General features: G+C 34.9%; 4 protein-coding genes across 5 annotated transcripts; 1 reads left to right on the forward strand and 3 right to left on the reverse strand.

The window, feature by feature from the left end:
* Positions 1-23885: 23885 nt before the first annotated feature.
* On the reverse strand, positions 23886-50148 carry LOC110676128. 2 transcript variants are annotated; one of them, XM_021842784.1, is made up of 6 exons: positions 49978-50148; positions 49829-49918; positions 39429-39518; positions 24506-24709; positions 24246-24447; positions 23886-24184 (listed from the first exon to the last, which is right to left on the reverse strand). In XM_021842784.1, exons 1-6 carry the CDS (start codon positions 50084-50086, stop codon positions 24172-24174), a joined length of 708 nt encoding a protein of 235 aa, XP_021698476.1. In that variant the 5' UTR covers positions 50087-50148; the 3' UTR covers positions 23886-24171. The 2 variants fall into 2 exon arrangements, with proteins under 2 accessions (XP_021698476.1, XP_021698477.1); XM_021842785.1 differs by lacking the exons at positions 49829-49918; positions 49978-50148 and adding an exon at positions 39581-39766.
* LOC5569626 lies at positions 48361-49490 on the forward strand. Its single transcript, XM_001652846.2, has 3 exons — positions 48361-48546; positions 48615-48740; positions 48812-49490. Exons 1-3 carry the CDS (start codon positions 48474-48476, stop codon positions 49309-49311), a joined length of 699 nt encoding a protein of 232 aa, XP_001652896.2. The 5' UTR covers positions 48361-48473; the 3' UTR covers positions 49312-49490.
* Positions 50149-57557: 7409 nt separating the features above from the next.
* On the reverse strand, positions 57558-58558 carry LOC5569614. The gene is made up of 3 exons (XM_001652845.2): positions 58359-58558; positions 58166-58294; positions 57558-58102 (listed from the first exon to the last, which is right to left on the reverse strand). Exons 1-3 carry the CDS (start codon positions 58429-58431, stop codon positions 57636-57638), a joined length of 669 nt encoding a protein of 222 aa, XP_001652895.2. The 5' UTR covers positions 58432-58558; the 3' UTR covers positions 57558-57635.
* Positions 58559-68195: 9637 nt separating this feature from the next.
* LOC5569613 lies at positions 68196-69366 on the reverse strand. The gene is made up of 3 exons (XM_001652844.2): positions 69182-69366; positions 68985-69116; positions 68196-68918 (listed from the first exon to the last, which is right to left on the reverse strand). Exons 1-3 carry the CDS (start codon positions 69252-69254, stop codon positions 68431-68433), a joined length of 693 nt encoding a protein of 230 aa, XP_001652894.2. The 5' UTR covers positions 69255-69366; the 3' UTR covers positions 68196-68430.
* Between the last annotated feature and the right edge of the window lie 2723 nt (positions 69367-72089).

Here is a 72089-nt window from a genome sequence, read left to right on the forward strand (position 1 = left end):
GAGGTTTCAGCCAAAATTATATAAGTACGTTGCATAATTCTTACTTAAATGTACTTAAGTCACCTGAAAATCATTTATAGGTTTGTAAACTATATTCCCACTGTACTCACATTGAACGTACCTTGATATATTTCAAATTTTATGAATAATTTGTATGCATATGAAGAAACACCCATATATAGAGGTTTCAGCCAAAATTGTTTAAGTAGGTTGCATAATTTTTACTTAAATGTACTTAAGTCACCTGAAAATCATTCATAGGGTTGTAAACTACATTCCCACTGTACTCACATTGAACTTACCTCGATATATTTCATATTTTGTAAATAATTTGTATGCATATGAAGAAACACCCATATATAGATGTTTCAGCCAAAATTATATAAGAACGTTGCATAATTCTTACTTAAATGTACTTAAGTCACCTGAAAATCATTCATAGGTTTGTAAACTACATTCCTACTGTACTCACATTGAACGTACCTCGATATATTTCATATTTTATAAATAATTTGTATGCATATGAAGAAACACCCATATATAGAGGTTTCAGCCAAAATTATATAAGTACGTTGCATAATTCTTACTTAAATGTACTTAAGTCACCTGAAAATCATTTATAGGTTTGTAAACTATATTCCCACTGTACTCACATTGAACGTACCTTGATATATTTCAAATTTTATGAATAATTTGTATGCATATGAAGAAACACCCATATATAGAGGTTTCAGCCAAAATTGTTTAAGTAGGTTGCATAATTTTTACTTAAATGTACTTAAGTCACCTGAAAATCATTCATAGGGTTGTAAACTACATTCCCACTGTACTCACATTGAACGTACCTCGATATATTTCATATTTTGTAAATAATTTGTATGTATATAAAGAATCACCCATATATAGAGGTTTCAGCCAAAATTATATAAGTACGTTGCATAATTCTTACTTAAATGTACTTAAGTCACCTGAAAATCATTTATAGGATTGTAAACTACATTCCCACTGTACTCACATTGAACGTACCTCGATATATTTCATATTTTTTAAATAATTTGTATGTATATAAAGAATCACCCATATATAGAGGTTTCAGCCAAAATTATATAAGTACGTTACATAATTCTTACTTAAATGTACTTAAGTCACCTGAAAATCATTCATAGGGTTGTAAACTACATTCCCACTGTACTCACATTGAACGTACCTCGATATATTTCATATTTTATAAATAATTTGTATGCATATGAAGAAACACCCATATATAGATGTTTCAGCCAAAATTATATAAGTACGTTGCATAATTCTTACTTAAATGTACTTAAGTCACCTGAAAATCATTTATAGGATTGTAAACTACATTCCTACTGTACTCACATTGAACGTACCTCGATATATTTCATATTTTATAAATAATTTGTATGCATATGAAGAAACACCCATATATAGAGGTTTCAGCCAAAATTGTTTAAGTAGGTTGCATAATTTTTACTTAAATGTACTTAAGTCACCTGAAAATCATTCATAGGGTTGTAAACTACATTCCCACTGTACTCACATTGAACGTACCTCGATATATTTCATATTTTATAAATAATTTGTATGCATATGAAGAAACACCCATATATAGATGTTTCAGCCAAAATTATATAAGTACGTTGCATAATTCTTACTTAAATGTACTTAAGTCACCTGAAAATCATTTATAGGATTGTAAACTACATTCCTACTGTACTCACATTGAACGTACCTCGATATATTTCATATTTTATAAATAATTTGTATGCATATGAAGAAACACCCATATATAGATGTTTCAGCCAAAATTATATAAGTACGTTGCATAATTCTTACTTAAATGTACTTAAGTCACCTGAAAATCATTTATAGGATTGTAAACTACATTCCTACTGCACTCACATTGAACGTACCTCGATATATTTCATATTTTGTAAATAATTTGTATGTATATAAAGAATCACCCATATATAGAGGTTTCAGCCAAAATTATATAAGTACGTTGCATAATTCTTACTTGAATGTACTTAAGTCACCTGAAAATCATTTATAGGTTTGTAAACTATATTCCCACTGTACTCACATTGAACGTACCTCGATATATTTCAAATTTTATGAATAATTTGTATGCATATGAAGAAACACCCATATATAGAGGTTTCAGCCAAAATTGTTTAAGTAGGATGCATAATTTTTACTTAAATGTACTTAAGTCACCTGAAAATCATTTATAGGTTTGCAAACTATATTCCCACTGTACTCACATTGAACGTACCTCGATATATTTCAAATTTTATGAATAATTTGTATGCATATGAAGAAACACCCATATATAGAGGTTTCAGCCAAAATTGTTTAAGTAGGTTGCATAATTTTTACTTAAATGTACTTAAGTCACCTGAAAATCATTTATAGGATTGTAAACTACATTCCCACTGTACTCACATTGAACGTACCTCGATATATTTCATATTTTGTAAATAATTTGTATGTATATAAAGAATCACCCATATACAGAGGTTTCAGCCAAAATTATATAAGTACGTTGCATAATTCTTACTTAAAGGTACTTAAGTCACCTGAAAATCATTTATAGGATTGTAAACTACATTCCTACTGTACTCACATTGAACGTACCTCGATATATTTCATATTTTGTAAATAATTTGTATGTATATAAAGAATCACCCATATATAGAGGTTTCAGCCAAAATTATACAAGTACGTTGCATAATTCTTACTTAAATGTACTTAAGTCACTTGAAAATTATTTATAGGTTTGTAAACTATATTCCCACTGTACTCACATTGAACGTACCTCGATATATTTCAAATTTTATGAATAATTTGTATGCATATGAAGAAACACCCATATATAGAGGTTTCAGCCAAAATTGTTTAAGTAGGTTGCATAATTCTTACTTAAATGTACTTAAGTCACCTGAAAATCATTTATAGGATTGTAAACTACATTCCTACTGTACTCACATTGAACGTACCTCGATATATTTCATATTTTATAAATAATTTGTATGTATATAAAGAATCACCCATATATAGAGGTTTCAGCCAAAATTATATAAGTACGTTGCATAATTCTTACTTAAATGTACTTAAGTCACCTGAAAATCATTTATAGGATTGTAAACTACATTCCTACTGTACTCACATTGAACGTACCTCGATATATTTCAAATTTTATGAATAATTTGTATGCATATGAAGAAACACCCATATATAGAGGTTTCAGCCAAAATTGTTTAAGTAGGTTGCATAATTTTTACTTAAATGTACTTAAGTCACCTGAAAATCATTTATAGGATTGTAAACTACATTCCCACTGTACTCACATTGAACGTACCTCGATATATTTCATATTTTGTAAATAATTTGTATGTATATAAAGAATCACCCATATACAGAGGTTTCAGCCAAAATTATATAAGTACGTTGCATAATTCTTACTTAAATGTACTTAAGTCACCTGAAAATCATTCATAGGGTTGTAAACTACATTCCCACTGTACTCACATTGAACGTACCTCGATATATTTCAAATTTTATGAATAATTTGTATGCATATGAAGAAACACCCATATATAGAGGTTTCAGCCAAAATTGTTTAAGTAGGTTGCATAATTCTTACTTAAATGTACTTAAGTCACCTGAAAATCATTTATAGGATTGTAAACTACATTCCTACTGTACTCACATTGAACGTACCTCGATATATTTCATATTTTATAAATAATTTGTATGTATATAAAGAATCACCCATATATAGAGGTTTCAGCCAAAATTATATAAGTACGTTGCATAATTCTTACTTAAATGTACTTAAGTCACCTGAAAATCATTCATAGGGTTGTAAACTACATTCCCACTGTACTCACATTGAACGTACCTCGATATATTTCAAATTTTATGAATAATTTGTATGCATATGAAGAAACACCCATATATAGAGGTTTCAGCCAAAATTGTTTAAGTAGGTTGCATAATTTTTACTTAAATGTAGTGGGAATATAGTTTACAAACCTATAAATGATTTTCAGGTGACTTAAGTACATTTAAGTAAGAATTATGCAACGTACTTATATAATTTTAGCTGAAACATCTGTATATGGGTGATTCTTTATATACATACAAATTATTTACAAAATATGAAATATATCGAGGTACGTTCAATGTGAGTACAGTGGGAATGTAGTTTACAACCCTATGAATGATTTTCAGGTGACTTAAGTACATTTAAGTAAGAATTATGCAACGTACTTATATAATTTTGGCTGAAACCTCTATATATGGGTGTTTCTTCATATGCATACAAATTATTTATAAAATATGAAATATATCGAGGTACGTTTAATGTGAGTACAGTAGGAATGTAGTTTACAATCCTATAAATGATTTTCAGGTGACTTAAGTACATTTAAGTAAGAATTATGCAACGTACTTAAACAATTTTGGCTGAAACCTCTATATATGGGTGTTTCTTCATATGCATACAAATTATTCATAAAATTTGAAATATATCGAGGTACGTTCAATGTGAGTACAGTGGGAATGTAGTTTACATCCCTATGAATGATTTTCAGGTGACTTAAGTACATTTAAGTAAGAATTATGCAACGTACTTATATAATTTTGGCTGAAACCTCTATATATGGGTGATTCTTTATATACATACAAATTATTTATAAAATATGAAATATATCGAGGTACGTTCAATGTGAGTACAGTAGGAATGTAGTTTACAATCCTATAAATGATTTTCAGGTGACTTAAGTACATTTAAGTAAGAATTATGCAACCTACTTAAACAATTTAGGCTGAAACCTCTATATATGGGTGTTTCTTCATATGCATACAAATTATTCATAAAATTTGAAATATATCGAGGTACGTTCAATGTGAGTACAGTGGGAATGTAGTTTACAACCCTATGAATGATTTTCAGGTGACTTAAGTACATTTATGTAAGAATTATGCAACGTACTTATATAATTTTGGCTGAAACCTCTGTATATGGGTGATTCTTTATATACATACAAATTATTTACAAAATATGAAATATATCGAGGTACGTTCAATGTGAGTACAGTGGGAATGTAGTTTACAATCCTATAAATGATTTTCAGGTGACTTAAGTACATTTAAGTAAAAATTATGCAACCTACTTAAACAATTTTGGCTGAAACCTCTATATATGGGTGTTTCTTCATATGCATACAAATTATTCATAAAATTTGAAATATATCGAGGTACGTTCAATGTGAGTACAGTAGGAATGTAGTTTACAATCCTATAAATGATTTTCAGGTGACTTAAGTACATTTAAGTAAGAATTATGCAACGTACTTACAGAGCCGTAGCGTTGCCTCATGGCGCCCTTGGCAAACCCTCATTTGAGCGCCCCTTAGTCAAAGTCAAACTTATATTTTAAGTTCTTTTCATCCACCAATTTCCTTTAAGGTGAAGATGAAACGAAGCCAAACTGTTCAAGAGCACGAATCTGCTAGTGATTAATCGATTAAGTTTTGATCTTAAACGGATGTTTGGTGTTCCAGATTCATGCTCTTGAAAATTTTAAATTCGGCTTCGATTCATCTTCACCTAAAGGTAACACGGGAAACAGTGAACTTTTCTCTCATTCTAACAATTATCATCAAAACTTTGCAAAAGCAAATCTCGAATTTCAGTGATCCGATGAAGCTGCAAATTTAGTAGGTTGTGCACTGCATATATAGAATTATAGGAACACTTTTTCACATCGATAAATGGAGTGGTACCTGAGATTTGCTACTCCAAGTGGATAGGACGATTACAATGACTTCCCGTGCAGCCTTAAATAAACCACAAACATTCAAAAAGGTTCAAGAAAGTCTATAGCGACTTCAATATGAACTTTTCACAGAAATCGTGAATAATGTCATGTTAAAGCTTTAAAAGTATTCACGTACGACTATTGGTTGAACATATGCAAAAAAGCTAAAACAAATTTTTAGAAGAACTGTCTAGAAATTGTCTTCTACGACAAAAGAAAATAACAATACAGAATATATGGGTTTATATCACAAAAAAACAAGCCTGCATAAACTACAAGATGCATTAGGTTAACATTACCATTTTAATTTTTAGTGAAATGTATTTAGCGAGATAAAGTGTTTTGTGGAGGCTCAACAAATGTAGAAATCTAAAATTTTTATTCATTTGTTTAGTAGGAATCAACAGATAATCTCGTCAATCGAATTCTCAGCAAAATAAAAATCATTTAACTCTGAAAAATTAAAGGTGTTACCATAAATATGTTGAAAGTTTACCAATAATTTTTAAAATTTATTAATGGTTATGTTTTAGTTATCCGTAACTAATCCTTCTCAACTTCCATAATTTTTCGTAAAGTCATATAGTGTAAAAAAGGTAGGTTTTGATTTTTTAGGTAAAACTATCAGGATCTTGTAAAAATTTAGTCTAGGATTTCTTCCGAAAATTTGGAGAGATTCTTTGAAAATTGTACCCGGGACAAGATGAGAATAACAACATTATTTTGCTCAGAAATACATCAGAAGCACTCATGCTAGTATTCAGTCAGAACTGCATCAAGTATTATGTTGAAATCCATAGATATTGTGATTACTATGCTGATTAAGGTTGTGGTAATTTTGGCATATTTGTTCTTTTGGTCATGAACGAATCTTTAAAACCGCTCTTAAGATTCACATTTTCTGCATAAAAGTTTACCTCTCAGTCTTATATCAGTTGATTTTTTTTTTGCGATAGATAAAATAATGTAAGATAATGTAAAAACTCTGTCCAAGCTATTATAAAAACAGTATTGTATCTACGGTGAAATTTCTTCCAGGATTTCTTTTGCTTCGTACTCAAGATTCTTTGAATATATTTTTAGTATTTTTTTCTAAATCTGGCCTATGATTCAATGAAGTTGTGCTTGAACAACTTGGCTGTAACGCGTTTCAAATCTTAAATCAAATTACAGGTATTAGATTTATTTGTAAAACAGTAACATCGCCTATTAAATCTATGAAGAAGCATGCTTAGAAGCTAGCTGTTTTACATATTCATTATTTGCCAACTTCTAAAATTCATAAATTCAACGAATTTATATCAACAACTTCAAGAACATCTTCCAAAAAATTTCAAATTATGAATTCTGCAATCTTCTAAAATGCTTTCAACATACCTTTTTCTCTTAAATTCCATCATGTTTGGATATTCCAAAAATGTTTGGATATTCCAAAACTAATATTTTCTATAAATTGTAACTTGGAGGACTTGAATTGGATAAGAATTGGTCTTCCTGTGAAATTAAGTGGTTTCTTGAAAAATTGATAGAAGAAGTCGAGTACGCGGAATATGAGTTAAATTTCAACTTTGAGACTCAAGGGTATATTGGTAAAAAATAATCAGGAATTTCTTACATTTTCCATTGCGCACGAAATTATTTTGAAAAGTTTGTCAAGTACGTCACGCATTTTGACGCCCCCTGAAGGCTGGCGCCCTTGGCGGTTGCCAACCTGGCCAACCGCACGCTACGGCACTGCGTACTTATATAATTTTGGCTGAAACCTCTATATATGGGTGATTCTTTATATACATACAAATTATTTATAAAATATGAAATATATCGAGGTACGTTCAATGTGAGTACAGTAGGAATGTAGTTTACAATCCTATAAATGATTTTCAGGTGACTTAAGTACATTTAAGTAAGAATTATGCAACGTACTTATATAATTTTGGCTGAAACCTCTATATATGGGTGATTCTTTATATACATACAAATTATTTATAAAATATGAAATATATCGAGGTACGTTCAATGTGAGTACAGTAGGAATGTAGTTTACAATCCTATAAATGATTTTCAGGTGACTTAAGTACATTTAAGTAAGAATTATGCAACCTACTTAAACAATTTTGGCTGAAACCTCTATATATGGGTGTTTCTTCATATGCATACAAATTATTCATAAAATTTGAAATATATCGAGGTACGTTCAATGTGAGTACAGTGGGAATGTAGTTTACAACCCTATGAATGATTTTCAGGTGACTTAAGTACATTTAAGTAAGAATTATGCAACGTACTTATATAATTTTGGCTGAAACCTCTGTATATGGGTGATTCTTTATATACATACAAATTATTTACAAAATATGAAATATATCGAGGTACGTTCAATGTGAGTACAGTGGGAATGTAGTTTACAATCCTATAAATGATTTTCAGGTGACTTAAGTACATTTAAGTAAAAATTATGCAACCTACTTAAACAATTTTGGCTGAAACATCTATATATGGGTGTTTCTTCATATGCATACAAATTATTCATAAAATTTGAAATATATCGAGGTACGTTCAATGTGAGTACAGTAGGAATGTAGTTTACAATCCTATAAATGATTTTCAGGTGACTTAAGTACATTTAAGTAAGAATTATGCAACGTACTTATATAATTTTGGCTGAAACCTCTATATATGGGTGATTCTTTATATACATACAAATTATTTATAAAATATGAAATATATCGAGGTACGTTCAATGTGAGTACAGTAGGAATGTAGTTTACAATCCTATAAATGATTTTCAGGTGACTTAAGTACATTTAAGTAAGAATTATGCAACCTACTTAAACAATTTTGGCTGAAACCTCTATATATGGGTGTTTCTTCATATGCATACAAATTATTCATAAAATTTGAAATATATCGAGGTACGTTCAATGTGAGTACAGTGGGAATGTAGTTTACAACCCTATGAATGATTTTCAGGTGACTTAAGTACATTTAAGTAAGAATTATGCAACGTACTTATATAATTTTGGCTGAAACCTCTATATATGGGTGTTTCTTTATATACATACAAATTATTTACAAAATATGAAATATATCGAGGTACGTTCAATATGAGTATAGTGGGAATGTAGTCTACAATTATATAAATGATTTTCAGGTGACTTAAGTACTTTTAAGTAAGAATTATGCAACGTACTTATATAATTTTGGCTGAAACCTCTATATATGGGTGTTTCTTCATATGCTTACAAATTATTCATAAAATATGAAATATATCGAGGTACGTTCAATGTGAGTAGAGTAAGGTGGGGCAAAAGTTCGACCTTAGTGGTATAATAAAAGTTTCCAGGAAAATAATAGCAGATGAAACAAAACAAATACCATACAGCGAACCTTCATCATATTGGCTATAACTTTGCTGAACAAACTTGTGTCAAAATATTTACCCATTTTTAGTTATTACAGTTTCAAAATTGATTGTCTTATTCGAACTTTTGCCCCACCGGTGGGGCAAAAGTTCGAATCTAGTATGGGGCAAAAGTTCGTTGGCTAAAACACAAAACATCAATACTTTTATGCCAGGCATACTTTATACCAGCCGTAAACTTATGTTTGCCGAAAAATACACACTAAATTTTCATCCAAAAATGCCCAAAACAAGGTTAATTGTAATACACCAAAAAAATAGCAGTTTTTCGCAAAACTAAGGGAAATGTGAAATTTTTGTGACATTTTTCGCACGATCAGGCAAATTTCGCTAAATTTGAAGATAATATGTAGATTTCAGGAAATTTGAAAAATTTTCCGTGGGTTTATACATGGGTCGAACTTTTGCCCCGCAGATTCGAACTTTTGCCCCGCTATGGGCCAAAAATTGATTCCAACTATTTATGGAAAAAATAATCCACGTCAAAGCATCCTTATGATAGGCCTAGAAACGCCCTTACATAAAATATTGAAAAATATTTTATCTTCATTGGGTTCCATGCATCGAAAGTTTAACCAAATATTACAATATTTACGTCGAAAAACAACAAATAGCCATAACTTTTCCAAATCTCAATCGATTTTTATGATATTTGGAGTGAAAGTCTCTTACTTGAATAGCATTCGAACCACCATGACATTTCTAAGTTTTGATTTGATTTGAGCTAGAAATCTTAAAAAGAAACTCTTGCCCCACTCGAACTTTTGCCCCACTTTACTCTACAGTAGGAATGTAGTTTACAATCTTATGAATGATTTTCAGGTGACTTAAGTACATTTAAGTAAGAATTATGCAACGTACTTATATAATTTTGGCTGAAACCTCTATATATGGGTATAGTGGGAATGTAGTTTACAATTCTATAAATGATTTTCAGGTGACTTAAGTACATTTAAGTAAGAATTATGCAACGTACTTATATAATTTTGGCTGAAACCTCTATATATGGGTGATTCTTCATATACATACAAATTATTTATAAAATATGAAATATATCGAAGTACGTTCAATACGAGTATAGTGGGAATGTAGTTTACAATCCTATAAATGATTTTCAGGTGACTTAAGTACATTTAAGTAAGAATTATGCAACGTACTTATATAATTTTGGCTGAAACCTCTATATATGGGTGATTCTTCATATACATACAAATTATTTACAAAATATGAAATATATCGAGGTACGTTCAATGTGAGTACAGTAGGAATATAGTTGACAATCTTATGAATGATTTTCAGGTGACTTAAGTACATTTAAGTAAGAATTATGCAACGTACTTATATAATTTTGGCTGAAACCTCTATATATGGGTGTTTCTTCATATGCATACAAATTATTCATAAAATTTGAAATATATCGAGGTACGTTCAATGTGAGTACAGTGGGAATGTAGTTTACAATCCTATAAATGATTTTCAGGTGACTTAAGTACATTTAAGTAAGAATTATGCAACCTACTTAAACATTTTTAGCTGAAACATCTATATATGGGTGTTTCTTCATATATATACAAATTATTTACAAAATATGAAATATATCGAGGTACGTTCAATAGTTGACATTTAGGCTTCATACGAAACAGACGTGTATTGTTTGCCAAGTGAAAACACTGCATATATTTTCGCTAATCGGACTTTGTCCGAAAGGCTTATTCATTAAGTTTTCGTGTAAACGACTAGTTATCATCCTTAAGGATGGCCGGATTCCGCAAAAACTCAATCGTAATTGACTTTAGCGTCATGCCAGTACGACCAAAGCTGAACGTTGTGCAAGAGTTCCTGTTCAAGCGGATGTCCCTAGACATGTCGCTAGTCAAAAACCTGCAGACAAGCATTACTAAGTCCCATGTCATCATCGAACTGGACTCCGCAGCAACAGCTGAGAACGTCGTTATGCTGCACAACATGAAGCATACACTTGAGCATGACAAACAGCTCTACCATATCCCAGTGCACCCGACAGACAACGCCATTGAGGTTAAGGTGTATGACTTGCCTCCACATATGCCAAACAATCTCATCTCAGCGCAGTTCTCAGCTTATGGGAAGGTTCTCTCCGTGAAGAACGATGTCTGGAAGGACTATTTCCCAGGCATCCCTAACGGAGTGCGAATAATTCGTATGGAAATCCAAACGCCGATTCCTTCGTATGTCCCCGTGGCCGGAGAGCTGTCATACGTCCTATACAGTAACCAGGTTAAGACCTGTAGGCATTGTACCCAGAAGGTCCATATCGGAAAGACATGTTCGGCTGCTCGAAAGGAGTCTTCCCAGAACGCAGGAGAGAAATCAACATTAGCCGAAATTGTCAGTAACTCGCAAGCTAGTACCAACGAGTCCCCGATAGAACTCATGGAGGCCACAGATAGTGAATCTGATGATGAATCAGTCGCGTCAAAAGAAGCTACTACCACCCAAGTAACACCGAAAACATAAATCCAAATTTAAAAATACACAGTTTGTCCTACAATGATTGCTAGAAAGTTTTTGAAACATGTCGTGTCTCACGTAAGTCGCTATTTTGTTTTGTTAAACCTTTAAATATTGAACTTGAATGGAGATGTTCTACTATGGCATATAATTTGTTTTGCAATACAAATCTACCATTTTGCTGAAAATGTTCTAATTATGTTTACTATGTTTCAACCATATTATGTTTTATATTTGTCTTCTTATGTTAATCAAAACATGTGTTTGGTTATATGTCTTATTTCGGTTGTTTTAGACATGTACGACAAATAAACAGTCTCAATATGTCATATTCATGTTACATGTATGTCATAATATTATTATTATATAATATATACTCTTTTCAGACATGTTCTGAATAAACAAATTGTGTTTATTTTCAGTTAAATATTAGTTTTTCTAGTTGTATATAAAACAAATGCAACCAAAGTGACATTCAATACTTTTGATAGCATGGATAATACACTGCCGGCTAAGAAATTCGCCATGTGGTGTTCACTGAATACTTTTAAGCAAATGTTTTGAGTAAATTATTAATACCGATTTAACAATTTATATGAATGAATAAAGTGTGGTGGTTGTTTGCCACTGTTTAGTACGAAAAAGGTTCAATGGAATTACCTAACTCGCTTACAGTTGTGTTCATGCAGGGCTTACGTGTTTTTGTGAAAAATTGTAGGAAAAATATAAATACTTAAAAAACCTTTCATAGTCATTTGGTATAGGAGTTTTCCGTCAACAAAATTGTAACATAAAGTTTGCCGGAATAGTTTTTGGTAATAACCTGATTAGACTATTTTATTTCGGGTACAAATCAACAACGGTTCGTGAGATTTGAGAAGCAACTTCCATGCTACAACTTCAATTTATGCTGTCATAGTCAAGTGATTTATCAAACTTATATCACACTGTAAATTTATGATCACACTAGTTGTCCCTGAAAACTTTTCTCTGCCTTGAATGAAACAATGGCAAATGATTGGCTATTAATTTTTTTGTCTTTTCCTAAAATACTCGTCATGCAGTTTGTCTAAGGGAACCATCTTTAATTTTTGAATTTAATTTTGAATATTTACCATAACGATGAGATTTTTGTTCTGAAGCTTTGAAAAAAGAAATAATAGTTCAGTAAAAGTTCAGTGTATTAGTAGAAAACAAAATAACGAACTATTTTGCAAAATGTGATGATTCCTTTTTGGAAATATTTACTTGGCTTGATGTCGAAAACTGTATATTGAACGATTTATAAGGGCGAATTGATTTTTTCGAAGCAAAAGTGCATATTTCACCATAATTTTTGATTCGCATATTAATTTAGTGTTAAATAACAGTTATCAGTTATGCAATCAATAATGAAGGCTTGTCAATGTTTGCACTTTTACATTTTTCATTATGGACCATCCAATGCATTTCCAATACCAAATGTTCTCAGTATTTTGTCGCGGTCATGGTTTGTTGGACAAAGTATAATACATAATTATGTATACCTAAACCCATATGATACATAATTTTGACAACATAAATATGTTGCACAAGCTCCACCTTCTGCGCTTTTCCAGTCATATATAAGTATGAATTCCAGTTTTTTCGCTATGAAACAGAACATTCGCATTAGTCATATTGAAGTCATTGTGATTTATATGAGACATGTTGTGTTACTTGGGCACCCAGCTCTCCACGGCTGATTCATTGGCCACAACGATGAAAAAAACCAGCAAATCTCCTGAAACGCCCAACTTCAGTCAACCCGTCGCCTCTACATCGAATTCGTCGAAAATTGTCACCTCGGAAACCGAAACAGATCCTCTTGGAGGTCGCAAACGAACTCTGTCGCCGAAGCAAGCTGAGCAAGAATCACAACGACCTCAACGCCGAACAAAATCTCAGCGACACACTTCAAAGTAAGGATAACTTTCTTCACCATCGAAGCCAAACATTCCGTACCATGCTATCTACATGTCCATCTACGAAAACCATCGTTGGAGCACCTTAATTTCTCAAAGGTAAAAATACATTGTATATGTCTAGCCGTAGCGCCATCAGATACTGCCGTCCTGAAAATTTCAATAAACTCCTCAGAACTCCACCTGCAAAATCGTGTCATCAACTGTAATTCAAAACATCACCATCGACCAAGATCTATTTCACCGTTGGAGCAACACTTTCCTTCCAAGGTAAAAACAAAAAGTATATGTCCTGTCGAAGTGTATTTGGATGCTACCGTCCTGAAAAGTACAACAATCTCCGTAGAAGCCGTACCGAGTTTTATTTGCCTTTGGGATTGCGATGACTGTTCATGCCGGCTGGAAGGTTTCCCATCGTTGGAGCATCGCCCTTTCCGTAAGGTAATAAAACATAGTATATGTCCTGCCGTCGCGTTTTTGGATACTGCCGCACCTGTCAAGCAAATTTCAACATCCGTAGGCCAAATCACAACAGCGGCTCTCTCTTCAGCAAAATCCAGCGCACGAGTATGTCGACAGAAGGATACAATATCGGAGACACAACTACCACGATCTCGATGCTTGACGAACATCAGCAATAATCAAATTGTTGTTTACGGTAGGACACCAACAACACAGGTGAGCGATAACAGAGATAAACCGGCTGACAATAGACAACTTGTCATTAGAGTCACTATTATACACACTGCAAATGATTTAACAGCAAACGATAAGTCTCAGCGACCGGGAACGCTTTTGAGAGCTCACTTCACGGCTAGGGTACATTTCGTATACTTGACTCTTTAAAATACAAATGGATTCATTGAGCTTCAATTTAGCAACCATAAACATTGCTAATATATACGGTCCAACTAAAATAGATGCTCTCAATTCCTTCCTACGGTTAAACGAAATTGATATAGTTTTTCTGCAGGAAGTCGAAAATACGTCTATACAACTGACAGGTTACTCAATTGTTTTCAACATTGATAATAGAAATAGAGGTGTAGCAATCGCTCATAAGCCCAGTATTGAATACACAGCAGTTCAAAATTCTCTGGATGGTAGGCTAATAACAATAACACTGAAAAATGGGGTCACGCTGTGCAATATTTATGCCCCTACCGGAGCGCAAAATAGGGCATCACGAGAGGACTTTTTCAACTTCACTTGTGCAAATTATCTCAGAAATTGTACAGGACCGATAATCTTTGGGGGTGATTTCAATTCCGTTGTAAATCCCAGAGACGCGACTGGTGCTACCTCACGGAGTAATATGACGTCACGGCTAATGAGTTCCTTAGACCTGATTGATGTTTGGCGTGTTCTACATCGAAATGAGACCGATTATACTTTCGTGCGTGCTGGATCGTCCTCGAGGCTAGATAGGTCCTAGTTTCTAGATCGTCCACTAGCTGGCTACGAACCATCAATCATTCAGTTACGTGCTTCAGCGATCATAAAGCAGTGTTAATGCGAATGGTTTTACCAATAACTGGTCCCATCATCGGGAGAGGCCTATGGCGACTCAACCCTCATGTTTTAGAGGATGAAGATACGCAAAACCGTTTTCAAGCTAGATGGAACTACTTAGTCCGACAAAAGCAAAATTATCGTTCCTGGTCATCATGGTGGTTAGATTACGCAAAACCTAAAGTTGCATCCTTTTTTCGTTGGCGGACTTCTCTTCAGATTCAAGACTTCCGTAATACTATGAATCTCTTACACGGTGAACTAACTAGAGCTTATCAACTGTATACCAATGATGCAACACAATTGACACGAATTAATAGGATCAAAAGCATTATGCTATTGAAGCAGCGTGAGTCATCAAGCAACTGGCGACAACTTAAGGAAACTTATCTGAAAGGAGAGCCAACTTCCTTATTTCATTTGTCGGAAAAGAACTACAAGCGTTCAAAAACCTTGATTACGGAATTGGATGTTGGAGGTGATATGATCAACGACAGTGGTCAAATAGAGCAATGCGTTGTCACATATTTCGAAGATTTGTTCCAAGAAAATAGACAGCAACCGACAGGAAGTACTTTCCTACCCACTCTTCGCATACCAGATCAAAATGTAGCAAACGAAATACTAATGGACCCAATTGAAGTCAATGAAATTCATCGATGCATTAAAAATAGTTCTGCTAGAAAATCACCAGGAGCTGATGGACTCCCAAAAGAGTTTTACCTGAAATGTTGGAACACGATAAGTCGTGAATTTACCTTGATCTTGAACGAAATGCTACATGGTCCTAATATAGATCCACGCATGATGAATGGAATTGTCGTTCTAGTGAAGAAAAAGGGAGTCTGCAAAACAATGAATGGCTATCGTCCAATTACACTGCTGAATTTCGACTACAAAATTCTAACTAGGATTTTGAAGCAGAGAATGGCTCCATTATTGGAATTTGTCTTATCCAAACATCAGAAATGCGCAAATGGGAAACGCAACATTTTTCAAGCAACTAGCAAAATTCTAGATACGCTTTCCGCTCTAAGACACTCCAAAAAATCATCACTGTTAGTGTCCTTCGACCTTGATCATGCTTTTGACAGGGTGAAGCATAGCTTTCTTCTACAAACAATGCAGCGGATGAACTTCAATGCACAACTTGTAGAACTTCTGAAAAGAATAATGGAAAACTCTTCATCGCGAATACTCATCAATGGAAAACTGTCAAGGGCGTTCCAAATACACCGGTCGGTGAGGCAAGGAGATCCGCTCAGCATGTTCCTCTTTGTTATATATATGCAACCATTGATCGACAAGATTGTAGAATCAGGGGACGCTGTTGAAGGATTGAACGTTTACGCGGACGACATCAGCATATTTGTTCCTAATATGCAGACGTTACAACGTGTAGTGCAGGTTATCCGGGAGTTTCAAACCACATCTGGCGCAATCCTAAATCTGCAGAAAACGGTTGCTCTGAAAATAGGAAATATTTCGTCAGGAGATCAGCTGCCTTGGCTTAACTTCTCTAATTTCGTAAACATCCTAGGCATTAGATTCTGCTGCAGTGTCAAACAAACTATGGAGTCAACATGGATCAACGTAATCAAAAACATGAAATGGCGTTTGTGGATGAGCAGATCGCGCTCGTTGAATTTAATACAAAAGATAATCTTGATAAACACCTTCGTATCCTCCAAAATGTGGTACACAGCGTCAACGCTCCCATTACCAAAAAAGTTTGAACAACAAATCCTTAAGGAATACAGGAATTTCCTTTGGATTGGTGGCAAAAATCACATACGCCTTGAAACTCTTTTTCTGACGAAGAACCGTGGTGGCTTAAACCTACATTGTCCGGGGTTGAAATCTGTGTCGTTATTAACGAACAGAATTCTTGAGAATTTGTACGATCTGCCGTTTTTACGTGGACTTTTAAATACGGACCAGATTCTTCAGATTCCAGCTGCTTACCCTCAAGTCAAAGTATTTGCTTTGGAAGTGGCAACACTGGCCAATAAAACTCTGGAGCACCATAGTTCTTCCAACATATATTCAGAACTACTTTTAGCGGAAAATGATCCTGAAGTGCTGAGCGTTAATCGTCGTTGGAAGGTGATTTTCAAGTATATAGCAGATCATCGAATTCATTCACAATACCGCTCAGTTTGGTATACCGCAATCCATGGGAAGATTAATCATAACGGATTATTCTACAAACAAAGACGCCGAGACTCTCCTTTATGCGACCGTTGTCCAGGTGTCATAGATACCGTTGAGCATAAGCTTTTGTCGTGTCTTGTGTCAAAACCTGTTTGGATTTTTGTGAAATCAATAATTTCAAGAATGAAGCCAGCCCTTTAACGGAAGTCACCGAATTATTTTCTTTTTCCTGAGTTAAGAGGCATACCATCCAGAGAAGCACTCAAAATTAATCAGCTTTTTGCAAAATTTGTATACTTCATATGTTGTACTCCAGAAGAACAAATTAATGTTAGTAGTTTTAAGCTTGAATTGTAAATCTAAAAGTTTTATAAGTTAGTACTCTAAATAAATTCAGACCAAGATAAAAAAAAAAAAAAAAAAAATATGAGTACAGTGGGAATGTAGTTTACAAACCTATAAATGATTTTCAGGTGACTTAAGTACATTTAAGTAACAATTATGCAACGTACTTAAACAATTTTGGCTGAAACCTCTATATATGGGTGTTTCTTCATATGCATACAAATTATTCATAAAATTTGAAATATATCGAGGTACGTTCAATGTGAGTACAGTAGGAATATAGCTTACATTTCTATAAATGATTTTCAGGTGACTTAAGTACATTTAAGTAAGAATTATGCAACGTACTTGTATAATTTTGGCTGAAACCTCTATATATGGGTGTTTCTTCATATACATACAAATTATTTACAAAATATGAAATATATCGAGGTACGTTCAATGTGAGTACAGTAGGAATGTAGTTTACAAACCTATAAATGATTTTCAGGTGACTTAAGTACATTTAAGTGAGAATTATGCAACGTACTTGTATAATTTTGGCTGAAACCTCTATATATGGGTGTTTCTTCATATACATACAAATTATTTACAAAATATGAAATATATCGAGGTACGTTCAATGTGAGTACAGTAGGAATGTAGTTTACAATCTTATGAATGATTTTCAGGTGACTTAAGTACATTTAAGTAAGAATTATGCAACGTACTTGTATAATTTTGGCTAAAACCTCTATATATGGGTGTTTCTTCATATGCATACAAATTATTTACAAAATATGAAATATATCGAGGTACGTTCAATGTGAGTACAGTGGGAATGTAGTTTAAAATCTTATGAATGATTTTCAGGTGACTTAAGTACATTTAAGTAAGAATTATGCAACGTAATTAAACAATTTTGGCTGAAACCTCTATATATGGGTGTTTCTTCATATGCATACAAATTATTCATAAAATTTGAAATATATCGAGGTACGTTCAATGTGAGTGCAGTGGGAATGTAGCTTACAATCCAATAAATGATTTTCAGGTGACTTAAGTACATTTAAGTAAGAATTATGCAACGTACTTGTATAATTTTGGCTGAAACCTCTATATATGGGTGTTTCTTCATATACATACAAATTATTTCTACATTTATAAGGTTTAATCACCGCATGACTTTAATATTATGAAAATTTATTGGCTTTTATCGGTGAATGCAATACTGTACTCAGAGTGAAAGGGAGTAACGAAAGTAATGAAATGACAAGATGGATAGAATCGCAAGCGAGCGACGAGAGAAATGAATAGAAGTTGAAAATTTGTTTTTAACAGAGGGCCATATGTGTGAACAACACAATCGAAACGACAAATCGTTGCCTAACGTCCTGGTCTTGAACGGCTAGATGTTGTAGTGTTGGTCACTACTAACACTAGACAGGCAAAAATTTGTCGCCTCGACCTGTTAACTATATTGTTCGGCGTATATAACAGTTCTATCGATCGTTGGCATATTTTCGGAGATTGATGCGAAATGACGTTACTTATTGGATTTTTCGCGTCTAATCTCGCATACCCCTAATTTGCCCAAGTGATCCTATTCGAACTGACGTTAAATTTCTTTGCCAAATTGATTCTACATTTATAAGGTTTAATCACCGCATGACTTTAATATTATGAAAATTTATTGGCTTTTATCGGTGAATGCAGTGTGTTGTTCACACATATGGCCCTCTGTTAAAAACAAATTTTCAACTTCTATTCATTTCTCTCGTCGCTCGCTTGCGATTCTATCCATCTTGTCATTTCATTACTTTCGTTACTCCCTTTCACTCTGAGTACAGTATTGCATTCACCGATAAAAGCCAATAAATTTTCATAATATTAAAGTCATGCGGTGATTAAACCTTATAAATGTAGAATCAATTTGGCAAAGAAATTTAACGTCAGTTCGAATAGGATCACTTGGGCAAATTAGGGGTATGCGAGATTAGACGCGAAAAATCCAATAAGTAACGTCATTTCGCATCAATCTCCGAAAATATGCCAACGATCGATAGAACTGTTATATACGCCGAACAATATAGTTAACAGGTCGAGGCGACAAATTTTTGCCTGTCTAGTGTTAGTAGTGACCAACACTACAACATCTAGCCGTTCAAGACCAGGACGTTAGGCAACGATTTGTCGTTTCGATTGTGTTGTTCACACATATGGCCCTCTGTTAAAAACAAATTTTCAACTTCTATTCATTTCTCTCGTCGCTCGCTTGCGATTCTATCCATCTTGTCATTTCATTACTTTCGTTACTCCCTTTCACTCTGAGTACAGTATTGCATTCACCGATAAAAGCCAATAAATTTTCATAATATACAAATTATTTACAAAATATGAAATATATCGAGGTACGTTCAATGTGAGTACAGTGGGAATATAGTTTACAATCCTATAAATGATTTTCAGGTGACTTAAGTACATTTAAGTAAGAATTATGCAACGTACTTATATAATTTTGGCTGAAACCTCTATATATGGGTGATTCTTTATATACATACAAATTATTTACAAAATATGAAATATATCGAGGTACGTTCAATGTGAGTACAGTGGGAATGTAGTTTTTTAACCTAGGAATGAGTTTCAGTTGTCTAAATTACATTTAAGTAAGAATTATGCAACGTACTTAAACAATTTTGGCTGAAACCTCTGTATATAGGTGTTTCTTCATATGCATACAAATTATTCATTAAATATGAAATATATCGAGGTACGTTCAATGTGAGTACAGTGGGAATGTAGTTTACAAACCTTGGAATGATTTTCAGATGATTTTAGTAAACTTTACTGCATTACATTAAACTTTCCTATTATATCATAGTTGCTACTTATGTACCCCTAAGTATCATTTATTTTCTATATGTTACATATTAAACCCGTTCACATCACGGCTAATATTTGATATGTGCTTCTATGTTTAATGTTTGAGTGTTGCATACATCCAGGCAATTATATGAACACATCTTGTAGTATACATTAAGGGGTTTATTCGAAATCTCTTATATAGCGTAATAAGATAATGTTTTTTGCCATAAAGTTGTCAAATTTCAACTTAAGTATAAAGTTTTTTACATGTTTTCGGGCTAAAATTTTACAAGGAATCCGATTCTGTGCAATTATTAAACATATAAAGCGATTTGAAAAAGTTTATATAAGGAAGTATGGAAAATTTTGAGGTACGTTTAAAACCGAGGTTAGATCCGGAAGGTACGTCGTTGGTACATGCATTTTCCGAAAAAATCGGAACGGTTTGCCTAGATTTTCAAAAAATCGACCATCTATTCAGCAGGATCACCGTTTTTGATGAAAACGTGAGGTACGTTCAAAATCCCGCGAGGTACGCTATGGTACGCAGTTGGTACACGCACGATACGGTATTAGTTTTCATTTTTGTGAAAAGTATCCTGCTGGATAGATTGACATTCAAAGTTACCCCGATTTACGGTACTTAATATCTTCTTTTTTATTCTTAGATGCTCTTATTCGTCACTCGACTCGAAGAAACACCAACGTTTGAAAACTTGTTTCTTTGTTGTACAAAAAATGATGTTTTCATTGATGGCACATTTAGAAAATCGTTCATATCATAGGGTAAATACCATTGCTCACCTAGTTTTTGTAGCCTATCTTACTCCGTTTTTTCACAGCTTTCTGATGGTGACCTCAGAGTTTAAAACGAGCGGTAAAGGTGAAAAAACGGTTTTTCTAACAAATTTCAAGATGACGCCAAATTAAAAATGGCCGCCATTTTTTTTAGTCTCAGATGAAAGCTATATCCTTCCTTTATACGATGCAACTTAGTTTGCTATGTGGTTCAAAGATTTGTCAAAAAACTGGGCTTTTTTGCAAACTGATTTAGCTAGCTGGCGTACGAGGGGTCCACCAATTTGAGAAAACCGAAAGGCCACCCTTTAGTTTTAGCATATACTAGCAATCAGAGACATAAAATTGGAATCCTAACGATGGGTGCCGATGGCAGCCTGGTTTCAGTGAGAATTACTCTCTGGAAGAATTTGCAATGGAATTTCTGGAAAAATATAATTGATTCTATGGCGGAAAGCTGTTCCTTGAAATATACTTGGAAGAATGTTTCACAAAATTCCTTCAAGAACCTTTTTCTTAGTAGTAGAAATTTTAAGCAACTTTCTTATAGAAATATTTGTTAAATTACTTGAACAGTTTCTGGTGCATTAGTTCAAACAATATTCCAAAATTCTTGCCGAAATGATAGCAGATATTTACAGAATTTCTAGAAGCATTACAGCTTATGTAAATTTTGGATAAACTTCTGCTGATATGTCCTTAGCATTATTGCAATCTGTGTTGAAGTATTTATTGACGGAATGAAGAAAGGAGTTCTCATTTCAGAATGAGCTGCTTACTTACTTCTAGAAAAACTTGAAGTACAGTTCGATGACGATATTTCAACTCAGAAATAAATTTCAATGATCTGGATACAAAGCTAAAACATCAGTTTCGTGTAACTTGCATAACTTATTGCATAAAGCAATAAGTATTCTTTCATGTTATAGGCTGGAGGATTCCTAGGAAGTTTCTCGATTAACTCCTTTGAGAAGTGCATCAACTAATAATCTTTCTACTGAAAATTGCTGCAAAACTGCAATCTTAAAGATATTTTCAATAGATTTTCGCTAAAGATTCCTAGAAAGATTTTTATTTAAAAATAGCTTTCAAAAAATTTTAAGTTCCGTCCAATTCACCGTGAATTGAAGAAAAATATGCACTTCAAAATATAATATAATTTTTAGAAATAATTTAATGCAAACTAGAATACCACTATGAAGCGTACAATTGAACCATGATTCAGGGGAAAACCTAAAATTAGTGATGCACAGCAATTTTTTTTTCTTCAAAAATTGCGTTTATAAATGTCATGTTAAGGTCGCCTTGTACCGTGCTATGAGACCTTTTACCATGCGTCTAGTTTTCGTCTTGATTTGATTTCATATCTTGAAGAAACGTTGTTGGTGGAGCAATTATGTTGCTAGTAATGCGTTCACTCATTTTTAAGCGTATTCGGATCTTAATGTACAATAAAAGCCATAGAAATTTGGAGAAATGGCGAAATTATTATTTTTTCATGTATTTTAACTGTATTGTCCAAACCATTTCATATTCGCTCAAAAACTAAATATGAAGTAGTTAAATCATGACATAACAATAAATTCAATATTATCTAATAATTTCATAGGTTTTACACTAATACACGGTAATAGGAACCATACATATTAAAAAGGGTCCATACACCGTGCATTTGTGTTTCGACTGAAACGCAGTAAAAAAATTCTAAATTCTAAAAAATTTAAAGACTTATACGATGAAATGCATCTTACTAGTAGTATCTACAGCAAAAACTTGTTGAAATTATGAAATATATGATTCTATAACGTTAAAATCATAAATGTATTTTTTGGCGTTTCTAATAAAAGTATTGAAAAATGTCATTATTGAACAAAATTAATATAATTTTGGCTACATAAACTAAGTTTTTTAAAATGAATTTTGACAAGAACTGCATAATTTTATCAGTTTTATCTTGTTTTGCCAACAATATTCTGTAGTAATCTGAATACGTGCACGGTGAATGGAGACCGCACGGCGACTGGTTACTTGACGGTATCACTCATATTAAAAAAAAACAATTTCTGAACTATCTCTTCCAAACTGAATCTATGAACTGAACAACTATTGTTACACAATGCCATTATATATATGAGACATTTTTCTTGATTGATGAAGAAGTTCAAGAAATCGAGTACTTACATTTAAAGGGGTCCGCAAGATGTTTGCAGAACTTCAGAAGGGGTCACAGCTGCGAAAAAATTGGGATCCACTGATCTACATGAAATTGCTAGTTGCATTGAAATTTGAACATTTTGAGTTTCATTTCCTATTCAATATTATGAAAAAGTTCTATGGAGGGCAGCCCTTGAGAGAGGGGGTCTGGCAAATGACCACGGGTCATACAAAATTCAAGTTTTGAGAATGAGCAAAATCCACGAAGGGAGTGGGGTGATGGGTCTGAAAATCCGAAAAAAATACCACGTGGTTTATGGACATTGCCAGGTTGAGTAGGTCAATTTGGTAAGTTTTTATAAAAAAGGCTTATCGATTTATTTCACAGGACTACGTCCATGTATTTTACAAAATTACATCAACACACTCGCTTGGTAGGTAATCAATCGGTCGATCCCTGTGTTAAACTCTCATAAGAGTTGGCGAACAATTGGATCTTTTTAATACAGATTGAGTCAGTTATTGAACTGTCAACTGTTCAATAGCGTTGATATCATATGATAGGTAGCGATAATGAAACAATTACGGCTCGAACAGACTTGCTTAATAAGAAGACTTCAATGCGCGGTGAATGAGGAACCTCTTCTCGTTGGAATCATTGGCTATCCTAATAATCTGAAATTTAAGAATCAGTGGTCATCAACACATAAAGGTACACTTCAAATTCAAATCTTACAACGCTCCTGCGCCTATTGCACCGGCTCCCAAAAGGCCAAGTGCTCCCAACGCTTGACCGGCACTAGGACGGATCGGACTTCTCAATCCTGATGGACGAGAACTGCTCAATCCTAGCGAATCACCGACCAGACTGGATAAAATGGTACTTGGAGAACCGGAACTGATGGAATCACCAGCTGGTAGCCAGTTGTAGTTTCCATCTGTAGATAATCCATCAATTAGGTTAGAAGCTTGAAGTTGTCATTGATGCAAACTTACTAAATCTAGTTCCCGTTTGTATGATTCGTGGTGGTGATGGTGGTGCGCGTACTGTTCCATCGGGATATACATAAGCCGTGGGAGTCTGACCTACGTACTGAGGCGATGAATAATACGATGGATTCGTTTGCAGGTAGACTTGTTGAGGCTGCACTATCCCAGACGTAGGAGCCGGTATAGTACGGATCACTGTTGTTGGAGCAGCTGCAAATCAGATGATATTATTGTAAGATAGATTAAGCCATACTGAAATAACCACCAAAATAAAGATTATTTTATATGTATCTTCTAATAAATTCTTGCATCATGCCATCTCTTAATATGTACAATTTGGAAATTGCCTAGAAACACAACATCACAAAAAAAAAACCATCGTTAAGAGTTAATATATTTTATTGATGACTCTTTCAACTATAATTAGTTAATAATAAATCTTCGAGCTGTTTAGTAGAATACCTATAAGTAGATGAAAAAACCAAATTTAGTACTATACCATTTAATTCCACTAGAGTTTGTACCCTGTGACAGATACGCGTATTTCGAGTCTAGTACACGACACTGAAGACGGCCTTACAGTTGAGGTCGAAATACGCGTATCTGTCAAAGGATACAAACTCTAGTGGAATTAAATGGTATAGTACTAAATTTGTTTTTTTCATCTACTTAGAAATAGTTTTTGTTCAATCTGGCGTATAAAGAGTGAGTGAAGAGTGTCAAGATGCATGTATGCATATTTTAAATCTTAACTTGTTCTACCTACCAATTGACAGTAGCTTCTCATTGCATTTTCAATGTGAAAATCCACTTGAGGGCCATAATAAGTGAAAAAGAGTAGTCATCCTCCTTTGAGCAAATCTAAGAAACTTTATGTGTAGGTACAGGTAGGAGCGTGCAATATATTTTGAATTGCATTATATTAAAATGACAACAATATATACAAAATATAGTAATTTTGTATGTAAATCGGCTGCTCATGTTCGTTTTTTTTTTATTCCCAACACTGTAGCAACTCAGCAATCCATTTTATCATGCTGAAGGAATGAAGGAAAAGGCCGGAGACTTAGATATGCTAGTGAAACATTTTATTATAACGTTAAAGTGTGGTATTTTGACCACTCACTGTATCACAGTGAGCCACTTGTTGTGAGACTTTCAAATTATAACACACTAGGAAATCTTAGAACATAAGAAATTGTGTAACTATGTAGTCTACAAATGATTGACGAAATAAATGAACTTTCTAAACTTTCTTTGATTATTTCCAATATCCGTCATTAATAAGGACTGTTCATTTTATAAAGTGGACACCTTGTGCATGCTGTATCTTTCTTATTAATCAATGAAATTTCAATCGGTTTTTTGCACATCGTTCGACTAGTATTGTACAATGTTGTGATAATAAAAATTCTCCAAAATAATTAAATTTCACACGAATATGGATTAGATCGGTCGATTTTTTGAGGTTATCAAAATCAATGATTGTAAGAAATTGGCTGGAAAATTCGATAATTTATATTTTCTATTTTCAAAAAAGGCTTGTTCTTCGAAAGCATCATCAATCAGAAGCCTGATGGAAAAAATCAAGTTATTTTTGGAGCAACAATTTTACAGATATAATAAAATCAATTTTCCCGTATATTTTTAAAGATTTTTTTTAAAATTTGATGGGAATTGATATGAGTAGATTTTTTTGTGTAAAAGTACGTCCTGACGGAAGTCCTAATATAGTATTAATATGAAAAATAACTTACGCCTTCATAGAATTACTTAGTAAGTCCCCACGTCACATTCAAAGCACAACAGAAACACAATTGTTTTATTCTTAGAAGACCTATCAAAGTACATTGACAATCATCAAAATTGGCAACACTGCTGTAATAAAATCGATTTTATTTTCCACATATTATTTTCATAATATGTTATTCTGAGATTACCAATTGAAAAATTCGGAGAAAACTGTTTACAATTTGCTGTAGATCGATATATATGCGTACATGATTTTAAAAGTATGAGACTTTTTAGTAAAACTACCATAAACAGTAAAATTTATACTTAAGACTGTAGTTTAATGTCACGATTTAGCTTTCGTTTATACTAATATAGTTTCTTAAGTAATCCAAACTAGTTTTGAACACGCTTTTTACTTTTCTCTTTTGCTGGGAGTGAAAGGATGGTGTATCAGCAAATTTGGCCATAAATGGGTAAATCACTAAAGTTACCTAGTGTCATAGAATGGTGGAATATAATTGATATTTTTAAAGCTTTACCTTTAGTAGAATAGTAAAGGATACAAACATACAATTTGTTCATAAAAATAAGGATTTTTGTTTTGCGAAAAATAATGTTAAACTTTGACGGACAGTTTTTTTGAGGAGTTTTCGGAAAAAGTATTTAGCTCTTCAACCAAAAGCATTTTCAAAGATTTTATAGTTTCAAAGCATTTTAGAATAATAGGTCAACGATACACAGAAAACCGATTACGATTTTATCAATAAATAAAAAAGATATAGCATAAACAAAGTGTCCACTTTATAAAATGAACAGTCCTTATTCACATCTTTAGACTACAAATCATGCTCACTAATCTACTTACTTTCAACTTTCCAGGAAAAGTGTGGGTGACAAGATTATCGGCACTCACACAGGAGATCACGTATCAAGTCATGCATAGGGAATTCAGAATTTTGGTGTGAATCATTTTGGAGCATTTCAGAGCATTCTGTCAGAAATTCTTCAGGATTTTTTTTAGGAATTCCAATTGATAATTATACCAGAAGCTTCTCAGGAAACTATTTCCAAAATTAATCTAGAAATACTGGAGTTCTTTTTTTCAGCAATAACTAAGGGGCATCATTCTTGCAAGATTCCTAAAGGACAAGACAATGGCTGCTATTCCACCAGCCATGGAATTCTTGAGGGAATTGCTTAGCGAAATCCTCCAGGAATTTCCCTGTAATTTGATTCCAGATTTCCATTTTAAATTCTTTAGAGTATTTCTCTGGAATTTTATACAAAAATGTGCCTGATAATATAAACTGATGGAAATTGCTGGACCAAGTCCTAGTAAAAAAATATATGATAATAATTCTGAAAGTATCTCTGAAGCAATCCCCGGAGGAACTGAAGTCTAAATGATATTAAATTATATAATATTATAACGTTAAAACAACGAAGTCCTTGTAGGAACTTCAGAAAGAACTTCTATAGGAACTTTTCTGCATAAATCCCCGGAGATTTTTAGAGGAGCATCCGGATGAATTTCTAAAGAAATCCTGTCCGAAGTTCCGGAGGAACACCACAAACAATTTACAAAGACATTTCCAGACGAAGATCCACAAAAAAAACATAGAGCAAAAATCTTTCTGTAGGAACTCCTAGATAATGTGATCAAACGTCCCGCTTTTCGCGAGACAGTCCCACATTTTGAACATTTTTCCAACGTTAAAAAGTGTTTTACGAAACGTCCTGCGCTTCACTCATATCTTGACGATGTCCCTCATTTCTTTAAAATTTTTGATTGAAGAAAATTTTGCAGCTATCGTTTAAATGAAGTATTTTTTGAATTCATCTTTAATTTTAAATAATGATCATGCATTGCAAACTTATAACTTGCCGCAGAAACAAAGGGGTGGTGAACCAACTTAATATTTTTTTTCTTAAATTTTAGCAACTTCCAGGCAGTGAAAAACTTTAACATGGAGAAATAAAAAAACACTGATTTTATGGTATTTTCAACAATTTCTTTCGCGTTTACTCATTACACTGTTTTAATATTCTCTTAATATCGTACTCAGAGAAATGTAAAAACTCCTCCCAAGATTCTTTGATAATCTTGCTTGAGACTATGTGAGATTAGATCCCAGAATTAAAATAGCATTTGCCCAGGATCATTTGGAAATCCTGAAGGGCTATGTAAAAATACTGTCTAGGATTTTGTGGAAATCAATCTCACAATTTTGGCGCAAGACCATTTAATTTTCTTGTCCTTTTGTGGCTTCTGTAAAAAGTATATCTTTTTTTAAATTCTAAGGATTATTTTGATGATTTTTGGGTATCCGGCATGAAAACTAGTATTTCAAAGGAATCGTAGAAACCATTTAAGTCATCAAACTGAATTTTTAACTTTACAATTAAAAAACTTTACTATTGATAGCTCAACTGATTTAACATAGAAAAGAAGATATAACGTATTTGAGTTATTAAGTGATAATAAAAACTTGAACTTAGTAGAATACTTATGTGATTTCTTATCTTTACAGAACAAACCGCAACTTCAAGCAAGTTGTTGCCATGTTTGTTTTGTAAGCTATCCACTTTAAAATATTTTCTATTGTAGAACAGTAGTGTATTCATCGTGGATAATTTTGTCCCGCGTAGGAGCAAAACACATCTAGTCTCTTTATTCTAGAGAAATGTCTGAGTAAGTTTTCGAAAGAACTGCAGGGAAATCATGTGGAGCTTCAGTAAGAACTCCAAGCTGTAGAAACTACTCGGAGAACTTCCAGGGGAGGTCCTAAAGAAGCTTCCGATGAAATTTCAGAAGAAACTTTCGCAGAAACTCCCAATGGAACTTTCATACTAACTTTTAGTCGAACTTCTGCAGGAACTCCTACATAAACTTTGGGAGAAACTCCTAGCGGAACTTCCAGAGAAACTCCTTGCAGAATTTCCGCAACTAACTTCAAGAGAAACTTGCGAAGGAATTACAGTCATCTCTCCCTTACTCGATATTCTGTAACTCGATATTTCCCCTAACTCGATGGAATGCCTAGTCTCTTCAATCTACCTACTATCTCTGTAAGTCGATACCTCTCTTACTCGATGTTCCCTAACTCGATGATATTTGTTTCAATTTCCCATGCAATTTCACCTCTCTAACTCGATATTTTCATGAAAAGTTTTAAACATTATACATTTAAAACATATGTTAATTATTTTCATAAATTTGAATGTTATGATTATGCTAATAGTTAGATGAAGATTTGCAACTTATTTTAGGATGACAAAAGTTTTTTTTTTTTCGCTGACTGTTGGAAAAGTTTCAAACAGGTAAATGTATTGAAATTTTGAGTTTGATATATAATCGAATTATTATGTTGTGCATTTCTTTCTCTACTGGACTGCGAAGTACGGCCTCACAAGTGCGAAAGTGTGAATAAAAGTGCGGGATTGCATTGAATCCTGTTGGTGTCTTCAGAGCACTTATTATTTGATTTACGAAGAATAAGTCCCCCGGAAACACCTACCCGATTTGATGTAATTGCGCACTTTTACTAGCGTTTCCGCACTTGTAAAAACTTCTGCGATAGTCCAGTGGTGAAAGAAATGCGCAATACATGGATTAATCAGATACAATGGCAAGCGTTCTTTTCATATAAAATTTTCTCATATCTGACTATTCTTGCGAACGCACAAACCGTGTATGCTTAAAAAGAGCTTAAAAGGTTGTGGCAAACCTGTCTTAGAGGAACTTCCGAAGGAACTCCTAGACGAACTTTCCAAAGACATACTAAAAAAAACATCCAGAAGAACTCCATAACTGAAGAAACTTCTTATGTAACCCCTACATGAACTTTCGGAGGAAATTGTGGATGATATCCTAAAGGAATTTTCAGAAGAATTCTAAGGAAAGTTTTTGCAAGAACTCCTGGTGCAACGTCCAGAGAAACTTCCAGGGAAACTTCTACATAAGCTTCCAGAGTCATTTTTTGAGGAACTTCCAGAGGAACCTTCATGTGAACTTTCGGAGGAAATCCTAGCGGAATTTTCGGAGAATATCTTGGAGGAACTTCTAGAGGTATTCTTAGGGAAACTTCTTGAAGAACTCCTAGCGAAATCTCTGAGAAACTTATAGTGGAACTTTCGGAGTAGCTCCTGGGGAAATTTCCACAGGATCTTCCAAAGGAACTTTCAGAAAATTTGCAGAGAAACGTTTAGGAGAACTTTCAAGGGAACTTTTAGAGATATTTTAGAAGTAGGGAAACTTTTGGAGGAACTCCTAGCAGAACTTCAGGAGTGAACTGTTTAGGGAACTTCTGGAAGCAGAACTTCCTGGAGGAACACCTGGTGAATTGTCCAGAGTAACTGATTGGGAAGAATCTTCTGGAGGAACTCCTTGGTGAACGTACGAAGGAACTCCTGGATAAATTTCAGAGTAACTGCAGACTAACTTTTATTGAAAAAATCATCGAAATTTCCGAAGGAACTTCTACAAAAACTTCTGAAGGTATTCCTTGAGGATCTTCCATAGGATCTGCTTGGGAAACTTCCAAAAGATCTCCTACAGGAGCTTCGTAAGTAATTTCTATAAGAACCTTTGGAGGAATATCTAGGAGGAATCCTTGAAAAACTATCAGCAGCACTCGTACTATCAGAGAAATTTCCGAAGTTACTTCTGGAGGAGCTTCTAGCAATACTTCCAGAAGAAATCCTAGAGGAGCTTCCAGAGGAATTCCTAGAAAAAACTTCCGGAAAAAAAATCCTAGAAGAACCTCCGAAGGAACTTCCTGGAGAAATCCTTGAGAAGCTTCCGGAAGAACTCTTAGAGGCACTTCCAGAGGAACTCCAATAAATTTGAGGAACTTTCGAGAAAACTTATAGAGGAGCTTTTTGAGAAATTCCTAGAGGAACTCGAAAAAAAAAAACATCAGGAAAATCTATCAGGGGAACTTACGAAAGAACTCAAAGTGCAACGTCTGGAGAAACTTCCAGGGAAATTTCTACACGAGCTTCTGGAGGAATCCCTAGAGGAACCTTCACGGGAACTTTTGGAGGAACTTCTAGCGGAATTTTCGGAGAAAATCTTGGCGAAACTTCTGGAGGCATTCTAAGGGGAACTTTCAGAGTAGCCCTAGGGATACTTATCCTCTAAAAGTCGAAAAAACTTCGAAGGAACTTTTAGAAAACTTGCGGAGAAACTGATGAACTGACAACGGAACTTCTGGAGGATCCTTAGAAGTGGGGAAACATCTGGAGCAACTCCTAGCAGAACTTTTTATGCTTTTAGAGACCTTCTGGATGTAACCCTCGCGGAATTTCTTGTAGGAACTCCTGGTGAATTGCCCAGAGTTAGTAATAAGGAAAAATCTTCCGGAAGAACTGCTTGACAAACTTTCGGAGGGACTCCTGGAAATATTCCGGAGCAACTCCTGGGTAACTTTCGTACTAATTCCATGAAAAAAAAACAGCAGAATTTCCGAAGGAACTTTTACAAAAACTGCTGGAGGTATTCCTAGACGAACTCCTAGAGAATTTCCCAGAAGAAATCCTAGAGGAACTTCTGGTGAATTGTCCATGTAATTTTCAGAGTGCTTCATTCAGAAAATCAGCGGAGTTTCCGAAGAAACTTCTACAAAAACTGCTGGAGGTATTCCTAAAGAAACTTCCAAAGGAAATCGTAGGGAAAGATATATAAGAACTTCTAGAGGAGCTTCGGAAGGAATTCCTAGAAGAACTTCCGGAAAAACTTCCAGGAGGAATCCTTGAAACACTAGCGGAAGAACTCGTACAGGAATCAGAGAAAATTCCAAAGGAACTTTTATAAGAACTTCTGGAAGAACTCCTAAGGAAACTTCCAGAAGAACTCCTAGAGGAGCTTTCAAAGGAATTCTTAGAAGAACAACCGGAAAAACTTCCAGGAGAAATTCTTGAGAAGCTTCCAGAAGGACACCTAGAGGAACTCCAAGTGAAACTTCCGGAAATATCCAAGTAACTTTCAGAAGAACTTTTAGAAGAGCTTCTTGAGGAATTCCTAGAGGAATTTTCGGGTAAAATTCTATAAGATTGTTTAGAGGAACTTCTACAGGATCTTCTATAGAAACTTCTACATGAACTTTTGGAGGAATCTCTAGCGGAACTTCTACAGAAACTTCTGAAAGAAAACCTACAGAAGCTTTCAAAGGAAACTCCTACAGGAACTTCCGGAGAAACTTCTACAAGAACCTCCGAAGAACTCCTAGAGGAATTCCGAAGGAACTCTTAGCGAAACTTCTAGAAAAATTCAAAAGAAACTTCCGAAGAGCCCCTAGAGGAACTTCAGAAAAAAAAAATGCAACATATATAACTTCCAAAAGCACTTCTAATGGAACTTCCGAAGAAAATTCTCTGGAAAAATCCTTAAGGAGCTTAAGAAAAATCTGCTAGAGTACTCCTTCCAGAAAATCTTTAAGAGGAACTTCCTGAAGAAATTCTTGAGGAAATTTCGGAAGAACTTCTAGAGGACTTGCAGGTAGAACTCCAAGCGGATTTTTTGGAAAATTCCTGAGTAAGTCTCGGGATAAATTGTACAGTAATTTCCAGAACTTCCGGAATATCACCTAGAGATACTCCTGGAGAAACTATTAGTGGAACTTCTGGAAGAAACCCGAGGAACTTTCTTATAAAAGTTACGGAAGAATTTTTAGAAGAGCTTTTGAGAAATTCATAGAAGAACTTTTGGGTAAACTGCTATATGATCGTTCAAAGGAACTCCTACAGGAACCTCTGGAGGAACTCCTATAGAAACTTCTACTTGAACTTCCGGAGGAACTTCTAGTAGCACTCCTAGTGGTACTCCTACAGGAACTTGCGGACGAACTTCTACAGAAACTTCCGCAAGAACTCATTTAGGAACATTCTATCGAACTTCTACAGGAACTTCCGGAGAAACTGCTACAAGAACTTCCGAAACAACTATTACAGGAATTCCTAGCGGAACTTTCAGAAAAATCTTAGAGGAATTTTCAGAAACAATCAAAAGAAATTTCCGAAGACCTCCTGGAAGAACTTTTAAAGGATCTTATGAAAAAAACTCTAAAGGAACTTACGGAAAACTCCAACATTAACTTCCGGAAAATCATTAAGGGGAACTTCCACGAGAAATTCTAGAGAAATTTTCGGAAGAACTTGCAAAAAGAACTCCCAGAGGAGTTTCCGGAAAACTCCAAAGGAAGTTTCGTGATAAGTTCTACAGCAATTTCCAGAAGAAATATCTAGATGAAATCCTAGGGAGAATTTCGGATTTTTTTGTCCGTGATTCCGGAGAAACTATTAATTAAACTTCCAGAAGAAACCATAGGAACTTTCTAAAGAACTTCTACAGGAACTTATGGACGAGCTTCTAGAGGAGTTTTCGAGTGATCTTCTACTGGAACGTCCAGAGGAGCTCCTGCAATAATTTATGGAGAAATTCCTTCTGGAAACTTTAGAGAAACTCCTACAGGAAAATCTAGAGGAACTCCTACAGGAACTTCTGGAGGAACTTCCGGGGAACTCTTAGAGAATCTCCCGGAAAAAATCCAAGAGAAACTTTTGAAGAACTCCTAGAGAGACTTCAGGAAAAACTCCTACTACTAATTCTAGAGAAATTTTCGGATGAACATCCGGAGTGAACCTTAGAGGATCTTCTGAAAGAAATTATAAAGCAAATTCCGGGGGAACTTCCAGACGAACTCCTACAGAAACTACCGGGCGACTTACAGGAACTTTCGAACGAACTCCTACAGGAACTTCCGGAGAAAATGCTATACGAACTTTCAAAAGAACTTCTACAAGAATTTCAGGAGGAACTCCTGGTGGAACTTCCAAAAAAATCAAACTTCCAAAAAAAAATCAAGAGCAACTTTCAAACACCTCATAGAGGAACTTCAGAAAAAAAAAATGAAGAAGAACTTCCGGAAGAACTCCTTGAGGAACCTCCTAAGAACCTCCGGAAGAATATTTAGAGGATCTTATGAAAGAAATGCTAAAGGAACTTATGAAAAAACTGGAGGAGCTTCTAGAGAATTTTTGAGTGATCTTCTACAGGAACGTCCAGAAGAATAATTATGCAATAATTTATGGAAAAAAATCTACTGGAGTTTCTCGAGGAGCTCCTACAGGAACTGCCGGGGAAACTCTTACAGAAAAGAGAAACTTTCGAAGACCTCCTAGAAATACTTCAGGGAAAACTTCTACTCTAGGTAAAAGTCTTAGAATAAATTCTAGTGGAACTTCCGGAGGGAACTTTAGAGGATCCAACGAAAAAAAATTCTAAATTATATTACGGAAAACTCCTAGAGGAACTTCCGCAAAAATTTCTACAGGAGCTTCTGGAGGTATTTCAGGAGAAACTTCTAGAGAAGCTTCCGGAGGAGCTCTTAAAGGAACTGCTAGCGAAGCTTCGGGTTGAACTCCTAGCTGAATTACCAGAGAATCACTTATTCAATTTCAGTTCAGATTAGTGAATCAATTGTCACCCAACACGCAGCAACAAAGATATTGTCACCTCCTATTGTTGCAACAATTTAATTCCGCAACATGAGTTTATCATCACTTGAACAGAATATGACAAAGATCGATCACCACGTGCGCAGCGATTTTCTGGGCTTCGCATTGCAATTTTCGAGAACTTTCTTCGTGTTGGTAAACATTGACACATTATCAAACAGCATTCATAAAACAAATTTGGTTTTGTATTTAAAATAACTGATTAATCGTGAGTTGAATAGGTTGCAACAATGTTGCGCTCAGTGATTGTCATGACAATTTTGCTTTAGATTGTGTCCTTATCCGTACCAGTTGCGACAAACGGTTGTGAGCCAGCTTGCTTTGTTGTTTGTTTTTCGTCTATTTTGATGAAAATTTGATTCACTGGTTCAGATAAAAATTCAAATGAAAACTGAGACGGCGAAGATTTTTATAGGACTTACAATAGGCCAGAGGTTTTCAAACATTTTGACTCACGAAGCACTTTCTATAATTAAACTGATGTGTGAAGCACCAGTCCATCATCGGAACTCAGTTTGAAATACAATTTCACGGCGATTTCAAATGTGAACAAAGAAACATCTTTTTAAAGATTGATTTAAAAACTATCTCATACATATGTTGATTAATCCGTTTAAGTTTAGTTGTTTAAAACTTTTTATTAACCATATTTAGCTGTTTTATAATCAACAATAACATTTTAGAGTGTAGATAAATTGAAGCCATCATCCACACTTTTTAAAAGCACGATTCTAGATAACTTAAAGTGATCTGAGCTAAAAATTTGATGACACAAGCAACGACTACCCAATCGATCAAATTTTCTGCTTGGAATGTTCGTTCTGTAGATTGCAAAATTCAATGGGCGGATGAATAAAAGGTAGTAAAGATGAGTTTACTACATTATCGGTTCCACATATAACATGTTTGTGTCATTTCTCTTTCTACCAGTGCTGGGAATGGTAATAGTAGTAGGCTTGAATTTTCGCGAAAATCACGTGGTTCTCCCAGTACAATAGTTCAAAAACGTGAATCTCATCAAGTAGCCTATGTTGCGTGCACGAATTTTCAAAATCATGAGTGTCATTAAAGGCTCTAAATGCGGGAAATAGAACATTTTTCTACAGTAATTCTAGGTTGCCCTTAGCAACGGGTGTTTTGCTATTTTCAAGGCATTTTGCCTACAGCAGCGTGAGTTTCACTGGCTTCGTTGACTGTGATTGGCTTTGCTTGGCTACTGTAGAGTGAATTTCAGATTTTTTTTCCCAACCCTGCTTTCTACACCTTTCGAACATACTACAAACAACGCGTTGCTATGAATAAAGGTTGCATTTACTACAAAGCTACTGGTAGTTAGCATCAAAGGTTGCCATGCTACTCATGCTTTGAGATTGTTGAAATGAATGGAATAATTAAAATTCGAGTTGATATCATGGGAAATCGATGTCAGCTAGCATTACGATAATTATGTTGATTCTTAGGAATTCTCGGATGTCGGATGGGTTTTAGCTAATTATAAGGTAATTTGTTTTATTTGTTTGTAAGAATGACGGACTGACATCCTAGATTCTCTGATTTCCTTTGGAATTCTTTGGAATCCCTATAGTAGGGGGAGATCCCCCAGTACCGGACAGCACCCAATACCGGACAAAGTCGAAAAATTGAGAAATCATGGTCCAATCAAGATGGTGTATTAGAAGGAAAGAAAGCTATAATTGAGACTAATGTTTGCGTAGAATAACATAACCTTGAAATATGTATGCCTTTTTTGAAAAGTAGAAAAGTTTGAAAATCTTAAAAAAAATTACGTATCGCCTTAATTTTGAGCCTATTTAGTAATTATTTCAAATATGAAAAAATACTTTGGATCACGCAAGCATGATCGAACATAATCCTAATTTGATAGTATGAATGTATTTTGTACCATAATTGAACAAAATATGGACAAATTGAAATTTTTGTTAAGCGCCTCCTGTCCCCCAGTTTCGGACTGCTTGATTTGTTTTATGATATCTTTGTAATTATTGCACCAGTGTCTCTAAATACATTCATTTTTCATGGATTTCATCGATCATGGCATCAAACATGCAATAAAATTAAGAAGAATAAACAATCAGAACAACATCGTAAAATGTGCAATTTTTCATCATATATGAAAGAAGTTTTTTGATGGACATCTTGCAAATTAAGAAAAACTCAAATTGTTCTTGTAAATGTTGCAAATGCATTGAATTGGCAATTATATAATATTCCTATAGTAAAAACATTCAATGATGCTCAAATTTACAGAATTCGAGGCATTTCCAGATCGTGTCCGGTATTGGGTGCCACCTTTCAAGATCGATCAATTTGGTACTAATATACATCAACAAAATCGAATGTCAAAATTCATATTTATGTTTTCGAATTTGTTTTTGTATACTATAAAAATGATAAAATTTATCATAAATGGGTAACACGAGCACATAAAACCAATATCTTTCGACTTATGAATTTAGTGGCTTAAGTGTCCGGTACTGGGGGATCTCCCCCTAATTCTGGGTTTCTGATTGGCATTCTAGCTTTGTCATAACAATTCTGGGATTCTGGAAGCTATTCTAGGATTCTTTTGGGAATATTGTAAATCCGGTATTTGATCTGGCTATTGATCTTTTGAAATTATTCGGGTATCTTCAAAATGGTATTTCTGTATCAATCTCTGATATTTCAGAGAGATTCCTGCAAACCTCTGGTCCTCTGGAATTCTTGTAAACTTTAGATCCCTTTGATTTCTAGCTCCGTTGGGATTTCAGAGGAAATCTTCAATTATAGTATAAACCTTTGAATGTCTGTATGTAAAAATGTAAAAGAAAATCCTTACTTCAACTACTATTGTGAGAACTTATTTTTATTTCTAAGAATTCCAGGGATACTACCAGGAAATCTACCGAAATAACGAGAATATTACAGAAATACTAAGAATTCCATATCCCATTGGAGTTCAAGATGCTGTGTTTTTTCTTCAATTCACAGAGGAAGCTCAAAATTCTACCGCTATACCATCAAATTCTCAGTACTGGAATCTCGAAAATGTTAGGAACTTTATAATTCAACAATTGCTGTATTCTCAAGATTCCTTCATAGGATACCGATTTTTAGCTAAAATTCCAAAATTCTCAGAAACATCTTTGTAATCATCATCATAAATGCTAGATTTATCGCAAATTAATACCACAAATCGTGTAAAATTACATAATTTACATGAATTAATGTCCACGCTCGAGTTCGCGATGTATAGCGGGAATGTAGTAATATTCATATTTTCACATGATTTGTCGTGTGAATAAGTGACAAATTTGGCATATATGCGCGATTTTATTGATTTTATTGATTTTAAGTCTCACTCTGAATGGAATTTTCTGCTCATGTTCGAAAGTAGTAGGTACTACATGTTCGAAAGGTTTGTTATTCATACCAAAAGTGTAGTAAACTTTGTGGATTTTGTTTTTGAGTAGATGCTACATGTAGTAAAGCTCGACGCTTTTTATTCATACCGCCCAATAAGGGTTCGTTCAAATATTACGTAACGCAGCAGGGGGAGGGAGGGGGTCTTCCATTGTGTTACGGTCCATACAAAAGCATTAAATTTTTCATACAAAAGCTGTTATGTGGGGGACAAAATGACAAAATTTGCGTTAAGTAATATTTAAATGATCCCTAAGTGGCTTGATTTAGTACTCATTGTACATCATCGAGCAAACAGAAGAGATATCTAAGAGCATAGGAAGAAATGTCGCGGAACACTTGCTAAAGCTAAGTGCTCCGAGGAGCACGATCTGAAAACCACTGCAAGAAAAATAATTATTCAAACAGGTCATTGATGATGTTTCCCCTTGAGGGATCAGCCTATCATTCAATATTATGAGGAAACTCGTTTTCAATCTGATTATTAATAATATATCACTAATTGAATATTTAATATAGGCAAATGAGCTCAGCAATAATGTTTTAAAAATCGAATAACGAACAAAACCATTGCTTAGCGACATAACTACGTATACCACCTTAATATATACGTTAGGATCTTATGTAACTGCTTCATATGATAATTGGGTAGCGGTATTTTTTCATAACCCATGGTATTTACTCAATAAATTGACATTGAGATTGAGTATCTTCGAACCATTTCTATTCCCATTGTACAAAGAACGTAATATTTTCAACACACCTACATCTTTGGGACCGTTTATAATCGACGTAGAATTTTAGAGGTTGTGGGGTACAGGTATTACGTACAGGGAAAATGGCTACGATGAAGGAGGGGGACGCAGCCTTTGTGTCTCAAATAAGAACATCAATCGTAAAGGATGATTGGTGTCATGACGAATTAATTGATTTCATTACCAAAGTTACCATTTTTTTTTTAATTTCTTTTGGAAATAATGGAGCTGTAATTATATATTTTTATAATACACCGCAAGGAATTAAGAGTTTCTAAAAGCATCAAAATTCATATGGCTTTAAAAACCGGATGATCCGTGGCAGCATAGGAAACGATCATATGTACATTAAGATGGTAATACACATAATATAAATTAGTGGGAATTATTCTTGTAATAATCAATTCCTGTAGATTGAAAGCACAAAAAGCTAAAATATTGAGACTAACGAAAAAGAATAATACAGTTACAAATAAACGAAATGTGTTCTTCTTACATACCTGACTGCGTGAAAGATGGAGCCACCGCGTTTCCAGGACCAGTGGCGCTGTTTCCTACGACTCCAGTGACTTTACCAGGAATTTGATTTTCTGAAAAAAAAAAAAAACATCTGTAGTTGGTTTCCAACAATAATAAAATATAACTTCGGTACCAGCAGGTGTTATAGGAATACCAGGAGAAAACTTTTGAACAGGCTTTGCTAAAGTAACCGAAAAATGGAAATTGGCAAGCACCAAAAAGCAAAACCAGTTTAGAATCATTTTGTTCACTTTTTGGTCAGGCAACGAGCACAAACGAGAAGCTTCCCCAGTGAGTTAAAGAAGCGTACTGATCTGGGTCAGCAAAGTCCCAACATTTTCAGCGTCCAACGCAACGCTATCAACTCACGATGAATAATTTTGTATACTTCTTGACCGTGTCGTGTTTGAACATGAATATTTAATTTAAATATTGCATCGATAACGCGAGATAAACAATATTTGGAAATCGTTGCATCGCTGATCGTATGTTGGAGCCAGGTTTAGAACATGTTTTTTTAACTATGACTATAACTATTGTTAGAATGCAATAAAACATACGAAGTGATCATTTTCGGGTATGTTAATTCAATATCATGAACAACTGTCAGTGTCTAAATATTTGTGGTACATAGAATCGATTTCCGGTACGATCGAACAAATATATGCGTAATCACACTAAACGACACACCTACTCAATCACGGTGCACATGGCATATAAGAAAGGCGCCAAAATTCAGCAAATTGGTTTCAAATGAGAAATATGCAAATCCAGTTGTCAGTTGGGTACGCGTACATTGCACTGGAGTACGTGCTTAGATACTTCGTTCTCATTGATTCGAAATCAGTTTGTAAATTGTCATTTAATTGCTCACATTTCGAATAGATAATAGCCTGACAAGCCAAAGAAATGCGTGGGTTCTGATTCGGATTCGGATTCTTCTGATAAAGAATAGCACCACGTAACCGAGATGATGGCATTCATTCATCTGCTTTATTTTCATTTCTTAAGCCTTGGTCAATAAGTAGAATAATGTGTTTAAAAAATATGTTTTGCGACATTTATGTTGAAAACGGAGAGAACTACCGTAGTCTTATGTTTAACTCCGAGTGTAACATAAGAGTGATTCAAATTTTGAAAATGTTTGAAAACTCAATCTTCCACATCATTTATACAACCTATAACATCAAATTTTCAACCTTTTTGATATTACTTTTAAGTAAATGAAAATTTATCATAGGTTGCAGAACCACTTGGGCGCTTCCATGAATCATACCATGAAGCATTCAGAGAGGCTAAGTTAGCTCTCAAAAAAGAAATCAAGAGAGGAAAACGGGCATGCTTTGATAGTCTATGCCAAAGTGCCAAATCGAGTCCGTGGGGTGACGCCTATATAGTGGTAATGGCTAAGACCAAAGGTGCTATGGGAAATCATTCACGTCAAACAAGGCTCCGGGACCCGAATGTTGTCTTAACGCGGATTCGTACATGTTCAGAACCACGATGCAACGCTGCATAGATCAAGGAATCTTCCCGGATGTATGGAAGGAGCAGAAATCGGTGCTACTATCAAAGGCGTGCTATCAAACCACCAGGTGACCCGTCGGCGTGTAGACCTATCTGTCTATTAGATACAACGTGCAAGTTATTGGGGAAGTTGATCCTCAACAGGCTAGTACCGTATACGTAAGGTGTGGACGGCCTGTCCAACAACCAGTTTGGATTCAAGAAAGGTAAATCTACTGTGGACGCTATCCAGTCGGTCGTTCAGATATCTGAGGTGGTAATCGAGCGAAAAAGGAGCGGCATGCGTTACTGTGAGGTTGTCACTCTAGATGTGAAGAACAGCGGAAACTGGGAAGCGATAGCTCACGCACTTCCTTGCCTCAAGGTACCGGTGCAGTTGTATAAGCTTCTAGAAAGCTATTTTGATGGTAGGATTCTACTGTATGACATTGAGGAGGGGCAGAAAAGCGTTCGAATTACCGCGGGAGTACCTCAAGGTTCAATCCAGGGCCCGCTGTTATGGAATGCGAAAAAAAAAAAACACATGTGGACGTGAACTTCCACCTGACGCAGTTTCTGTCAGGACATGATTGCTATAGGCAGTACCAGCATAGGTTCGGGCACTCAGAATCTCCTGCGTGCCCCAATTGTGCTGGTGTGGAGGAAACAGCGGAACATGTCGTGTTTGATTGCCCCCGTTTCATTGGTGTGAGAGGTCGCATGCTCACTACATGCGAAGGGGACACGTCCCCCGACAATATAATAAAGAGAAAGTATGCGGATGCCGACTGCTGGAATGCAGTAACTACGGCTGTCACTCACATTATGTTAGAATTGCAGCGCCTATGGCGCGCCGACCAGGAGTTGGCTGCAGGAGCCCTGCGTAGGCTGATCCCTTATAACATTGTTTAAGTCGGCTAGGAGAAGCAGTTTGCCTAGGGTAATTCTACTACATGCAGGAGGCGTCTGTCAGCTGTCTGTTTAAATTTACTAATAAAATTGTTATAAGATTACGCTGTCTCATAAATCCAAATATTTTTTTAAATATTTTTAGTTGGAATGTTCTACCAACTAATAACTAAAGTTACTGTGCAAGTGCTGTAGACTTAAATGCAAGATCCTTACACTGAAAATATATATTGGTTTATATTACGAAATCGTTCGTTTGAACTACGAAATTATTCGTTGTTTTCTGCAACGAAACAGTTTCGTAAAATGTATGCAACCAGCTTCGTAATATGATTCAAGCTCGAAATCAAAACAAACAATCATTGTTATAATGTACTAAACATTTCGTAATTGAAATTCGTTTGTTTCGTATTCAGAACGAACATTTATATGTGCTTCTTCTTACCTCCCTCGGCTGCGGTCGTGTCATGTTGTATTTTACGAAATGTGTCTACGAAACCTTTCGTTGCAGAAAACAACGAATGATTTCGTAGATTAAACGATCAGTTTCGTAATACTAAACAATTTGTAATACGAACAACACGATAACGCACATCTACGAATTGTATATCGTACATCTTACGATTATTTCGTAAAGTCGCTGAATCGCGAAATTCTGTCAAGTACAAATAATTCGTACAATGAATGAAAATAGCGTTATATGTACGAAATCTTTTTTTACGAAATAGATTTTGGATAAAATACGAAGAGATGTTTTCAGTGTATGCTTTCAAGCACAAGGGTTTGCTGTACATTGTGAGACCTTTTTTAGTGCGCCTCATTTTTCTTGAGATGTGTCTCAAGGTGGTCTCATATGCTCCATCACATGTGCTGTTTAAAAGTCAGCGCAATAAGAGTTACATGTTTCTCAGGAGCACATAAAGGAAGGGGTGGAAAAATGAACACTTTAAGGGTCAGTGCGCATCGTACCTTCGTGCTGTGCGTACACGAATTCCCTCTGATCTTGGAAGTTTTTAAAAAAAAAAAAAACTACCTAAAGTAATAAAATAGTACTATTCAGTGCTACTAAAACAGTATTTTTCAGTACTATTTTTCTACTATTGATCCCTTTACGATCCTTGTTTGGATCCGTGCCTTCGATTTTTCGTTTTACCCGTTAGCGAAAGCTAGCGGTGGTAATCCTTCTTGGACACCGTCTAGGGAAAAAACCTCTCGAAGGTCACGTCTTTCTCGTTTATTAACTAAACATGGTATCAACAACTAACAAAAAGGAAGGGTGAATCTCTGAATTCACTACTTCCTTCCAAAAAAGTGGGATTAAAAACTGTAACTAAACGTGGCAAGAATGGAAGAAATAATGTTGATAATTGTATCGAAATGAGCAATCAGTTCGATGCTTTAGACGAATTTTCCGAACACCAAATCGAAGCAGCCTCTAGCCCAGGCTCTTCGATTCAAGTGAGGAAGCAAAGAGTGCCGCCTATCGGGGTCAGTTGTTCCGAATTTGGGGGATTTAGGCAGAAGATCTTGAACTCCATTAGGGGAATCAAGGTTTCCTTCCAAATCGCAAAGAAAGGAGACGGTCGCGTTTTGCAGGAAACTCCTAAATATCGCGAACTTCTTCTCAAACATCTTGAAGAGAAGAAGCACATTTTTTTACTTATGACAACAAAACTGAACGTTTGTTCAAAGTCGTCTTGAAAGGTCTCTCAAGTGACTATAAGTCACCTGAAGAGATCAAAAATGGAATAAATGATTTACTTGGATTTTCCCCAGTCCAAGTAATCATTATGAAAAAGAGAACCCAATCTGGCATTGTTCGGAAAGGGCTTTCTCAAGAATTTTATTTAGTTCACTTTAACAAAAAAGATCTAAATAATATTAAAGCTTTAGAAAAAGATAGACTTATGTTCGATGTCCGTGTGACATGGGAACATTTCCAGAAACCTGGAGGAAATTACCAGAATCCCACTCAGTGCCGTCGGTGCCAAAAGTGGGGTCATGGAACAAAAAAATTGTAATTTTCTAACTGAACAATTGAATCTGATGATTGATGCAATGTTCATAGCCACCACTATGATTGAAGCAGTCCAAGTCGGTGTAAAATTTACTAATCAAATTGTTACTGGATTACGTTTTTCTAATAGATCCAATAAATAATAATTAAAACATTTTAAATTAGAATGCTCGTTCTTTGAATGGTAAAAAGGACGAGCTGTTTAATTTTCTTACAGCTAATAACGTGCATATAGCAATTATTACCGAAATAAATTAAAAACCTGGATCCAAACTAAAAAAAAGATAAAAACTTTTTTTATTTATCATAATGATCGACTTGATGGGGCATGTGGGGGAGTTGCAATCATCATTCATATGCGTATAAAACATCAACTGTATTCATCATTTGAAATTAAAGTTTTTGAAACTTTAGGTGTTTCAGTTAAAACACAGCTTGGTAAATATACTTTCATAGCTGCCTATTTGCCTTTTCAGTGCTCTAGACAGCAAGTTAATCTGCTCCAAACTGACTTACGAAAATTGACTCACAATAAGTCAACATTGTTTGTCATTGGTGACTTTAACGCCAAACATCGGTCATGGAATAATTCCCAAATTAATTCAAACTGGAGAATTTTATTTGAAAAATGCTCTTCAGGATATTTCTCAATTCAATACCCTGATAGTCCTACATGTTTTTCCTCTTCTACGATTGATTTGTCTTTTCCTTCTATCTACGATTTATTTGGTCTTAACCGACTCAATTCATCTTTGTAGCCAACTGATTACTCATGCTGATTTTGATTCTGATCATGGCCCTGTTACATTTCAAATATCCCAAGAAGCGATTCTCAATCCTATCAGCTCAACTTATAATTATTTAACTCTAATCTTGATGTTAACATTTCTTTACAAACAAAACTTGATATTGACAATACTCTTGAAACTTTAACAAATTCCATTGTTGAAGCCAGGAGCATTGCAATTCCAAAACGTGAAGTTAAGTTTGAATCCGTGATTCTGAACGATGACCTTAAACTCTTGATTCGTTTAAAAAACGTGAGGAGAAGGCAATTTCAACGCACTCGCGATCCTGCTATGAAAACTATATGGCAGGATTTGCAGAAAGAAATCAAGTAACGTTTTGCACAATTAAGAAACAAAAATTTTGAAAATAAGATTTCTCAATTGAACCCTGGCTCTAAGCCCTTTTGGGAATTATCTAAAATTTTGAAAAAACCTCAGAAGCCAATACCGGCATTGAAAGAGGAAAACAAATTATGTATTACTAACTAATTTCGAAAAAGCTTAAAAACTTGCTATGCAGTTTGAAAGCGCGCACAATTTTAATTTGGGACTTACTAGTCCAATTAAAAATCAAGTTACTCAGGACTTCGAAAATATTCTCAATCAAGGCTGCGAGACTGATTTGGAAGAAGTGAGAAATATTATTAAAAAAATAAAAATATGAAAGCTCCTGGCGATGATGGAATTTTCTACATCCTCATCAAGAAACTTCCAGAAAGTAGCTTATCATTCTTAGTTGATATATTTAACAAATGCAGCAGCATATTTTCCTGAAAAATGGAAAAATGCTAAGGTTGTACCATTTTTAAAACCAGACAAAAATCCTGCAGAAGCTTCAAGCTATCGTCCAATCAGTTTGCTTCCCACCATCAGTAAACTTTTTGAAAAGGTAATTTTAAATAGAATGATGGTCCACATCAACAAAAATCCAATTTTTGCCAATGAACAGTTCGGATTCCGCCATGGATATTCGACCACTCATCAATTTTTACATGTAACAAATTTGATTCGTCTAAAAAATTTGAAGGCTATTCTACAGGTCTTGCTCTTCTAGACATAGAAAAAGCATTCGACAGTGTTTGGCATGAAGGTTTTATCGTAAAATTGAAAGAAAACTTTAATTTTACAACATACATTGTTAGAATAATTCAAAGTTATCTGTCAAATCGTACACTTCAGGTTAATTATCAGAACTCCAGGTCTGAAAGACTTCCTGTAAGAGCTGTTGTTCCTCAAGGCCAAGGAAGAAAGCTCTGCAGAGAATTCAAAATAAAATTTTGAAAATGATTCTGAGGCTTCCTCCCTGGTATTGTACCAATGAGTTACATAGAATATCCAATGTTGAAACATTGTAACAAATGTCAAATAAAATAATTAATAATTTCAGGCAAAAATCGTTACAATCTTCTGTTGCCACGAATTATGCGTTATATATTTAGGTTAAGTAAATTGAAAACGTTTTTTTTTTTCTCTTATAAGCAGGTGAAATTAACTCACCTGTAAAAAATCTGAACTGTTACGGCACATGAAATGTAATATGTTGTTAACAAAATGTTAATAGAATCTTAAATTTGTTTTACCAAATTAGGATGATAGTGTTGTCGAACACACAACACCTAGATATAAGAAATGAATGTAATGTTTGGAATGATACAAAAAAAAGTTGCTGTTACCAAGCTTTTTTTGCCTGCTCGAGTATATGTAAATCGTAACGCAATAAACCAGTTTATGTGTAGAAAAGGGTTGTACTTTTTGAATAACTTTCCATTAGCCGTCAAAAATATAAAATTTTTAAGTGTGAACACCGAATACAATACCAATTGATTTTTCAATCAAATTGGTCGAATACTCATGATTCAATAAATAATAATTAATGAGAAAAATGAAAACTAGTTTTTGATTATTGCCATGCTTTTACTGTAGTAAATTATTGAATCATCAAATACCGTATTGGTTGAGTTTGTGATAGTTGGCTTTAGGTAGGACTGTGTAGGTAGGATAAATTATAATAAAATAAATACCACGTGGTACTTTTAACATGGCGATTAGGATACAAGAATGTTTTTTTGTTTATCTGAATCATCTTAAATTATTCATCCATCCATCCAGAGTATCGATCATGCTTTGATCATGTATAATGAGATAAGGTACCGTGGGGCAAGTGGGTAATGGAATTCGCATAGTTGAGATTCTTCCAATTCTAGGGACTTAAATTTGAAACAAATGAGGTTGTGTATATTTTTTAGCTTGACTCCCACCATATATAAGCAGCATGCTGAAAACGATTTTCATGAAAAATTGAAGAAAAAAATACAGAAAAAGTTTTTGAAAAATGTCTCCTTACTTTTCACTTGCCCCAAAAGTGGGGCAAGTGAAAACTTTACCGTTTTGAACAATAAATTAAAAAACAAACAGTTATATTCACGATTTTTATTAGCTTTAACATTTGTTAAGGCTTCCCAATGAACAATAACATAAGTAACATGTAAACAAAAAAAAAATGTTATTCTTTTCACTTCAACTCTCGACAACATTATAACTGCAACATTTCCAATGTTAGGTCTTACATTATAGGACAGCAATTGCATTTCTGCGCTGTAGAATTTCCACCGCTCGTTATTTGTTTTTGAGAAAGTCGGATATGACGTCGAATAACTCTTCGGGAGAAATCAAACGGAATCCTTCAATAACGTATTTAGGGTCTTTTTTATGTGGATAGACCTATACCCATTTTTATGTTTTGAGCTAGGTTTACATAGTCATTCCACAAGATTTCCGTGTGTTCTCTAATATTGCAACTTTTCAGTCAACGTCTTTCTTTTAATTGGCTGCCCGAAGTAGACATATTGATATTGTAATGTTTGGCAACATCTTTTAGAGAATTTCCATGATTTCTAATAGCTTTTAACGCTTGAGTATAGTGTTTCTTGGATTATCAGCACGTTATGTTTTTCTATGATAATTGCGAACCATGTTTACATATGGCTACTTAAAGAGAAAACACAAATTCAATCTCTAATGATAAACTTTTCACTTGCCCCACCTGATAAGAAAATTGACGGTGTTTAAATTTAGTTATTTTTAGGTCTACGTCGAATTAATTCTAAAACTTTTTTTTATTGCAGTTTGAAACTGTCACAGAGGACAACTAAGAAGTGGTACAGGAAATTATTTTCCGCAACTTTTTTCTACTGAAAATATTAAAATAAGATTGTACGCAGCCAACTTGTTACGGAGTAACAGTTGACAGGTTAACAATTTTTCACTCTATTATGCAATAATGGCTGAAAAATCTCAGAAATCTCTTACCTATCGTAATGTTCTCAATGGCCTCAAAGGTTTACGCATGAGTTTAAAACGTTAATTCACATATTCAGTAAAATATATCAATTGTTTTCACTTACCCCATTTACCCACTTGCCCCGCGGTACCTTACATAGATCATTACAATATTGGAGTTTAGTATCTCAGTATTTTCCTAATTGTATTAAGGCCCCGGCGCCTTTGCCTGATTCTGAACATCATTCTAGGAACAAGGAGATCACATTGTCGCAAATGAAGCGCGATCGATTTCTCACACGCGTATTCCGTTTTCGCGTGCTCAGAGCAATGGTAAATCCAGTAATGAATTGCTCCTTATGAATACTAACTAATCGATGCGCTATTTTCGGTATAAAAGTGCTTGTTCCCAGAGTTGGGATTATCAGTGATCGAAACAAACTTATCCAAGCATTGTCATAGAGTAGCTTTAGATTTTTGATCCGAGAGCTATCAATTGAGAAGAAGAAAAATTTATTATTGTTAAAATGATGAAATTAGTGACTATTTTTGTGGTGCTCTGTGGAATCAGTGCTGGATATTCCATTCCTCAACGAAATGGTATGTACTTATAAAAAAATAATTAACAATCAATGTAATACTAATTGTAATTAATTTTTGTCCAACAGGTTTTATGTATTATCAACAACCTTTAGGGTATCAAATAGCCCAGCGTACTATGTATGGTGCTCACTTCCAAAATCAGCAATTCAGAAATCAACGAGTTGCTGCTCTGCCGAGCATGCTTCCATATGGTAAAATACAAATTATTATGCAAATATCATGTAAAGAAGTAAGTTATTAACTATAAATTGTCCTCAAACAGATGCCGATAGTGCTGATTTGCCCCAACAAGGCCCTAATGTAGAGTCAGTGGCAGAAGCATATCCATCAGAACAGTTTCCATTAGAGGATGAAGCTCAACCAGATGTGCCAGCTATCTACGAAGAAGAAGCTGAGGAGCCAATCGCTGATGAGCCTTTAGCTGCTCCTGCTAATCCAGCCGTTGTGTCAGCCTCGATCCCAGAGAGAAAGAAGAAGAGTAAAACTCCAGTAAAGGCTGACTCTGACGAGAAGGAGGAGCAGGATGCTCAGTCTGAACGCCGAGGTGCTAGTGGTTCTGCTGCCCCGAATGCTTATTTCCCCATCAACTTTGGCAGTGCAAATGGTGGAGCCATTGCCGTTGCCAATTCGTACAGTACCGGACAGGGAGGATCGGCAACTAGCACTGCTACTGCCTATGGAAGCCCAGCAACCGCTGAACTTAGAAGATCTTCGGTCGATCAGCTGAGAAATAGGCCCGCCAAAATTCGAGGCCGACAATAGTAAGGGAATAATAATAAATAGAGCAATGTCCTAACTTTGCTTGAGATCAGAGAGAAACAGTAATTTTAAGAAAAAACACTACTCCAATGTACAGTAAATCGTAAATATTTTCAGTGAAATATGTAAATATGAATACCCAAATTCTTTAAAATAAAACACAATGTGATAACTTCAACCGATTCGATTCAGTTTTTCAGTGCATTTTAGTGCAGTCTACATATTCAAACTGTACGTTATTCAAAAAATCTAAAAAATGGTCCTGAAAAGTATTTTGTACTCTCTATTGCTATTCAACAATTGAGTTCCATTAGAACTTGTATTCTACTTGATTTGCTTAGAAACCTTAGGCTTATCCTGCCTCTTCTAATTAGCTACACAGTTACAGATTAAATAAAATAAGTTTCCCACAGTACAAAAGTACACAGAATATAAATGAGAGGGAATGGCTCTTGAACACAAAAAGCTAAAATTTTGAGACTAATGGAAAAAATTAACGACACGTGTTCTTTGCACATACCTGACCGCGTGGAAATTGGAATCGTCACATTTCCAGGAATAATAGCGCTGTTTTCTACGACTCCAGTGAGTTTACCAGGAATTTGTTTTTCTAAAAAAATAACTCATCTGTAGTAGATTTACAAAAATAAAATAATATCACTTCGGTACCTGAGGGTGTTATAGGAATACCAGGAGAAAACTTTTGAGCAGGACTTGCTGAGATACCCGAAAAATGAAAATTAACAAGCACCAAAAGACAAAACCAGTTCAGTATCATTTTGTTCACTTCCTGGTCAGACAAGGAGCACAAACGAGAAGCTTCCCCGGTGAGTTGAAGATGCGTACTGATCTGGGTCGACAAAATTCCATAGTTTTCAGCTTACAACGCAAAAGTGATGAACTCACGATGAGTAATTTTGTATATTTGTTTAGATACGACACATATTAAATATGAATTTCTAAACGCAAAACAAGCATGTGCTATAATAAGGGCGGATGTAACATGATCTACTTATGTTCATCGATCCTCTCTTCTGTGAAAAAGGTGACAAGATGCAAGTGTTCACCTCAGGAGGCAAGATTGCTTCGCTGAAAAAAGAGATATTGTTGCATCGCTGATCGTATGTTGGAGCTAGGTTTGAAACTTGATTTTTTAATTATGGAACTTTGTTACAATGCAATAAAACGTACGAAGAGGTTTATCTCACTCTCAGCTATTGATAAAAACCATTTTAGGGTATATTAGTTCAAAGTCACAAACAACCAAATAAATATTTGTCTAACATTTTCGAAAATGTATGTTAAAAGAATTGTTAAGTTGTTAAAAAACAACATTCATAAAATTGATTCTTATACTGTCTATCAAATGATCTTTTTTAACCAAATTGATTTCAAATGAGAAATATGCAAATCCAGTTGTCAGTTCGGTACGCGTACATTGCACTGGAGTACGTGCTTAGATGCTTCATTCACATTGATTCAGAATCAGTTTGTAAATTGACATTTAATTGCTCGCATTTCGAATAGATAATTGCCAAGCCAAAGAAATGCGTGGGTTCTGATTCGGATTCTGTTTTTTTTTCTGATAAAGAAGTAGCACCACGTAACCAAAATGGGATCTTTTCATCTGTTCTATTTTCAAAAGCAGAATTGCAGTAGGGTAATGGGTTTAAAAATATGTCTTGCATCAGCTATCGGAAGGCCGGCTCCAGAGGCACGTTCCCCACCATTCGGGAGACTTGTGCCCAGTGCCGGATTTGGGCTTCGGGGGCCCGGATCAGATCTCATAAAGGGGGCCCCTTTATACATAATTCAGCACTTTTTGGATTCCAGATGGTCGAACCAAACATAGGAGTGTCCCAAATTCAAAAAGAGTAAGTTACATATTCGATTGTGAGCTATATACATTTAAAATTTCGACCGTTTTTAAACTTTCCAATAGTGTTTAAGGCGATGTTTTCGTACAAAGGGATAAACATAACAATTCGTAAGAGATTGGCTCGTTTTTTGGCTTCTATATAATTTGTACTTGGTGAATTCACATTTCAAAAATGTTCCAATATGAAAAGTTTGGCTTTTTTCTCAAAATATTTTTTTATTTTCCATAGCTTCCAAATTTAAATTTCAAGTTATTAATGAGATGAGTTTAAGTTTCAGGTCAATCGTATCGTTAGAACCTTGAACTTGACCATTTATGTATGAAATTCGGCATTCATGTACCGTCAAGCATCGTTTTTTGATATTATTTCCACATTCTTCAATTTTGAGGATTTGTAGCTCTTAGAATAATGGATAGATATTGATAATTCTTGCATATATTTAAGTTGTATATGTGAATATGAGTCAAATTCGTCATTAAATAGCAAGAATGCTTCAATAGCGAAAAAAGTGCGTCTTTCAAGGTAAAACAGGGGCGACTTTGGACATTTTAACAATTTGATAATGAAATGATTTTTCTTTATAAGTTTCAAACTGATTCTATAGATTATCGTCCATTGTGATGTTATTGAACGTTTCAATGATAAACATAATTCAACACATATATAACAAATTTCAGTGAAACATGCTATTCACTATTTTAAATTTGCAGTATGAAACTTAAACTTTCTACTTCATCTTAAATGGAACTATCAGTTACGAATCCTTGATTCTTATGTTGACATAAACGAACGATGTAACTACTAGGTACTGCGATGATTAATGAGTTATGTACAAAAACTGTCTTTTCTATTCTTACTGTTATATGAACGATAAATATGTAGAAGCATCGTATTGATACCTGTAACTAGAAAGTAATTATCATTAAAAACGCAATCTTTGAAGTAAAGTTAGCAAGATCGTTACAAAGTAAAAGTTTACTTTTGTAATATGCTTTTAGCTTCTTAGAGCTGACTTAAGAGTAGTTTATTTTAGCAATTGAAGGATGCAATTGTTTGGTACTGCAGACTCATGTAAAATATAAAGGAATTTTTTAGAGCTTTTGTTGTAAATTGTCATAGGTAAGTAAAAAAATATATGTCTGTTTCATGTCTTTCCAAATATTGCTTTTTTTTTTTCGTATGGTATTCAGTTGGAGCTGCCTGACAGCTTAACTTGTCAAGGCTGAACCCTCGGTCTGGCTTTTGCCAAGTTTCCCCTCTACCAGGACCGATACTCAGACGGACTAGGCAATGGCGCCCACATGAACACTGTTTTTTTATTAGTATTGTGACGTGGTAGTTTTTGAAAAGTGCCCATATTCCCTTGCTTCTGAGAAAAGGAAGCATTGTGAAAATCAACAGCTCCATCAGAATTTGTTTGAAATAGTTGTGTAGTAGTGTCATTACTAATACTGTCTAGTCGAAATGGTTTTGAATAATTTGTCATTCAAGTGCTATTCTGATTACTCCTGTCTTTTACGTAAGATTAGAGTCTTAAATGTCAATTGTCGTCAAGTTTTAACAACAGTAGGCTGTTTAGTAGTAGTTCTAGTTAATTTTATTTTTTGTTGTTAAAAGTGTTTATTGGTCATTACGTTCATATCCTTAAAGAAAAAAGTCGCTTTCCTTGTCTGTTCAACAATTTTTCGAAACTAGCAAGTGTACCCTAATGATCGATCTCAGCGCCTTACTTTCCATAGTCATTTTATAGTGAATATTGAAGAGTAAAGTTACCTTAGGCTTCTATTACAGTCTCCTACATGCTTCACTTTTCGGTGGCAAACGCAATGCTTCACAACGCCTACTTTCTACTTGTAAATTTTGCAAAAATGAAGCTGGAATTAGATTATTTATACCGCTGTTACAAAAGAGGTATTTCTTATTATGGCAATGTAAAAACCATATTAAAATAAGATTGTCGCCACTTATTTCTACTCAGTGAATCTACTAGTCATTTTCCTAAGAGTTCCTATGTATTCCCTACGTCGTATATGATAACGATGTATCTAACTAGCTAATAGTAAGAGTGGCTACGGATCATTCTGGTTAGCAAAAGGCAAACTGAACGTCACCAATAGTATTAATGTCCACTTCGAATAGATTAATTATTTGAAATGGGCATCAATTCTATCAATGACGCAGAATGTCCGTTGGATCACATCCGAGATATTATTGCGTCTATGCCATATGAATTATGTCGCGGCTTTAAGCAAAAAGTGCCAAAATGTGATACCACCACTACAGGTTACGCCTTTGGTTTCCATCATATGGGCTAATGGATTATGCCCTCCCATCGCGGCAAGGTCGCATAACCAAGGGGAGGGCTTTTATTTTATTGCTTTTTATTGTTTTTGTTGTGAAATATACAAACCAAAACATTATAATAAAATAAAAGTCGTAAAAATAAGACCTTTAATAAAACAACAGTTTTAAGCAAAACAAATCGCAAGATTTTTATGAAACATGGCAATTTGATAGTATTGTGATGCTCCCAATAACTTTCTACGACATGGGAAAATTCAAACAATGTTTGCATAACCAATGTTTTATACCTTGTGAATGTTTATTCGGACTTTTTGGAAATGTTTACTTGTTTATCCTGTTAGTTTTGATGTTGTTCCATCAAAAAATCGTGCCTAGTGGTAGAGCACACATTGGTTAATAAAAGTGATGAAGACACAAAATTGCTCAGAATAATATTTACGCTGCAAATATATACAAAAGGTGAGTGTCCAAAGTAGCCCTCGGAATCAAAAGTAGCCCCGTCCGACGGTGCCAATGAGTAACATAGAACATCCAATGTTGAAACATTGGAACAAATGTCAAATAATAGTAGTTTATGGAACAAGTTGCAGAATGATGGTTTTTACAGCATGAGTCGTAAATTTATCCTACGAGGCTTGTCGAGTAGGATAATTACGACGAGTGCTGTAAAAATCGAGTTCTGCAACGAGTTACGTACAACATTTTTTGCAATTTCGTAGAAGACCACTTGAGGGTATCAGAAATTATTTCACAATTTCTGAAAAATTGTTGTGTAATGATTCATTACGCAACTCAAAACAGTTACGTAATGAATCATTACAGCACTGGTTTCAGTTGCGTAATGACAATTCCCGCACTGCATACTTCATTGTAGGAAAGCAGGCCGTTTCATGACAGATTGGCGTGATGAAAAACAGCTTATTACGATAAGAAATTGCAAAAAATAATTAATAATTTCGAGCTAAAGTCGTTACAATCTTCTTCTTCTTCTTCCTCCTCTTCTTCTTCCTCTTCTTCTTCTTCTTATTCTTCTTCTTGGCATTAACGTCCTCATTGTCACTGGGAGCCTGCTTCTCAGCTTAGTGTTCTTATGAGCATTTCCACAGTTATTAACTGAAAGTTTTCTTTGCTACAGTTACCATTTTCGCATTCGTATATAGTGTGGCAAGTACGATTATACTCTATGCCCAGGGAAGTCAAGGAAATTTCCATTACGAAAAGATCCTGGATCGACCGGGAATCGAACCCAGACACCTTTCGCATGGCTTTGCTTTGTAGCCGCGGATTCTAACCACTCGGCTAAGGAAGGCCTCCGTTACAATCTTGTATTGACACGATTAATGCGTTATCCTAAAGTTAGGCCCACATCAACGAAAATTCAATTTTTGCCAATGAACAGTTCGGATTCCGCCATGGGCATTCGACCACTCATCAACTTTTACGTGTAACAAATTCGATCCGTTCTAACAAATCTGAAGGCTATTCCACTGGTCTTGCTCTTCTAGACATAGAAAAAGCATTCGACAGTGTTTGGCATGATGGTTTGATCGTTAAATTAAAAAGCTTTAATTTTCCAACATACATTGTTAGAATAATTCAAAGTTATCTGTCAAATCGTACACTTCAGGTTAATTATCAAAACTCCAGATCTGAAAGACTTCCCGTAAGAGCTGTTGTTTCTCAAGGCAGCATTTTGGGACCAATTTATACAATATTTTCATATCTGACTTACCTGAGTTACCTCAGGGGTGTCAAAAATCTTTGTTTGCGGATGACACAGGCCTCTCCGCCAAAGGACGAAGCTTGTGGGTCATCTGTAGTCGATTGCAAAAAAGTTTGAATTGTTTCCCAGAATGACGTTCCCCAGAACGACATTCCCCAGAACGCCATTCCCCAGAATTGGACATTCCCCAGAAATCCATTACCCAGAATGTGACATTCCCCAGAAAAAAAATAACAAGAGATCTTTGAGGAGTTAAAATCCAAGAAAATGGTAAATAGTAAATAGTGAATGCATCTAACTGGGAAATTCGAGGAAAACCATAATTTTCATAGGTAAAACATTTTCGTATTGTTTTTTTTTTTAACGGTAGGACTTTCGGTTTGTTGCAGTCTTTCATTTATTGAATGGAGAATCTTTAAATCAAAAATTCTTTAAAATTAACCACCTATGGTCGGAAATGTAATTCGAACCATTTGGACGATTTTTACATTTTTTGACGATTTTCTCGTCGAAAAAGTTAAAATTTAGCGTGACATAATATGTGTACCTTCCCTAATTATTTAGACACTAAATCTAGGAAGAACAGCATATGTTCAAAAGAAGGGAGAATATGCCATGAAAGCCGAAAAACAAATTCCATTAATTTACTTTGTGACATATTACACTACACCAATCTCCCTTTGAAAGTACAATTAGAAAGAACAGCCAATTTTAAAAGAAGGAAGAATAACTATGAAAACAAAAAAACAATAGCTTCGATCAAGTTTGATCATAAAACACAGTATGGCATATGTAAGAACAGCTTAGGTTAAACGGTTGAGCTACTTTTCCTCGAATGTTGGTTTCCCAAATGTCGTTTCCCCGAACGCCAGTTCCCAGAATGCCAGTGCCCCGAACAACCCGTTTCCCCGAATAGCCTAGTTTCTGAAAAGTTTTTAGCTCTTATAATTATCATAACTTTTGTGTTTCGAGGTGGTAATGAATCGGTCATCTAATATGCACCCTTCTTCACTTGATTGGCGGTTCTTTCGAGTTTAACCTTCATTTGCATTTTTGGCAAGATATATTTAGATCCTCGACTAATTCACGTTCAAATCTATATTATCTTCTTCTTTTAATTGCTAATCATTCATTCTAGTTCAGCACCCAGTCCTTAAAGACTATTCTTGCACCTGTTTGAACTGCATCACTACTCGTGGAAACGGGTCATTCGGAGAGGTGGCATTCAGGGAAATGATATTCAGGGAAACGACAGTAGCACAATTATGAAATTGATTAAGACACAATTAAGAAAATTTTCATTTTCCTCCTAAGATTATGGTTGGGTCTGCCGATGAACCACTTATCCACAAAACCACCTCTTTCCCCCTTCGTGATTTTTTGACCGTACAAACTTTTTGAAATTTGTATGCCACAGGGCCTCTTTCGGGATATTTCTGTTTTATATCCACAACAAACCTAGTGACGTGTCAATCTTCGTGAATTAGAAATAACATGTCAACAAAAGAGAAATAGACCCTGTGCTGTCACTACTGAGCATCACTCACAGGTTCCAGGAAGGCCTATTTTATGACATTTCCGTTATGGTGTGGCTCGGATAAATCATAATGAAAATTCTAAAAAGTGTTCAAACAAATCTAGGATAAGATGCATACAAACTGATGTGGTTTCTCTTCACTGATGCAATCTTAGGTAGGATCTTTCTGAAAAGATGTTTTCCACGATTTTTGGTAAATCTGTCATGCAGATCTTCATAAATACGCCAGGAATGCACTGTGCAACTAGTTGAAACTCAGCAGAAAGCTGAGAAGAAAAGTAACAAGGAATCCACCAGAACTTCGTTTCGAATATCATCAGAAACTCAACAAGAATCCTTAAAAGGTTTTGGCTAGAATTTTACCAAAAATCTGTTGTAAACTTCGATGAGTTTTTCAATTTCTTCAAAAAACATCTCTATTAATTCCTTAGGGTTCTCAATAAATTTGTTAATAAAAACATAAAAGGAATTCACTATGGAACTCCACATGAATATACTATAAAAATAGTCTTATGATTAATGATATCCTTTTGGCTTAATAACCTTTGGATCTGAATCTTAAAACTTTAGAGTTTAAAACAGCTGTTTTCAAAAGTAATACAATCAAACAAGCGATACACAGAAGAGCAATACTTATTTGACAAGTTGGGCCCTCCGATGAATGAAAAGTAAGAAGGTCGATTAAATAAATACAAGAGGATTTGATGACAAAAATTATTAATAATTATTATTTTCTATAAATAGTAGGTATGATTTATATATTTACATGATCAGTATATGTTTCTACAATATATACCAGCATTAGTTTTTTTTTTCAATTAGCTACAAAAGATTTAAAAAGTGCCAGTGAATTAATTGTTTTCTAAACACTTCCACTAATACTTTATTGTCGGCCTCGGAATTTGGCTGGTCTTCTCCTCAACTGCAGGACGGCTTTTCTCCTAAGTTCGGAGGTTGCAGGGCTTCCATAGGCAGTGGAAGTGCTGGTAGCTGATCCTCCCTTTCCAGTGCTGTATGAATTGGCGATGGCAATAGCTCCACCGTTTGCGCTACCAAAATTTATAGGAAAGAAAGTATTGGGTGCCGCAGTATCATTTGAACCGATTTCTTCATCAGTATCCTCTTCCTCTTCTTCGCTAGAGTCGGCCTTTGTTGGAACCCCTTTATTCTTCTTCTCTGGTAGTGGTGCTGGAACAGATACTTCATCAGCAAGTGGTTCCTCAGACTCGTCTTCATAAACTGCAGGGACATCTTCTTCAACTGGGAACTGTTCAGAAGGATACGCGTCAGCCACTGATCCTACATTGGCATCTTGCACAGGTAACTCAGCGCTATCGTTATGTTGGCAATCTAAATGTTAAATATAATGTTAATTGTCATTTCGAAACAATAAGCATATTAATCGACACTCACCATTTGGGTGTACACCAGGAGCAAGATCAGATACGCGTTGATTTCGAAATTGTTGATTCCTAAAATGCGATCCATACATTGTGCGCTGCACAGTTCTGTAGCTCATCGGTTGTTGATAATACATAAAAGCTGCAATGTATGTGAAATATTTGTTGAGTTTAATATAAATTATTATAATTATTTGTGTAAATACCATTTTGCGCAGGAATGGAGTATCCAGCACTGAATCCACACATCACAACTAAACACACCACTATTTTCATCATTTTTGAAAAAATATTGTTTGTTATAGATTTGTTACAGATTTAATTTGTTTCACTGAATTCGCAGACCAAAGATCAGGAGCTAAACTGATGCAATCCAAGTTTCCACCGATCACTGATAACTTCTAAGCTGAAGTCAATCGTTTTATACTAAAAAACAGCAAATGGCCTAGTTGGTATTCATGAGAGCCAAATCATTACATATTTATTTCCTTGTTCCAGCGCGCGTGGGTATTGATCTTGATTTAACTAGTTCGAATTGTTTTGTGCTCAATCAAAATGGGATTCATGAATGAAATCTATAAAATCATCAATTTCCTCGATCCACAAATTAACGATTTTGAGCAGATATCTATCAAGTGATCCAAATGATTATTAGCAGCCACTGTAATTTATGGTCGATCATTCCATTGCACATGTTGCTTGTTTTATTACGGCAATGTGGTACATCGCCTCTTATCGAACTGCGATATTTAGAAAGATAACAACAAATTAGTGTTACTTATCTTCTTTTACGAGCATTTCGACCACACGCATGATCGGGAAATTATGTTCTACAATTAAAACGCACGTTGAATAATTATTCAAATAGTTCTTTGGAATCTAAATCAATCACAAATGAATATGTTGATAAATATGCAATCCACGTTATAAATTTTGGTTATAATGAAAGATAATCAACTGCATTATCATTAATTAATGACAGGATAAATTGTAATACTGATGCAAGTATCATGCGCAAACACAGTATTTTTATTAATACAAAGTATAGCCACTCAAAAAATAAATTTTGATGAAGACTGGGATTAAAAATAATCTCACATTCCCCAATTGATTATTTTTTCAAACGATGCAAATGATCATTTATTTATTTGATTTGTCCGACGATGGCTTTCATGAGCTGTTTGGAATGAGATTATAATTGTCTTGAATTTCAACCAAAAATGATAACTCGTGTTTAATTATGACAAACCCACACATTTTTTTTATTGAACGTTACATATGGTTATGATATCAACATCTTTAAACGCCTTTCGAAACAAAAATGCTTTGAATTTGATAATGTTGGTTCCAGACAAGCAATTTTTTTTACAAACGATATCTCTGAAATGTTGAAACTAATTACAGTCCCGTGCAAAAGTTTGGGTTCACCCCCTCAAAAACATACAAAAGTGTTCTGTCCGTATCTCTGTGATTACACGTCCAATTGAAACTCTTCAAGCCACATTTGAAAGGAAAAGAGTCATTCGTATAAACATATTTTTAATTTTGTATACTAAATATTAACTTAAAGTTGTTACATTTTTCAAAAAACACACTTAAAAATCATATCGAATTTTCTCAGCATTAGGTCGACCAAAATTTTAAATCAAAGTGTCATTAGAATCGTAATCTTATATTCTTTGAAGAGACCTCACGAAATTTTGGCGGAAAAATCTGGAAAGTATTCAAAATCAATGAAACAGTCAGTCAAGTCATCGTGCAAAAGTTTGGGTTCACCCCTCAGTATGATGCAAATCGTGCAAAAGTTTGGGTTCACCTGAGCCGCACGCACATCATTTTTGTCAATATCTCTGCCATTTTTATACCGATTTTAATAGTTTGAAGCTTTTTTGAGCGCAAATAATGGCCCGTACACGATTGGTTTGAGATTTCACAGATTTAAGTAAGTTTAGGTGAACCCAAACTTTTGCACGATACACCATACTGAGGGGTGAACCCAAACTTTTGCACGATGACTTGACTGACTGTTTCATTGATTTTGAATACTTTTCAGATTTTTCCGCAAGAATTTCATGAGTGCTCTTCAAAGAATATAAGATTTCGATTCTAATGACACCTTGTTTAAAAATTTTGGTCGATCCAATGCTGAGGAAATTAGTAATGTTTTTTCATCGTGTTTTTAGAAAAATGTCACAACTTCAAGTACAAAATAAGTATACAAATGTCAAAGAATGTTTTTGGAAAAACACATACGAAGAAAGAATAACTCTTTGCCTTTCGAATGCGGCTTAGAGAGCTTGAATTGGATGTGTAATCACAGAGATATGGACTGAACACTTTTGCATGTTTTTAAGGGGGTGAACCCAAACTTATGCACGGGAGTGTACGTCTAGCGTCCTCTTGAGTGGGCCTTTTTAGTGGTGGTTTGTTTGTACTCACACAAAACAAATACAACACACATCTTTTGAGCCACTTTGGAGCATCGTAATAACTAAGCATATACTTTTCTACCGTAAAGCACCAAATTTTCACAATTTGTGGATTTGATAATCTTATTTAAAATGCATTAAAATTTTATTTCAAAAGTATTGGTCCCAGCAAACTTCAACATGCCATCAAGTAGGCTGTTGTAACAAGTTATGCCTCGCGTAATTTTTCAAAAGAATCTATCTAGCATTACTCTTTGCTAACTTTTTCTATAATCAAAAACTGAGCCACATTAGTCTCTTCTGTTGCGTTTTTTTGTATGAAATGCTAGCCAAGGACATTGTCTTTCGATCCGAATTTTCCAAAAGGTTTAGTATTGCATTGTTATAATAAGCCATTCCATGAAAAACCGATCTAGTGGGTCACCGAATTCCGTGAAAATTTGCTATTTTGTTCCATATCCGAAATAAGGATACACGTGTTTTTGGATTTTTTGATTAGGGTGACCATTTCCGAAATAGGGTGACCAGAAAAATCGCGACTTCGCAAATTTTTTATTAAAAAAAAAAACATAACTTAAATAATTAAAACTTGAGGGTAAACGTAAAATTTGCTAAAGTTTCTAGAAAAAATAAGAACAGTAATACTCTCTTTGATTACAGAAAAAAAAAATTGGTCGAAAGACATTTGGTCGAATGACATTTAGTCGAATGACGTTTGGTCGAAAGTACATTTGGTCGAACGGACATTTCGTCGAACGGACATTTCGTCGAATGGACATTTGGTCGAAAAGGTTTATTTGCAACAGAAAACATATAATATTTGGTCGAACCGACATTTCGTGGAAAGGATAGTGGTAGAATAAAAATACTATGGAAACAAAGTTTTACGTTTAGGCTGACTATCCTCGAGAGTTGCATTTTGTCACTATTACAAGAGAGATTGAATAATTGAAAAAGTATCAAATATTTTACCAACAATCTATATGCGATAAGTTAAATTTTGTTATTCAATTTAAAGGACGCATTCCCAACATATTTATCAACCTCTTTTAGACATTTGAGACGTTTCATGCTACATTTTTGTTCAGGTATGTTCTGATATTCGAAATAAGCTGATTTCAAATAGAAGCAAGCAAACTTTTGTCGTCTCTGTCAACTCGTCTTCCCTTACCCGATCCATAGGATTAGCACAATTTTCATTTTTAATAATTCAGAGCTTCTACTACAAACTCTGTTATTCACCCGAGGTCACCAACACTGTAATCAAAGCCATATATTTGCTTAAGGAATGTTATTAAGCTGGAAGTCTCAATAAGCCAATTAGACATAAGTAGAGTTACCGACACCTAACATTCACTTCGCCATAAAGGTTTTCCTTAAAGAAAATTTTAGCTACCATCTTAATTCTGATATCCGCATTCAAAAATCTGCAAGACCCGCAATTCAAAGAAAAATCCCGAGCACTTTCTCCGAATGCTTCCATTAGATGAAGATCAGCAGCTCATTACGAAGAACGATGACATTTCAAAAGAATAAAAAATAAAAACATTATGTTCACAACGTTGAGTAATAAAATAACTCGTTAAGTAGTTTTTCAAAGAATGATAATATTTTCAAAGAATAATAAATTCACTTGAACTAAATATTACAGTCAATTAAAAAAAACCCGAAATCCTAGATTATGGCATAACTTAAAATTACAAGTAAATAGATGTATGATATAAAAACCCAGAGTACATTAAATGTCCATTCAACAACTTTAAATGATTCAGATTATTCAAAACAATACGTTATCTTACCAACTTTGTAAAACTCAGAACAATTATAATTTTACCACATGATCTTTCAATAAACCATTTGAAAAGCTTTCAACCAAATTTCTGTTCAACTAAACGTCATCCCAGCTAAGGGTACATAACAAAATTATATCAGCATATGGTATTATGTTATAAGTTTTTTTTCGAACATAGGATGTTACAAACTTGATGCAGGATGTTATTAAAATAACAAAAAATATAACAAAAAGTGTATGAATAGTAACATAAACATAACAAAATGTTTTTTAATTCTATCAAAAACAAATTAAATTCAAGTTATAATGTTAGCTTAGCTTAGCTTAGCTTAGACTGACTACACATATCAATGGTTGCTATTCCGTGATTGACCGAGGTCAGTGAAAATGCACAAAGAATCAACTAGAAGATCGGCTGGGATTGGCCATAATCTTCTTCAGTGTGCATAATTCAGTGCCTCTTTTTATACATGGTCAATAACGGCGCCGGCCACGTCCTTGCAGTCAGGTGGGATTGGGGGAAGGAATGTTAGTGTGTAACCTTTGCTATTTGGAGACCGTGTTTGCCTCTGCATCTCCACAAAGGTTACTGGGAGGGATGTTTGTTAATGGGAAGGATCGTTGGGTCACAGGATTCACTTTGATAAGTGATTAGACCATGATAAATAATTATTTGTGAGCTATAAATATGCTTATATGTAAATAAAATATTTTCATTTGGTGTGAACAATATCTATGTAGGGAAAAATTATGCCGACACTTGAGGTGACGAACTTATCAAAGTTTGTTGAATAAAGTGAACCTTTCGCAAGTCTACACTCGTAGTGTCGAACCATTCAAAGTTTTTTTCTAATTACAAAAATAAAAGTAAAAGGAAAAAGATGTTTTGAGAAAAAAAAAATTGGACGTAAATAATTTTTGAATCAGAGTTTATGTCGACACTCACAGTGACGAACCTTTCATAGTTTGTTGAAAATTAAAGGTGCAATCATACATATTTTATAGATTAGATATAGTAGCATGAAACGAGCTCACCAATTGATCCGTCATCCTTGAGCAGCAACAATCCACTTTCAGCTTCACTCGTTTGCTCGGCTATATAAAAACACACAGAGAAAATAGGCGCGCGACCCGAGAGGGAAAACAACTGACGACTATTCGGGCTTTCTTGACGCACTGCCAAGGAGCAAGCGTCAACGTCGAAAGATCAAAAAGAACTTATCGAACGCGGCACTTTTTCACTTTACTCGACATGTTTGATCCTGCCCTCATCGCCGGCCCCCGCAGGAGCAAGCGTCAAGGTCGAAGGATCAAACACAACTAAGCGATCACGCCACTTTTTCACTTTCACTCGACCGACGCGCGACATGTTTGATCCTGCCCTCATCGCCGGCCCACGCAGGAGCAAGCGTCAAGGTCGAAGGATCAAACACAACTAAATGATCACGCCACTTTTTCACTTTCACTCGACCGACGCGCGACATGTTTGATCCTGCCCTCATCGCCGGCCCCCGCAGGAGCAAGCGTCAAGGTCGAAGGATCAAACACAACTCCAAATTAAATTCAAGTTAAATTCAAGTTATAATGTTTGATACAAAGTATCAAAATTTTTATACTGTTCGATAAACGATAATATTGTATATTATTGAAATGCACAACTATCTATTTATTTTGTTATAAAGTTGTTAAAAATAAACAAAAAATATCTTAAAGGGAAATAAAACACATTATGTTATATTTCTGTTTTATTATGTTCTATGGATAACGAAGCCTAACAACATTATATCATAATATGATATGCATATCATATTCTTATAAAATTTTATTATATTTTTGTTACAAGCCTCTAAACGAGATTCGACCAAAATAAGTGTTCCAAAGTAATTCGACCAAATGCCCATTCGACCAAATGTCCTTTCGACCAAATGTACTTTCGACCATTTGTCATTCGACCAAACGTCATTCGACCAAATGTCATTCGTTTAACGTTATATGGAAATTTCTGACTTAGATTACAAAAATGGTCCCAGTTTGTGAAAATGCTATTCGCTAAGAGATTTGAGACCGTATTCAAGTTCTATGCTAACTAGGCTGTCAAAGATAAGTGGCCAGCTATTCAAAACTACATCAAATAGTGATCGTAGAACAGATTGTTTGTAAGCGTTTCGAAAATGCTAAAATTGTGTCAATTTTTAATATTCGTATAAAAAGCCTCAAATGCACTTGACTCCAATGAAAACAGCTTTGACATGAAGTGTCATACTAATACTCTTTACTTTTGCATTTGTTTTGCCTAACCGATTAACAGAAACTTCGTTATTTCGTTTAATATGTTGTGGGTCTCGCACTATCAAAGTTACCCGCATTATCAAAGTTACCCCGTTTTACGGTATATAAAATCCCAGAGTTGTCTGTCTATCAGTAACGCTTTGAAATGTTTCACCGAAAAGTTTCATTGAGCACTACAACAGCAATTTAAGAGCACTACAACGGTACATTTTAATATTAGAACATTACAATTGCAAATTGTGGAGTACTACAATAGTTCTTTGGCAGAATATTCTGGAGTTTTCTGGAACTTTGTTCGTTCCAATTCGTAGAATATTCTCGAACATTTCATCATTGTCGTCTGGTTTGAAATTTGGTTGGTGAACAAAACGTCAATAAATCAACATCAAGCACCTTGCAGTTCAGTCCAACTTTTATCGGGTGTGAGTTGAAAATGTGAAACGGTTTCTCCAGTTCCATCGCAGGTTCAAAAGGAGTTTGACATATGTAAAAGCAGGATAAACATAAATGAGATGAATGTGCGCCAAATATTCGAGTTTTATTAATTTACATTGAAACCTTCAAGAGTCGATGCTCAATGACTCGATATCGACTCATGGATGCAAACTTAATACAAAATTTTATGCTTACTATGCTGCCCATAACTGCAAAACAGTCACATTCGACATTTTTGACAAAATGGAGTTAATACCGGGGAGAGTCATCAAATGGCAAATACTTTCGATCAACTTACTGAAATCTGTGAGATTGTTCTAGAAAATTTGAAAAAAATACCAAGTTGTTTTGTCACATTGGCAATTGTAACCGCATAACAGTCACATTGAGATTGTACATGAGCCTCATGATGCAGTAGCAACGAAATTTCTATCAGAATTTTTTCTGATTATGCACCTTATATGCGATATGAGTTGTACAAAATTTCAGCCTCAAATAAGCACTTTTGAATTCTTAGTGATTTTTTGAAATATTAGTTTCCTCCCAAACTGCGATAAAATGCAAACTTGGTATCCCATTTACTCAATGCCTACTTTTGTCGAATGTTACAAATATGCAGTTATGGGCAGTATGATGATTACTTAAAACATTCCTGTTCCATGACATGGTATTTCTCTGAGTCGATGGTCTTTTCACAACTGTAATTTTGAAATATGACAATGAATCATACTACACTACAGCAGCTATTTGGGAGGATATGCTAGATTTTTTGGTACGAGTCTACTCTCCAATTCATAGAATCTTCTGGAACTTTTGAAATATTTCACAACATAAGAAACACTACAACAGCATATAAGGCTATAATTATTTCAGATTAGAACACTATAGCAGTACTGAGGCCATGTGCTCGATGGAGTATTGCCCAAGCGTAAATTTAGGAGATTTTGAGGTCATCAGTATCATGCGATTTGAAAGATTATAGGTAGCTTTTCGCTTTAGGCTGTGAACCGTTTCACCAATTCGTTTAACTATTAGTTAAAATTTGACATTTCGATAGTCAAATTCCCTCAAATGGTTAAATTGAATTTCGCGGTCAACCCATTTGAGCTTTGACAGTCGAGTAGTTATTTCTGAACAAAGTTGACAGAGGGTTAGTTTTTCTCAAATTCTCGGGAACGGTAAATAACTTTCGAACTGTCAAGTTTAATCATGCTTTCAGAGCAGGGTTACTTTCAACCAGAGGGGAAATAAATATCGAGCTGTCAAATTTTAAATAAAAGTAAAACGAATCGGTGAACGGCTCACACACTTAAAATTTCGTCGGAACGTGGCTAACCACGTCGGGTAAGCTAGTTCGAGTATAATATAATATAATAATAATATAATATAATATAACATTCTATATCGACTCAAAATTTTCACTAGACTTTTATAAGCTGGTTGATGATTAAAAAGTTGCCTGTCTTTGTTTTATTTATTAATTTGTATGACATCAACTGACAAAACAGATCCCCATGATATATGACTTATTTAAGTTTAACAATTATTGCCAGTTACAAACAAATACACAATCCACGATAAAAAAAAATACAATATCATTATTCGTAAATAATTGAAAATAATACAGCTTAAACTTACTTCGAATCGTTTGTAGGGAACCGTAGAAGTCGAAACGATTGTTTTTTTTTTATTTTTGATCTGCAGAAAAAAAAGTTTACAAAAGGGATTTTTTTAGATTTTGAAATAAAATAAATTTGAAATGCCAAGAAGAAGAAGAAAAACTACATGTCACCATAGGGCTTTTCGTAGTTTTAAGAGTAAATTAATTTTTAATGAAATCAAAAATTCATATATCAAACCAGACATGTGAGTTGGGGTTTTGGAACTAATTGTTTACCAAGAAAACCATGATTTATCAGCTCATAAATTGTAGCATTGTTTAATTTTTGCCCAAATCCGCAACAGATAAAACTAGTAAATTTAAGGTATGATTTATCAAACTTTTCTTGTGATCCGACCCATCAAGCATGCTAAAAAGGATTAAAAATTTCATTTCAGATATAATTTGGTTGAAATTACTTGATCAAATTTAGAATAAGTGGATTGATTCAACATGCTCGCAGTCCCCATATGAAATAGTTAACTTTTCTTTTATGGTAAAATACAATACATTTTCAAACCATCCAAAAATAACTTTCGAGCTTTGAAAGTATTATGAATTTTTTTATTAACTATTGTTATACATATGAAGTTTGAATTCTGTGGCAAATTGAGCAATTTTTGCTATATAAGCTGACAAACTTGCATGCAAGTTGCTAAAATAAGTAAATTTTGCATTTTCAACTGCCAATATCTCAAAAACTTGACGTGCTATGATATTTTTGGAAATAGAAAATGGGCTCAGCAATCCTTAATTAAGTAAATAGCGGTATTTTGTTGCTAGAGACAAAAACGTGTTCCGTAGTGTTATTTAATCCATTTAAATATTTTTAAACTGGATATTGATCTTGAGTAGCGTATGATTCTATCGTCGCGAAAAAATTGAAAATCGCTTGGAAAACGACGGATATACATTGCTAAATTTGTACTTCTAACTTTTTCTGGACCCTTTGTAGTAAGCGGAAATTTTTCCGCTTGGTAGTAAAAGCATTGAACTTTTCCAATAAATATATTGTTTACAACACTTGCTGTTTCTAAAGGATCAACTAGCACACATTTTTTCTCAACAAAATGCAAAGTAAGTTCTATGGAGCTTTTAGTAATCGACATCACACTTTTAGGATTCTCTAGATTCTCACCAAAGACTTTATTTATTTTTTGCTAAAACTGTGTTTATTTTACGGGAGCTTAACTGCTTATAACAATTTCGGGAATTAATCACACTTGTGCGATACCTTGGGCGTTAACGGGTTTATGAACGCACTTTACTTAAGTCGAGTCTAGTACATGATACTGAAGACAGCCTTACAGTTGACGTCAAAATAAAGGTGTCTGTCAAAGGATTCAAGCTCTAGTAGAATAAAATTCGGTATTGATTTACTTAATATTAACGCAGTTGCTCAAGATCATGCGTCAAGAAAAGATTTTAACTGGACGTGTTTCATAGCGGCTCTTTTTTATTTTATATTTTTTATTTATTTACAGATTTGATACATTTTTACATATTTACATTACAATAAGTATTTTAACGCCAAAGATGTATTCTCATTGCACGCACGATCTATCGTTGAATTTTACCTCTTTGTTTAAAGCTCATTGCGACTGCTCATACAATTACTATACAGATAAAAAATCTAATTACTATGCAAAGTCTAACATATAATCACTTATATATTACTGTCGGCCACGGAATTTGGCGGGCCTTTTTCTCAGTTGCGAGGCAGAAGTTCCCTTAAGTTCATTGGATGCTGGGCTTCCATATGCAATGGAAGTGCTGGTGGCTGATCCTCCTTTTCCGGTGCTATACGAGTTGGCAATGGCAATGGCTCCACCATTCGCGCTTCCAAAATTGATGGGAAAGAAAGCATTTGATGCACCAGAATCATCAGCTCTACGACGACCGACTTCAGCGTCCTGTTCCTCTTCTTCGTCAGAGTCGACTTGAGCAGGAACTGGCCTGTTCTTCTTTTTTGGAATCATGGCTGGAGCAGCTGGAACAGATAGCGATTCATCAGCGGTTGGCTCGCCAGCAACGTCTTCGTAAATAGCTGGGACGTCCTGTTGCATGTCTTCCTCAACTGGAAACTGTTCTGCAGGATGCGCGGCAGCATCCGACTCCGTATTGGGATTTTCCGCAGTATCAAAATCTGAGTGTTGGCAATCTAAGGGACAAAAATTTATAATAAGATAAATTATTTTAAGACAAAATTGTATTAAATAACACTCACCATTCGGGTGTATACCAGGAGCAAGATCAGATACGCGCTGATTACGGAATTGTTGATTCCTGACGTGCTGCAGTCCATACATGGTGCTATGAATGGTCCTGTAAGCCACTGGTCTTTGATAGTACATATAAGCTGTAAGGATAGGATGCGTGAACTATAGGCATCATTTTTCTATTTTTTTAAGTATGAAAACAAACCATTTGGTGCGGGAAGCGAGTATCCAGCACTGACTCCACACAACACGGCCAAAATTGCTACAATCTTCATCATTCTTACAAATTTTACAATTCTATGTTACTCTCCAGTAACTTCGAATCAAAAACCAGGAGCTAAACTTATGCAATGCTACGATAAGTTTCTTCGGATCACTGATACTTTCTGCGCCGAGAACAGGCATTTTATACCGAAAAAAGCGAATTGCTTAGTTAGTATTCATGTGCGGTCAATCATTACATATTGATTTCTTTGTTCCTATGCGCGTGGACTAGGCATCTGCTCAATTGAACTCATGTTTTGTGCTTGATGAAAAAAATGATGGCACCGATAAAGCCACGCAAAAATTTAGCATCCCTCTTTGTATGGGTCTTATTGAAACCTACGATAAAACTAAGCCATATGGGACTTCCTTTGCCTATGGTTGTTCCGATATATCGAAATTTTGTTTGAAGATCAAAACCTTAGTCTTGAAAAAAGTTTTGATTTTCTGTTAATGAGTGGATAAAGACATTTTTTCATATTTGTCACATTTGGCTTGAATGCCCTCTATGTGATTTTTGAAAGTTAAATTTTTATCTAGCATGAGCCCTAGATACTTAACTTTATCAGACCAATTCCAATTGGGGTTCTTCTCATCGTGACAACAGGTTTTGAAGGTTTCATGTACACCCGATTCTGTTTTTGCACGGGGATGCGTACCGTGCAAAAAAAAGTTTTTAGTTCAAAATTTCAATAACCGTGTAAAAAAAGTAACACCAGTTCTCGACGTTTCATGCAAAAATAAGGTTTTGGTGGAAAAAAATGTATGGAAACTTTTTTTGCACGGCCGTGTAAAAAAAATCCGTGCAAAAACAGAATCGGGTGTAATGAGCAGTGCTGGGAATGGTAATAGTAGTAGGCTTGAATTTCGAGAGAGTCACGTGGCTCTCTGACTATAGTAGTTCAAAAACATGAATCTCATCAAGTAACCTATGCGGGGTGAATGAATTTTCTAAATCGTTAGTGTCAATAAAGGCTCTACATGCGGGAAATGCAACGGGAAATAGAACATTTTTCTACAGTAATTTTGGGTTGCCCTTAGCAACGGGTGTTTTGCAATTTTCAAGGCTTTTTGCCTACAGCAGCGATGGGCGTGAGTTTCACTGGCTTCGCTGACTGTTATGGGCATTGTTTGGCTACTGTAGAGTGAATTTCAGATTTTTCCCAACCCTGGTAATGAGCTTTTGGTTCATATTCGAATATTATAAGTGGAGTCGACTTGCAAGTATGCTGGAACTATATCCAAACTATTTTGCAATCTACTACAGATGACACGATGACACTGTATCATTCGCAAACAAAGATTTTTGGCATCCCTGAGGTAGCTCCGGTAAGTAAAATGTGCAAATGTGAAAAAAATGTTGTACAATTGTATAAATGCTGCCTTGAGGAACACAAGCTCTTTCAGACTTGTACTTCTGATAATTAACCCAACCGTACATTTCAGATTTGACAGATTGCTTTGGATTATTCAAGCCAAACTCTGTCGAATGCTTTTTCTATGTCTAGAAGAGCAAGACCAGTAGAATAGCCTTCAGATTTGTTTGTACGAATCAAATTTGTTACATGTAAAAGTAGTTGAGTGGTCGAATGTCCATGTCGGAAGTGTGTCCATTGTCCAATGTTTGTATCGACAATTCGAGTGACAATTAGAAGTTCGGCAGTCAAAACTTCGGCGAAGTTCGGCGTCGGCGTTCTAATTTAGTGCTTCGCCGACGCATAAGGAATGCCTTTGTCGGCGTAGTACTTCGGTAGACTGCCGACGTCGAACCTCGGCGAACTTTTGTTGGTAATATTTCATTTCTTTTATGAAATTCGGTCTAAAGTTTATCTGAATGCACAATAACGTTCAGTCTGTGTAGCCTATGGCTGAAGACGGTGTAAATTGAAGAAACCACGTGCTCCGGTGGGGATCGAACCGACGGCTGCCTATTCGCTATGTATGATTCATAAGTGTGGCCCAATAACTGATCAGATTACTAATTTACGATAAATGTGACGGGATGGGACGGGACGTCATATTTGTCGCTATATAAGTGCTCCTAGAGAATGATATAATCAATACGTTATTTCAGGACGAAGTTGTGAATCCCACACCTCGCGTCAAGACTCGAAGCTGGTTCACTCGTCTCTGGGTTACCAACGGTACGCTAGGGTTTCAAGTGTTTTTTTTTTAATATGTCATCAGAAATTTTCCCTTCTTTCAAACATAGGCTACTACTTGTCTAGTCAGGTCTCCTATTAGACATATGGTTGGGGGCGTTATAGGAATCCGTGTTATAGGAGACCCAGGGCTTATGGGACTTCATCACTTTAGGGGTGTTGTTGAATATCTCGTATGCCATAAGAGATAGCACAGTACTGTCTTCGGCGAAGTTTCAGTGCTAAGTACGATCTATCTTTAGGAGTTGATGATCATCCTTTATGTAGAGAACATGGCCGGTAGGGGCGCTTTTTATGATTTGCACTCTATGCGTATTGAGGGATAAGAATGTAAACTTTGTGACATATATGATATCTTTGAAGGTTGGAAGGTTGGTGTCTTAGAAAGAGATGTTCAGTAGCACAAGGGCTGACATGTGACATGCAAACCTTGAGCTACTGAACTTCACCGAACACGTCATTATTTTTAATGCAAGGATCCTGAGAAATCTGCAAAACAATAGTTTCTCGTTCAACAGCGCCACCTACTGGCAAAATCCTAAGTATCATGAATCAAATGAAATAAGCCCATTAGCTAGTAGAACATCTTCACAGAAAACGCCATTTTTTCAAGCAAGTAAGATGCCGAAAAGTTTGCACAAAAATTACGTGGCCACCATCACTGCCTTAAGGAAAAGTTATAAATGA

Source organism: Aedes aegypti, chromosome 2 (genome assembly GCF_002204515.2).
Source record: "Aedes aegypti strain LVP_AGWG chromosome 2, AaegL5.0 Primary Assembly, whole genome shotgun sequence".
Lineage (NCBI taxonomy): Eukaryota > Metazoa > Arthropoda > Insecta > Diptera > Culicidae > Aedes > Aedes aegypti.

Bases quoted from the DNA above. Each gene is read 5' to 3' on its own strand.
- LOC5569626 (XM_001652846.2), top strand. From the start codon at position 48,474: ATGATGAAATTAGTGACTATTTTTGTGGTGCTCTGTGGAATCAGTGCT. The intron at 48,547-48,614 runs GTATGTACTTAT...TTTGTCCAACAG, and splicing joins TTCCATTCCTCAACGAAATG to GTTTTATGTATTATCAACAA. The intron at 48,741-48,811 runs GTAAAATACAAA...GTCCTCAAACAG, and splicing joins GCCGAGCATGCTTCCATATG to ATGCCGATAGTGCTGATTTG.
- LOC110676128 (XM_021842784.1), bottom strand. From the start codon at position 50,086: ATGATACTGAACTGGTTTTGTCTTTTGGTGCTTGTTAATTTTCATTTT. The intron at 39,519-49,828 runs GTATGTGCAAAG...TTTTTTTTTCAG, and splicing joins TCCAATTTCCACGCGGTCAG to AAAATCAAATTCCTGGTAAA. The intron at 24,448-24,505 runs GTAAGTTTGCAT...GATTATCTACAG, and splicing joins ACAAACGGGAACTAGATTTA to ATGGAAACTACAACTGGCTA.
- LOC5569614 (XM_001652845.2), bottom strand. From the start codon at position 58,431: ATGATGAAAATAGTGGTGTGTTTAGTTGTGATGTGTGGATTCAGTGCT. The intron at 58,295-58,358 runs GTATTTACACAA...CATACATTGCAG, and splicing joins CTCCATTCCTGCGCAAAATG to CTTTTATGTATTATCAACAA. The intron at 58,103-58,165 runs GTGAGTGTCGAT...TTTAACATTTAG, and splicing joins TCCTGGTGTACACCCAAATG to ATTGCCAACATAACGATAGC.
- LOC5569613 (XM_001652844.2), bottom strand. From the start codon at position 69,254: ATGATGAAGATTGTAGCAATTTTGGCCGTGTTGTGTGGAGTCAGTGCT. The intron at 69,117-69,181 runs GTTTGTTTTCAT...CTATCCTTACAG, and splicing joins CTCGCTTCCCGCACCAAATG to CTTATATGTACTATCAAAGA. The intron at 68,919-68,984 runs GTGAGTGTTATT...TTTGTCCCTTAG, and splicing joins TCCTGGTATACACCCGAATG to ATTGCCAACACTCAGATTTT.